Source organism: Tachysurus fulvidraco, chromosome 1 (assembly GCF_022655615.1).
Source record: "Tachysurus fulvidraco isolate hzauxx_2018 chromosome 1, HZAU_PFXX_2.0, whole genome shotgun sequence".
NCBI lineage: Eukaryota > Metazoa > Chordata > Actinopteri > Siluriformes > Bagridae > Tachysurus > Tachysurus fulvidraco.
This window is the reverse complement of record NC_062518.1, coordinates 27,024,537-27,096,625: the sequence shown is the minus strand read 5'-3', so window position 1 is coordinate 27,096,625 and position 72,089 is coordinate 27,024,537. Positions and strand designations below refer to the sequence as shown.

The window sequence follows — 72,089 nt, the reverse complement described above, 5'->3', positions numbered from 1 at the left end:
TCCCTATCCTTCCCACAGCCCATGGAACCCCAATCAAACATGTCTTCTGCCTGGAGGAAATCAACCTGCACCTTTTCTCTGACCAGGGACCCCAGATTATCTCTCAGCTATGGAAATGTGTCTGTACATTTGTCTTCTGGTTCTCACCCCAGACTAATGGGCTGGCGGACCATGCTAAACCAAGATCTAGAAGCCAATAACAAATGATCCCTCCACTTGTATGGCTCTCTTTTAATGCTTTTTAGATTATCTGCCTGCCCCATTTCCTGTCATAGAGAACAACACTGTGGTTTTACCAGCTGCAAGATTTGAAGAGAGTCCCGCTCAGCCCTGCTCCCCTCAGTTGACCACAACCACACCTTGCTACCCACCATCAAACTCCTGCACCCAATTAACAACCAGGTCAGAAGGTTTAGATTCCCTCTAATGATATCCATTTGAGACCTATACTAAACATATCTCTCCTTGCTACCTGAGACCATTGAGAGCATCATCAACCCATCCACTGTAAAGCTTAAATTACCTAGGTCCATGAGAAGCCACCCTTCACCACAGCTTAAACCAGGCCATGTCAGCTTTCAGCCATTGCTTCACCGTACTTGGTGCTTGTGGTTAGAGTACCACTAACCCACTATCAATCCCTGGCCTTGACAGTAAAGCATAAGTCAAACATGCATGCCTTTCACTCCCCACCAAACCTACAGGCCATCAAACAGCCAAGCACCCATTATATTATATGCATATTATATAAAGTAGATAATATTTGGGACATTGAACTTATAAGTGTCCTTGTGTAAAGGCAGCATTTATGTATCAAGTTCTATGGAGGATAATTAATAAACACAAATTTTCACCTTTCATTTTCAGTTTCTTATACCTATTGGCATATGAGAAAGTTATCTTTCCTTTGAGACTAAGATGGAAATGAAATTTGTAAGGTTATGAGGGATTGATTTGATTTCCCACAAGTTTAGTTCCGCTGACAAAAACAAAAGTCATTTCTATAAATATATTCATTCTTTCCAAAATGCTATGACATTTTCAACATTGCCCATTGTAGTAAATTTTTGTAAATAATGTTTAGAATACACTGATGAGAAGTCAGAAGCCTCTTACCAGTAAGAGCCTTTGTCAATAGACTGAGAGCTTTCTCATTTAGACAGGACTAATATCTTTGTTTATGTCCTTTTGCTTTCACTGCGCTGCTGGAAGTTCTTTTGATTCCATGGCTTGCTGCATCACTGTGCAATTTGCTATAGACCCAGGAGGAGAAAGAAAAGGAAAGCATGCCTTTGGAATTTTGCTATGGCTGTGATTAGTATTCGGGAAAAGGGTCCCATCTGCTGAAGTGAGGTGACTAGCTAAAGGGGGGGAATTCCCCCAGGGGTGCTGGGATTAACCACGAACACCAGTGACACGGGGAGCCTGTTAATAAGGGAGCACACTTCTCACAAGACCACTGAAGTGACAGTCTGAACATGCACACACACACACACACACACACACACACACACACACACACACACACACACACACACACACACACACACACACACACACACACACACACACACATGCCCGCCCCACCCAACCCCCAAGCTCTGTCTCACGTCTATATTGGATTTATACATGGGCCTCATCTGCTGCAGAACTCACAACAAAGAATAGCATCCAAATATTAACGGGGAAACCCCCACCATGCCCCCTGATAGTGCCCTATGAGGCTATAATATATTAGGTGGGGCCACATAGCAGATTGTGTTAGGTTTAAATTGGGGGGTCTCAGGTGCGGACATGGCTCTCTTATTTAATTAATGTTGGGGAGGAATTACCAAGTCATTGATACTCAAATGTTCTGGTCGTTAAACATTAAAAATATTGTTCTGTTTGTGCTATATTTACAGATTACTGTACCGTTTCAAACTGCTTGTCCAATTTAGAACACATCCTATGTTATGTGTCATTTCTAAACATCGTTTGACTACAGTATGTACTGAAAAACAACATAGGCAGTACACCATTTTTTGTATGGTGCTGACATCAAACTCACTGTTCCTCATTAGTGTATGCCTCATCTGCAATGCATAGGTAATCTGCCACATGTGAGTCTAAATTAGTATAGATTGTATTCCCTAAAGACTGCATAATTAACATGAATATAGAATGTCCTCAATTATATTGACAGCTCACATAAGGTCTGGTAAGAGATTCTTTAGTTGGGATGTTTATGGTGGTCTTAAGTTAAAAAAAATGATTTAAAAAATGTTAATAACAGATACAGTAAGATGCCACAGGTTTTAGCTAAGACATAACCTGAGTCACTTCCAAATCATTTTAGTCAGCTTGCTGGTAAATGATAAATATGACCAGAATGCTGAATTTCAGCCCAGCTCTTGAACTGAAATGGAATTAACCCTGGTGCTACTTCCTGATGTCTCATCTGCAGCCTGCCGCATGGCATGCTTAAAAATAGAACTTTGCTGACAAAGGTTGTTGCTCATGAACAAGCAATCAATACATTTGCTACTGCATTCAACAGGGGCATTTGTCTTAACAGGGCAAGATGTTTAACCCTGTTGGCATAGCTTAAACTAGTTGCAGTCTAGTCCTTCAGTTTACTATTAACAGCCTATTAATTTGTGACTGGAAAAATCACAGACATAATGTTTGTGAATCAAGGGGCTATTACTTTCCCCAAGCATTTTTTTTCCAAAGAAAATGGCACATTTTGCATTTCCACCTTTTATTCTATAAGGAAACGGTATGACAGTTGACATTTATAAGTTCAACTGGCAGCTCATAAATCAGATCTTGTATTGAACGAGTATGTGCCCTGGCTGATTGAATTATCTTTTAAAATTAGAAATGTCTGTAATGTGGGTGTGAAAGCATTAAATATTATTCCTAATAGGCTTCAAGTTGTTTAGATGTTCATGATGCATATGTTAAATCAATTGAATTTAATTTGAAGTTATTGTGTTAATAAACAGGAAACTGTGGCATTATACTCATGTTTAACAAAAAAGGACTTGGGGAAAAATGTATTTCCTAGTACAGTTTGACCAAAACTCACATATTTGCTCACATCAAATACAGGGACATTTACTTACCCTCCTTCAAGAAGACTGACGTCCAGACCTTGTTAGTTTTGAAAGGTTTTGTTGTCTATGGTTTTACCTCCCATGTTGTCGATAGACAATCTCCAATTGTTAAATTCAATAAAGAGACATTGACGTCCAGTTAACTTGAATGTTCTCTACTATGCAAAAGAAATCATGCATTTCAAGACCAAAACATCAGTGATTACACTACGGGAAGAACATTAAGGATGGTTCCTGGTCATGCAATTACAGGCCATCGTAGTTATGATATAAATATGTCATTACTTTTAAAACATACAATATAAATGTCGATTTTGTAAACTACTAGCCAAATCAGTCTGCTGGTTACAGTTAGGTTATAGTTAGCTAAGCAAGCTACAAATAACATGAAATGGGTTCAGTATACAGTGTGTGTGTGTGTGTGTGTGTGTGTGTGTGTGTGTGTGTGTGTGTGTGTGTGTGTGTGTGTGTGTGTGTGTGTGTGTGTTTGAGTTCAATCTTTGAAAAAGATTTACATTCTGTGGGAGATACATATTTTTCATTGGTCTGTGGATGATTTGCATGTCTCGTCCATGATTAAACTCAGACAGTCAGAAAGCTTTGACAGTAAAAATGACTCCTGAGTTCACAGCAGGTTTCTTCCCAATAATTGCATCACCTGGCGTCCCCTGTTCTGGCACCAATGCATGGAGAAGGTTTTTAAATGAATGTTCTGCCTAAGGTTGTCAACCCAACACACACATACCAGCATACTAAATAGCATGTCCAAAGTAGACATATTATTTTAACATAGTGTTTAGCTTACAACTGTGAGCTTTATAATACAACCTTAAAATCTCAATTTTTCAAAACAGGCACTACAATGAGCTAGTACTGGTATTACACTCCAATAGGTGTCAACAATAACAATTTAGATTAAAGTAGAATTTAGAGTATGTTTTTATTCTAGCGGTTCTTAAACTTTAGAGCTCTTATACAGTAACTGGTGTCCATGCAGTCAGGCACCTCAAAGTGCTGTAAGAAATATAAGCTGTATCAGCTTTAAAATAAAAAAACATGAAATGGAAAAATGACAGCATTTTCCTTTCAAAGATGAACCCCAAGAAAGTCTTCAAACAAGATCAAACAAGGCCATGCAAATGTTGATTATTGAATCCCTGATATTTCATGCGAAAGAGCTCCTTTGCCAATGGGTATAAGAGCTAATCACTGACAATCAGTAAACATCATTGAGGGATTAAGTGGAAATTAGCACGGAGCTATTTTGCCATAAAGCTCTGACACTTAACACATCTTACTGCACAGTAATCCTACTCTTATGTATGGTAGATGCTATTGTAGTGAAATCTATTATGTAAAGCTGGAGATAAGTATAAAATACTTTAGGGCTCAAATGACAAAACAATTTACAGAACATGTAGAGACATGTCTCACTATCGTCTCTTGTGGAGTTTTTGCAAGTGACGTCTTTAATTCACCTCGAAAACATCCAAAAATATCTGTCTTTGTATATATTATTTGTTGCACTTTTTCTATTATTCTTTACATTTTTATTTACCACTTTGATATAAATCTTGAAGGTCTTTTACTCTTATCTACCCATGAAATCTTTTACTCTTATCTACATATGAATGTTTGCTATACTGACCAGCTCTGGTTTAACTGATTTTAAAGCATGAAATGTAAAATTATCACCTAATTCTGTGAATATTACCACAAAATGTAAAATCCTTTTTGTCATTTATGGTCAACAGACCTCATTTACAGCAACTCAAGGCATATTAATTATATAAAAACATTATTTGACACAGTTTTACCCAAAGTACTAGACAAATAATTTCCGCTATAGCTATCAGTGGGTGTTTTAAAATGGATTAGTTTAGTTAACCTTGAACCCTGAATGTATCCCACTAAAACGTTACAATATGCAAAATGTATCTGTTGCCTCTATAGAAGGCATGAACTCAACTAATAATCATGTTCAGCTAATTTGATCATGTTTACTAGCTACATGTATGTATTTCATTCTGTTTTCTTTGCAAATACCAGCTTAATTTTCATTCATTTCAATAGGATACAGTATATTGGTTATTTATACAATATATATTTCCATTATACAATAATTACTTCAACTGGTGTAGAGTTATTTTGAATGTTTTGAAAAAAATAAAACCAATATACTTTTTAACAGTTTAAATAAGTAATAAAAGTTTGTTTTTATATTTAAAAAAATGTCTTTTTTACTATTTAATGATTGAGTACATTTATAAGGAGCAACATTTTGACTTGAGTACATTTTTTAAATTTATAGTTATACCTCGAGATACGAGTGCTTCGACACACGAGCTGTGATTCTACCAAATTTTTTGCCTTGAGATACGAGCAAATTTTTGAGGTACGAGCATCCGAGCCGCTGCCGCCGAAACAAAGATCCCAACAACCACATGTGCTCTGTTTCCCCCGCCTCAGCTTCCCACATTTCATTCGGTTAAACCCGCCTTTCCACTGCACACGACAAACGATGGCCGATAAACAGGAAGTCATTCATTTCATATGGAGAGTCGCAAAGGCGCTGCGTGAGGTGCCGACCATCTGCGGATCTGTAATTTTTGGGTTCGTTTTGAGCGTTGGATCCATTAAAAAATTTGAACTTGTGCGACTACACCACATCTGATATGCCGACCAGACGAGTTTTTATTAAAACGACCGGCAGATGACCGAAAGAGTGACAAAAAAGGCAAAAATAAGTGAAGAGAAAAGCGAAGAAAATTAAACAAAATTAATGTAAAGAAAACAGAAATTGTAGCAATTAAGTTCAGTTAATAGAATTTCAGTTAAGTTTGTTAATTATAGTGAAGTTTAGTTAAGTTCCATTTAAGTGTAAAGTAGCATTAAGAGCGTACAGTAGCGAGTAAGTGACTGAAAGTGAAAGTGTAATTCCTCCTAACTCCTCCGCCTGTTTACTCCTCCCTCAACCTCCGGTCGCATCTTCCGTAAAGTAAAACCAGTTTATTTTTTTAACATTCTCTTTTATTACTGTATGTTTTTATACAATATTTGTCATTTATAAATACAGGTACTGAACATTTTTCATATTCAAAACACAAACAAAACAACTGGAGTGGAATTTTGCTAGCTGGAACGGATTAATGGGATTTCAATTCATTTTAATCGGGAAAAATTGCTTTGAGATACGAGCAATTTGAGATACGAGCAAGGTCACGGAACGAATTAAACTCGTATCTCGAGGTATTACTGTACTTCTAAATCAGTGTAATTTTATTTATACTTTTTATTTATCTTTTCTAGTTTTTTATTTCTTACTACTTGTCCACAGGTCCTAGTGTTTTCTCACCCTTCTATATACAGTTGGAAACCTGGCAGTGCATTTACAGAGTAGAAAACACCATTGGAACACTCTTATCTTTATATTACTGACCACATAATCTTCACTTTAGGTGTCATGCATAGTATTTCACACCCCTGGTTACAACAACATAATCTTGTATTAGACTGCTAAATCGTGAGATCATAAGCCAGGGTCACAGAGCCTTCATCAAAAACATGTTGATTTCATGTTCATGTCATGTGCTTTTGTTCACATCACCATGTTGTTTACGTGTTTCTGTCCATGTGTTCTTATGTTAATCTTGCATGTAGCATGTCTATTTATATCTTGCTGTTTATTGTTTAATTCAAAATCTAGAAAGCTAGTGTTTTCATTACAGATAAATCCAAGCCTTTTGTGCCTAGATTTTACCTTCTGTTTTTTATGCTATTGATTCTTGCCCATATTGCTTGGTTGTGATTATAGATATTTCTTCTCTGATGTTGCCTGCCTGTTCTTTGACCTTTGTTATGAACCATGACTGTTATTACTCGATTAGCCCTAATAAGTTTCCACACTTGAGTCCTGCCTCTATCTCAGGAATGATACAGGAAGGTCAGTATGTGCAGCAAAACTAGGTAAATGTTTTGGTTGTTTGCATCCTATATTCCCCACATTTTTTCATCTTCTTCAGTAGATTAATGTAGCATGTATACTGTCTGATTAGCTGGCAAAGAGCTACAATATTTGTCCGATCATCAAGCGATGGTGAGTGCCAAAATTAGGAGTTTTGTCAATAGGTACAGTCTCATTTGTTGTTAAACACAACAATCATGCTAAAGTCCATCAGAGAAAATTGTGCTAGGAGGCAATCCTACCTCCTCATTGAGATGAAATATTTCCTAAGACTGCAGAATTCTTCAGAAAGAGGAAATGCATATAACATTAACTGAAAGAGATGATATTCCCAAACACACCATGTATAGTGAGATGAGGATTCCTTTGGACATTCCTGCCATCACTTTATTCAACTTGGATGACATCCTTCCATGACATTTTCTAGGATCTTCCTGAGTGGTAGGACTCGGGCCATCAGATTATAGAGATTGGATAGGATATGCTGGACAGTCTGCTGTGTGCCACATCAAAAGCTTCAGATAGTTCAAGCAATATAAGGACTGAACATTTGTCAGCGCTTCGTGCAGAACAAAGAGTGTTCACAGCTGCCAACAGGAAAGTTGGGGGAAAGTGACAGCTCACTTTCTACTTGTAACTTTATCCATAAATGCATAAAAAGCAATGATTGACATTAGAATATGTATTCTGCTGTCACTAATACAGGATACACATCTAAGTTGGAATGGTTTTCATATCCATTTCAGAAATACAGCTGTATGTGGTGTCCAAGCCAAAGAAACAAACATCTGAGTAGGTGTAAGCTCTATAAAAAGCATGTCATATTTTTGTATGATAAACTGTTAATCAAGACAGGATGAGCTCTTCGTCTCTTTGAATTATTTATAGTTTGCGGTATGAACGTAGGTAATTGGTTGAACTTGACTTTTCCCCTAAAATGACTACTGTGATGGCAATGTTTGACAAGCAGAAAGAGTCTTTTTTTAGACCAGTGACTATAAATGTTTGCTTCTTTCTCAAGCCTTCTTCCACCAATTTCAGCTGCTTGTGACAGTTTGAGTTTATTTGCAGGCATATGGCAACATATATGGCAGTTTTCAGATGATTTTTGTTTCTTAATCATGAGTGAGTCTGGAAATGTGTTTCCGTGCACATCCTGGGCTCAAGTCAGGGAGTCTTGTTCATTATCACAATTTTTCATTCAGGAAATCAGTATGATGTCAGGTATTGGATGATGTGGGTGATAATGGGAGAAGGTGAGGAAGAGGCATGCTTGTTTTATTTTTATTCACAAAGAAAGATAAGCACATACCCTTCAAAATAGGTTGATAGATAGATAGATAGATAGATAGATAGATAGATAGATAGATAGATAGATAGATAGATAGATAGATAGATAGATAGATAGATAGATAGATAGGCTCACCTGCCACTTTATTAGGAATACCAAAACTAAATCTATTTCTGTTTATGATCACTTTCCCTTAGAATAGCCCAGAATTCTAGCATAGCATAGATTCTACAAAGCATTGGAAGAATTGCTTTGAGACTCTAGTGCATGCTGACATGGAGAGGTTTAGCAAGTGCACATTTACTTTTTAAATCTCCCATTCCACCACATCTCTAAGGAAATTAGATCTGGTGAGGCCAATAAAGTTCACTGAACCTACTGTCATGCTAATGGAACCGGTTTGATATGACATGCATTTTGACATGTCAGTAGTGGTTATACAATAATGTGATAAAGAGTTATAAAGGGATGCTATGTGGAGATTAACAATGCTCAGATAGATGATTGATGATTAACTGGTATTAAGGTGACCACGCGTGACATCATTACAACGCCAACAGCAGCCTGACCTGTTAACACATTGCAAGTTGGATCCATGGATTCATGCAGCTGAAGCCAATCTGCATGCCAATTACAGTATGTGACTTATCAGACCAGGTGATACGTTTACAACTGTTAACTCTCCAGTTTCAGGTTTCTGTTCTTGGCTGACAAGAGTGGAATCCATTGTGGTTATTTAACTGTAAAACACAATACCAACAAGTTATGTGAATTTATGTGAACTTGAGTTGAAAGAAAGGAATCTTCAAGGTGAACTTGCTGTTGTTGCCAATCCATCTTAAGGTTCAATGTGTGCATTTTCTGCTCACTGCAGGTGTAAAGATTGAATATTAAAAGTGTCCATGCTGTCAGCTTGAACTAGTCAGGTCATTTTCTTCAGGACTTTCTTCTAAGTCATTTCAGACAGCAGAACTGCTCCTCATATGCTGTTTTTTTTTCTCATCATTCTGTGCAAACTCCAGACACTGTTGTGCATAAAAATCCAAGGAGATCAGATGTTTCTGATATACTCAGCTAAGACAATCTATTTAACCAAAACTGTTCACTAATATCTGCATGATTTATCCATTGTTCTGCTGCATGTGTAATTGAATGACTAATGTGGATGTGGTAGTTTATTGCTTAAAGTGTTGGACTACTGATCAGAAGGTCATGGGTTCAAATCTCAGGTCTGCCAACTGTCCAGCTTTTCCATTTTCTTGAAGAGGAAGGTGGCAGAATTCTGTTTATTTTCACACAAAGAAGCACTGAAGGACTGGAGAAATAACAAAACTGTTGCAACAACATGACAGACAAATAGGCAGTATTAATAACAGCATAATGTAAAATGATAAATAGATGAAAGGTGCAAAGATGAAAATACAAACAGTGTAGTATTCTTTGCTTTGGGGACTGAGCTTTTACAGTGGGGTGTATTTATGATGTCTACAATATTTCAAAATTGTATTGAATAAAGAATGTACAGGAAATGTATTACTGGCAATTCAAGGTTATTTTACCAAAATTGGGAGGAAAGCAGTGAGCCATCTGTATTGGTTTTATTTTTTGACATACCAGCGTAGAAGGAATGTATTACCAACTATAGGCCGACAGCTTAATGCATCCCATATAGATGACAGATCAGCACCATGGACAGCTCAGGCAGCAACCTGAGCTGTTGTGGTTTAAATGTCTCAACTGCCAAAAAAGTGCAGACACGGCCTGCTTGTTTCGGAAACACGCTTCATAAGTACATAGTAATTCATTATAGCTAAATATAGAAAAAATTCTGAATCATCCAACGGCTATAGGTGTCCTTGTTTACTCCTAGCTGTTTGTTGCATCTGAGACTTTAATATTTTAAGTTTATTAGTGATTTTACAGAGGTTTTTTCCCCCTGTTCTGTTTTCCATAGATGCTTTTCGAGTCAGATTTTATAACCTGCAGTTTAGCAAGTTCAGTTGAGGTTTTTCATCATTTGTTTCTTGCTGGTGTGTGTCTCCTTATAACACAGTGACAAATGCATGATACAAATGCTGCCAAAATTAGATATTACTGTTTGATATACAGTTGGTAATTGTGCTGATATCATGCTGCATGTGGACAGTAATGTGTGTCTGTGTGTATGTGTATGTTTAGTTGTTCCTCTGGAGTGTGGTGCATGCAGAATAATATTAATATTTTTTGTTTGTTTGTTTGTTTTTTTATCGAGCACCTATCTTACAAGGTCAGGTTTAGTTATTCAGATCCCGTCAGTGATTCTGGAATTAATACCGGTTTTATACAGATGTATTCCATTTTGTTTCTTATTACTGTACGAAGCTGTATCTCTGGGTTCATTTGTAGTCTCTGCACAAGCACAACAGGACCAGTCTTAATTGGAGACTTGTTTCCACTCTTGTTGTCTGTCACTGATATGTAACAATGTGAGGATGAAGGAAATGTTAATGTAAGCAAACATGGCTATAATGAGGCTGAAAAATGCAGTAAGATTAAGTAGAGATATGATTAAATCTGTCAAGGAAATAGTCTTACCAAACATAAAAATATGAATTAGAAATATATGCTAGTAGGTACTTGTAAAGTCTAATGTGATTTTAGCATAATTAACATTTTATAGGATTTTTAAGTAAGCTTAAAAATCCAGGATTGTGGATTTGAATCCTGCCTCTGCTGTGTATGGTGTTCACATGTTCCCCCTTTGCTTTGGGGGTTTCCTCTGGGTTCCTGGCTTTCCTCCCCAGTCCAAAGACATGCATTGTAGGCTCATTGGCATTTCTTAATTGACTGTAATGTGTGAATAGGTGTGGGAATGTGTACGATTGTGCCCTGAAATAGACTGCCATCCTGTCAACCCTACCCTGCCTAGTACCCAGAGTCTCCTAGACTAGGCTCCAGGTTCCCTGTGGCCAAGTAGGATAAGCAGTATAGATAATGGTAAAGTGAATGTTTTCTCAAAGAATCTTCCAGTTATAGAGGTTACAATAAAAATTGCTCAATTATAGAAGCTAAACCAGTATTTAATTGCAGTTGTACAGTACTACAGCAAACAGTGATATATGAAGCAAATCTAGAGAAGAGAATTCAATGCCATGCTTGAATTAGTTCCAGTGTCATTTGTTTAACATAATTTTCATTGCTGTTGGAATTATCGAGCAGATAGATATGAGTTCAGGATTTTGTGTCTAAGAGCCTGTGTCCCATAGAGGCCAAGGTCTACATGTAGCATGAGTAAAGCAATGGTAGAAATATTGCTATACATATGTTTAAGTATATTTACTGGTGGGACCCAGGCTGACAATAGAGAAAGATCCCACTGGCAGATGGGATATTTAAAAGAGATTTCTTTGGTAATTCCCTAAGTTTAAGGAGATATCACAATCTCTGTGCATCAATCAAAACAAGTATATAAGCTAAACCCAATCGAGAAAAGAACCTAACTGTTATTGACAGTAAGAAACCATCAAATCATTGTTGTTTTTTAAGCAATACCTAGCATTATGATTTTTATTTGTTTTCCACATCTTATATATCACCTAATATCACACTGTGTTGTTTACTGGTCTGAGTTAGAAATGACTCAAACGTTCAGTATTATTAAACTAATTCCAGGCTGAATCCATTAGGGAAGTAATCAAATACAGAATGTTTTTTGAACAGAGATAAGATTCCTGTTCTGCAATCTCTGTAATATATCCAGGTTCTCAAGATCAGCTGAGAACCAGCTCAGGCATTCCGTAAATCCAAATGGCAAAATTGAATTAGCACCAATCCAATTGGCTAAAGTATCTTTACTGCTGGTGTGTTGTGACCATGGTCAGATGTTAGGTCCCTTGAAATGTATGGAATATTTCTTATTCCTACCCTAGAGCACTGGATCAAAATACACCCTAATCCAAACTCTCAGGGGAATTCTGAGGCTATGAAAGTGATTATGCTGCCAAGTCCTAGTGTTAAGCATGACTCTTATTTTCCAGTTCGTGCCCTAGCCTGCCTGAAAATGTACAAACCTGCTATAAATAATCATTCATTCATGCCATTTAGATGAAAATTCTTAAGGTTGACAGTCAATATGCTTATTTTGTCTTCTGTCACAATGTGCAATGTGTTTCTAACCAAGCGATAGGACAAATTCAGGTTAAGTGCCTCCTTGTTTAGCAGGCAAAGGGTTGACAAGAAGTCACTATTCATGCATGTTATGCTTCATCACTCTTTCCTCTGTGTCACTGTCTCTCTTGAGGAAGGCCAAGTGTCAGAGACAGTGCAGCACATGGGGTTGGATGTGAGAGCAGCAGGAGAGGAGCTCCCAGTTTGGACGGCTGTATGTCAAGCTCCATGCCTGACCAAAGCAAAGACCAGCCTTTGGGCCCATTTAAAACCATCTAATAAATTCATGACACTACAGGGACATTGCATCACTGCTAAGTAGTTTGTATTTAACAGAACAGTAAACTAAATATTTAGGAGTAGAATCAGAGGGTAGCTGGTTGCATCACACCACTATTTACCTTTGACATACTGCTCTCTGAATGCAAATTACTCCCACTGGGAGAATGCACACGTACACACACGTACACCCACATGCGCGCGTGCACACACACACACACACACACACACACACACACACACACACACACACACACACACACACACACACACACACACACACACACACACACAAACACAAACACAAACACACACAATTGCATGCATGCACATAATCTAGTCATTTTTCTCCAGCAAGACCAGGAGAGACTCTGGAGGTGAATGAAAGGAGTTCCCTTCACAGAAATCCCTATTTTACAGCCTTCCATCAAAAATTTGAGACCTTAGGATTGGAGTGTGTGTGTGGGGGGAGGACCAACAGTAAGATGGAGGCTCCCCACATGGCACCTGACTGGCTGCTGTTTTCACAGCTTTAATTGAAGGAAGAAAGGTTCAGAATGAGCCACTCAGCTCCTTCCTCGCCAGCTCAGACAAAAAAAAAACCTGAATGATGTATTTGGAACATGTTTGTGTAAAGATGTCATTCACTACATTGAATGTGTGACTAACAGATTAAGGTGAATGTGGGATATTAGATTTGAGCTTTTTGTCACTGAAAAGCATAAAATGGTTAATAGGTGAAAAAGACCACTTCTTCCTGTGATGATCATTCCTCAGAGGGAAAAATAGCTTGTACACAATTCAACTCACTTTGAGAACAAACCTTGGATTTTACCAAATGAAGATTTGGTAAAACATCTTTCCCAAGTTCTCCAGGAGTAGTCCCATGCTTGATCATGCATAGGTGAACGCACATACACTTGCTCCTCTGTGGCCTGTTGCTCAGCAACACTTCCCTGATTAGGTTAGCTGGCTATGGGAGTAAGGATCTGGTATCTATGTGGAAAGCCGGATCAGATCACACTAATGGAGCTGCAGTCACATGCTCATTCCTGTCCCATGGGTGGTAAAGCACTCTCTGAGTCTAGATCTCATAAAGCCCAGACTCTCCAAAGGCCAATGGCAATGCAATGGAACAAATATTGCTATATTTATGTATAAAGCATATTTACTGGAGTGGAACAGGCTGCCATCACGGAAAAATCCCACTAGCAGATGGCTTATTTAAAAGAGAATTGAGAATTGTTTAAATTTGTTTTTCTTTTGCATTATGTGAATCTTAGGGAGGAAAACACAAGCTTAGTATTGAATGAATAGCTGCACCTGTGTAAATAGCTGTTATTTTTCATGATATTTTAGCCTTTTAATCAAACAAAATGAATGGACCAGTTTAAAGGCGATGCCAAGATTCATTAATATTAAGCCAGAAGGCCTCCATAAGAAATATTTGGAATATATATATATATATATATATATATATATATATATATATATATATATATATATATATATATATATATATATAATGGTTTTACTAAGTAATATTAGTAATATTAGGCAATATTAATATTTTGCTGGATATCCCTGCTATATTTCCATGAACTTTGATTTAGCTGAGTGCCAGCCTGTGCACTTTACAAATCCTGGGTTTTCTTCATTCATTTCTTTGTATTCAAGTCCCCTTTTGGAGTAGCAAGCATCTGATGGAGCTTTCAAAACCCAAATCCTCAGTTCTCAACAGAAGCAGATGGCGCTTCTGCCACATGTAGGCTTACTCTGAGTGATTTCCCAACCCACTGTGAATACAGTTTCAGCAGTCTTAGACACTGATAGACTCATCCCAGGGTGAGAGAAGGCGGAGTGAAAGGATGAGAAGGAATGGAAGTGTAAGGGAGATCATTTCTGGTGAGGTCAGATACTGATACTGGTGTAAGTGGTAGTATTGCAGTAGGGTTATAATAAGGTTAATTTGAATTCATTTACTACTTGTGCAGGCTGATGGGCATTAAAGAGGTCTTTCTTAACCTTCAGGACTGACAGCAGCTCTTGGCATGGGAGAGTGAGTCAGTAACACCACATTGTGACTGTATGATGAATCCTAGATTGCAGCACAGAACACACATGATGTGTAACATATGAAGCATATGTTCATACTGCTCATTATTGTTTGTAGAACTGTGAGAAATCACCCTGCCTCAAAGAAAGAGGATGTAGTAAATAACACAAAATAGTCATTACAAATCCCTAAACTTCAATGCTGCATTAACTTCACTTACCTTTTACGCTTAGTTCTTTGTTACAGTCTTTCAGAAATGGGTTTGAAATTTGTTTTTAATTTAGTCTTGAAATCAAAGCTTTAAATATCTAGTTCAACCCCTTCCTTATAGCTCCCTCTTGTCTGGCAACTTGTTCATTATTTCAACATTGTGACGCCTGATATCTATTAATCATAAATACACCCAAATGTGCGTGCACAGGAAATAAGCCCCATGATAAGTTCTTATCAAGTTCTCCAAGCTCTTCTTAAAATTGTCTTTTAGAAAGCATGAGATTATTTCCAATCTTGCATATTATATTGTAATACAGATTAATCATTAATACCAAGATTGTTATTCGATTTACTTCATTAATGATAATCCGCATGAAATGTGTCTGTGAAAGCATGTTTTTCAGCTTGTGTATTTTGTTTTCTTTCTCTCTCTCTCTCTCTCTCTCTCTCTCTCTCTCTCTCTCTCTCTCTCTCTCTCTCTCTCTCGCTCACTCTCTCTCTCTCTCACTCTCTCACTCTTTCTGTATTTGTCTTCTCTGTATGAGCATATCTGTATTTGTGTGTGTGTGTGTGTGTGTGTGTGTGTGTGTGTGTGTGTGTGTGTGTGTGTGTGTGTGTGTGTGTGTGTGTGTGTGTGTGTGTGTGTGTGTGTGTGTGTGTTTGTTTGTTTGTGGACATCTTCCACCAGACAGACTGGCATATATGAATGTTGTGGAACAAGTACATGTTGTTGGGACTCTATCACACACTCTTTGTGTATTGGGCCAATCCTTCTTACTCTCCTGTCTGATGCTACTAACTGCAATAAGTGAAGAATAAGTGTCCTAAGGCTCTTAAGAAAATGACAAATTAGAAACAACATGGAATATATTGTGTATATCTTCTCTAAGATTCTTCTACTGTGTTTGTTTAGAAAGATTAGACATGGATTAGAAAGTGTGTTGTTTACAAAAATTTATTCATACAAATCTTACAACACTTTTTTTCAACATTTAAAAACGTCACCCCCTAAGGAGTTATGGGTTAATATCTCGACTTCACATTTGCTAATATTCACTTCTCACACATAATATTTCAGATATAGATAAAACTTTCACATTAAGGCTTTTGGCGCTCTTAGAAATGTACACAAGTGGCTGGGCTGTGGGCTGCACTCCATCAGGCTCTTTGCTAGCTGACAAATAACCCTCAAGCGATGCGACAAGAAACAACACAAAATCAAGCTAGGCTTCATGGCCCTCTACATAAGCTTGGGATATGATGAGTCAGTTTACTGAGAACAATGAAACAGGAACACTTTACTTTGCCACAACAACACATTCATTGAACTTATAACAGCCTAGAGACAGTTAATACTTTTTGCCATTTACATCAGTTCAATATTAAATTGGATCACAATGTAAAGCTGGCCATGCTCTTGAATGGAATTAGATATCGGCCCAGCCAAATTTGGAAAGAAAAAAAAAGAAAAGATGGTTAGTGAAATGTAAGCTAATAGTCTGCAGCATTATAGGGCCACTAAAAATTGCCATCCATATTAAGTGGCGATTTTTTATTTTGTCATACGTTGTAGCAAGGCACCAAAGCCAGAAGCCATGCTGTCTGTCACATACCACTTTCTGGTTCATATTGTACATGCTCACACTCTTGCAACACGCTCACACACATTCACACATTGCTCTCCCATAAAAACATCTACACTCATAGAAATCCTAGGAACTGATGCCGATTTGAGGGGTTTGGGGGTTAACCGAGTTCATGTCTGAAGTGAAATTATTAGGGAAATAAGGAATGAATGATATATATAGAATACACAAACAATTAACTGTAGTTTAGAGACAGGAAAAAAACACAATTTGAATAGTACTGAGGGATAACGGATATTCCAGTATTTAAGTGCTGCATAATACTTATCACTGACTTAAACCTACAAGGGTTCAAATGGATTAAGGGATGCTATAACTTTATCTGAACATCTGACCAGCTCTCTGTATGCTTTGGTTTCCTGATCCTCTGTCCATGCATCACTCCTATTACTTCCTCCCTCTTTCTTTAAAGAGATGCATAACACAAATGACTTATGCACATAGAGAACGTAGAGGTTAATGGATTATCAGAAGTAATAACAAGAATTTTTAGCCAGGAATGCAGTAACACTGAGCTGTAGTCTATAAGGTGTGTAGGCAAGTGTACTACTACATCTATACACTGGACCTATAACAATGACATTTTAAAGTTCATTTTTTAAACTTATTCATTTTTTTCTCCCAAATAAGAATTCATTCCAGTGATTAAGTACAAGTGTCTATTTTTCCCAACACATACACAACTTCTACATTTTCAAACAACATCAACAAAAAACAAATCAGATTAATACAAAGATAGAAATGATGCAAACCATGACTAGGCTCACTGCATACATGCCTAAAACTGATAAAAATGACATGCTATATAACACTTTTTAAAGGCCATTATGCATGCACTTGAACTTTTGTTTTTGTGTTTTTTTTTCCTGAAAGGGGGGGCAGGGATACCATTCATTTCCATTCATCCTGAAGAATTCTGCAGTAGGCTGCATGAACATGTCTTTAGTCTTTAGGAAAGCATGTCTAAAAGATACAACAGAAATATCTACAAATAAAATAAAAACAGCCATTCTCGAGCATATGGAACGGAACAGGGTCCGTATTACATACAATGCACAGAGGATTGTACATGCATCATGCATGTAGATGCAGGGAAGATGGGATTTAAAAAAAAATGAAATAAATAAAATGACAGCACTAATAAGCTAAATTCCAGTGTCACTCATTTTCAGTCACAATTCCTAACTTTTAAAACTCAAAACAGTTAAAAGAAATTTAGTCAGACAGGTGACTTGCATGTCTAAAACACTTACACAAATGTAGTTGTGTAATGAGGGACTCATGTTGGCCAGTGTGTATCTCTCCCTGACCCCTCCATAGGATCATTACAGCCTGTGCTTTTTTTTTTTTTTTTTTTTTTTTTTTTTTTTTTAGTTTTTAATTCATTATTTTTTTTTTTTTAAACAGAGTCAGCCTTATGGTCACTTACATCCCAGGGCCAACTTTGCACAAAATAAAAACTCTATTCATTATTCCTTTTTTTTCCCCTTACAAAAATAAAGTATAACATTCAGAACTTTGATTGTCTTTTTTAAAATCTATTTATTTTTCTGCATATGATGAATTCGAAAAAGATATCAAGCGCATAACGTTCAAGGTGCACATTTGTCATATATATATTAATATATTAATATTTTTTTTTCTAGTGTTATTTTTTTTCTTTTTTAGTTTCGTTTCCAACATATAAAGCTATATACATTCAACTGAACGATTGGTCCACAAAGTAGAACTGTGCGGTCTCAAGTGCTTTTATACAAAAAAGGAACAAAAAAAACATGTTCTTACTAAAATATTTTTAATGGCTTGACTTCGTACATAAAATACATGTTTAAAAGAACACAGGCGAGATCCACCGACTGCTCAGTTTTAAGTTAGAATGACTTTTGACTGTATGATTGAATGAACACAAGGGAGGGCAGTTGCTCGATTTTGTCTCGCGCGCTACAAATAAGCAAAGCGGCGTCCTTTGTTTCTAAACCTCTGTCTGTACCTTCTTCCCAGAACTGCTGCAAGATATTTTTTTACTGCCATTTGTTTCCGGTAGCGGCTGTAGCTGTCCGTGAAAATGCCGTCCGAGTGGCGCTTGGACAGTGGCTCCGAGTCTTCTTCATCCTCCTCTTCCTCACTGCGAACACAAGCGCGCGCGTTAGTTAGCCTAAAGCTAAAGAAAATGCTAGCAAGCTAACATGTTCAAAATAATAATAATAATAATAATAATAATAAAAACAACAACAACAACAACAACAACAATAACAATAATAATAATAATAATAATAATAATAATAATAATAATAATAATACAACAGGTTAAAGAGATTCGATAAATGTCCACATATTTCGATAAAGGTATCACCGGAAAAAAAGAGCTTAGGATACAGAAAGCTTTATAATTGATTGTTTTTAGGCTAATAATGAAATGTATCCTGTTCACGCGCCGTTCTATTGGCTGCGTTTGTAGGTTAATAAGAGGCGCCCGAGGATCAACAGCTCGCACCGTGGATAAGCTATTGAACTTTTTTGTTCTTTATTTGTCTACTCACAATTTAACCCAACCCATGTGGCACACCCGAGCTAGTGCAAAGACAAAGAGACACCAAATACCGGGGAGGAAAGATAGAAAGAAAGGAAAAAAGAAAAAAAAAGGCGGGGGGGGTTAGAGTGAGTGAGTGAGTGAGTGAGAGAGAGAGAGAGAGAGAGAGAGAGAGAGAGAGAGAGAGAGAGAGAGAGAGAGAGAGAGAGAGCGATGGGGTAAACAAACAAACAAACAATAAATAAATAATAAATAAATAAATAAAGATGACGGCAGGTAAACTCTTAAAATGAAGTCCCCTTACCCTACGCGAACTGCCGTGAGAGAATGCAGATATTTTCGGGCTGATAACTGAACCAGGATGTCCCTCAAGGCTCTATCTAACAATCCTTCTGCATGCGTTTCGGCTCTGAGGTAAAACGCCAAACACACACAGGGGTAAAGCAGAAACAACAAACACCAAAGGACAACGTTCCGTTTATGTTTACGACTTATGTTTACGCCGGTCAGCGGCGACACGAGCAAATCAGAGAAGCTCACACAGAGTCACCAAACACTGCTGTCATCTTTCTGATCAATCGATCTGTCTCATTCTCACGTGCCTGTCTCGCTTTCTGTCTGTCTGTCTGTCTGTCTGTCTGTCTGTCTGTCTGTCTGTCTGTCTGTCTGTCTGTCTGTTTATTGCATTTCTGCATCTACATTATGACCTTAATCACAAAAAAGCCAAAACAAGCGCATCTTAAAGTAAGAAAAAAAACAACAGTATGAACGCGAATACATGAATGTATGTATAATATTTAGGTTTGGGGTATATATTTATATATATGTGTATGCATGTATATATATAGCTCACCTTCTCTCGGGCGGGTAATACAGTGTAAATGCATCCTCCGGGAGTGCAGGAGCACTGCGCGCGCTCATCGTGTCGGGCTCATAGGAGAGCTCATTTAACGAGTTTTCCTCGTCCCCAAACACGTCGTTTTCTAGCCTAAAAACCGCAAACAGGAGAGAAAATGTATTCCATTTTAATAGCACCACTTGTCATTTGTCATATATATACATGACATATATATTACATATATATAAGCAAGTAAATCGAAATAAATCGAAGCAAAAAGAATATATATATATATATATATATATATATATATATATATATATATATATATATATATTGTAGACCTCTAGACGCTGTTATATATATATATATATATATATATATATATGTGTGTGTGTGTGTGTGTGTGTGTGTGTGTGTGTGTGTGTGTGTGTGTGTGTGTGTGTGTGTGTGTGTGTGTGTTCTTTGTTTTGCTTCGATTTACTTCGATATTTACTTCGATTTACTTGCTTTAATGGTAATATTTAAGGATAAATAAAACATTACCCATGAAAAAATAACGAAAAAAAAAACTGAAAGAAAATAAAATGCACAATTGAACGATGCAAATTGACGCAATGCTTAAAAAAAACAGCGTCTAAAGGTCTACAATATTTCTACTTAAACGAAATTCACTTGTCAAAAAAAAAAACACTTTCGTTATCACGTTTATATATACTGTTTTTAATGATTATTATTATGATTATAAGCTATTTTAATACAACACACTCATATTAGCCTTGCTGCATGTAGCTTGCAGGTTGCGCTAGTATGAAAGCCTGAAGCACAGTAACGAGTTCACACCGATTCCTGAGTCTTCCACTCACACCAGCTTCCTATTCGTTTACAGCTTGTGTTTGCAGTGTGACGCCACTCGGCCGTCATTACCGATTCATTCTCATTTTCATATAGGCACGTCCCCATAGAAATATACGGTCTAAACCCTAGCCTCAACACTCCGGGGAAAAGGCTGTGCTTCCCGGAGCTGTGCTTACTTGGATTAAATTGGCAGTCCTTTTCCAACAAAAAAGTAAATCTATTTTCTAGATTTCTAAATCTATCTAAACGATTGGTATGGACTATTTTACTGGAAAAAAGAGAAATATTCGGGATAATTAATTGTTATAAAAATAAAATTCGCATATTTGTGTCTTCTCCAAAATAAAATATTTAATAATAAAAAAGATTTTCGATTTCTGAAGACCAGGCGATAGTCTTTAAGACGTAAGATTAAACACCAAAAGGAGAAAAGACAAGATTTTGGCAGTGTGTACCTACCTCATGTTGGGGAAGCCCATTCCGATGGGTGTGCATTGAGCGCTGTAGCGCATTAAGATCCCGTAGATGAGCAGAGCCAAAGTAGCTCTACTAGATTTGGCCATGCTGTAAAGGGAACGCGAAGAAAGTTAAATCACGTATACGCTTCAACTCAACACTATAACACGCCTTAAAATCTGGTCATTTTTTTCTTTGTTCTTGTTGTTTGCCTTTTTTTTTTTTTTGCAGCGTTCTATCGCCAAGCTTTCTAATAACGCAATAAAACTTCTGTCCTGACAAGTCCTAAAATTTCCAAACGACGCTTCTTTAACTCTCTAAAATCCGCTCGGGTCTGAAAACTTTAAGGAGAGCCTTGGCACGACGCACATACAGTCCTTCTCCGTAAGTCGACAAAAATGGTAGTAATAAATTAGAAATACACACACAAAAAAATAAAAATAAAAAACATGAAGAATCCTGGAGTTTCTGTTCCTTCAATGCACGATTTTGTGGCTTAAGCTGAAATGAAACAGGCAAAACGGTCACGTACCTACGGCAGGTTGGACAGAGAGCGAGGCTGCAGGACGCGCTTCGGGTGCGGCTGCTGAGCGTGTGTGTATGTGTGATATAGAGAGAGGGAGAGAGAGAGAGAGAGAGAGAGAGAGAGAGAGAGAGAGAGAGAGAGAGAGAGAGAGAGAGAGAGAGAGAGAGAGAGAGAGAGAGAGACAAGGTAATCTTTCTCACGGCACCTCTTCTCTGAAGCGCCACCGCCGTTTCCTAATGGGTTCGTCCTGAAGAACGCGTTTGACTTTTATACAATAAGTAGCTTCTAAAGCAAACAAACAAACAAAAAATAGCCTTTGCGAACAAAAAAAATTGTCGGTGAAATTCGTCGTTCACAGCTTATTCGTTCGTCCACATGTCCTTTTTGCTCAACTTCCCCCCCCCTCCAGTTCCCTCTGATTTTTATCCATGAATGGAGACTCTTGCCCTTTTTTCAATAAGTCCCATTAAGTATGCCTCAGACGTCATCAGCCCCTTCCTCCCGGAATATAAGTGTGTAATTTCTTCCTCATCGACAGATAAGTTACTCTGACACGCCTCAAATGGAACTTTTTCCTTTTAAACTCCATTTTTAAGGCAGGAGACGAATTGCATTTAAAAAAAAAAAAAAAATACGACAGGAAGCTGAGATGGCACCATTCTGGGAACTTGCGAAAGTGCATTCTCATCCGTCTTTCCGTATAGACAATTTTTTTAGCATTTAATCCTATTACTGATAAATGGTATTTAAATACATGGTGGAACTGACAGAATGAAAGAATGAATTAATGAATACAGAATTTAGCATAAATAGGGCAAACACAAGGAGCTGTCCACTATTGTGGTGCTGATGTTTCGACGCAATACTGTAGTTCATTATTTATCTTCCTAAAAATTGTCCTTGAGTGCTTATTTAATCGTTCATTAAACAATTATAGGTTCTAACCTTTTCTTAATCGGTAGCACTCTGTTGTATAGGTTTTACATAACCTCAAGGGTTTCTTAAGTGAAAAGAACTGTTAAATGTCTTGGTTTCTCTAGCGAACGTGTAGAATAAATCGCCCCTTAATCGGATAGTTATTTGCATTAAAATGATAAATTATGCTTATAGGTCATACTTAAGACAAAACCATTGATCGCGTATAGCAAAGGTTGTCATTAATAGGGAAAAAGACTTTTGTTTAACTTAAGTGTAAGAAGGCCTTGCTACAAAGACAAGTGCAAAAGTAGTAGTTCCACAATCTTGATTTCACTCCAACCAACAACTTCAAACAGTACTTAAATTCATATTGTTTGCATGCATCCCTCCGCATTGAACCTGTGCTTCTGTATTTTCAATACATTCTTTAACTCAGAGCACTGACAAGTGAATCATGCGATCCGATAACAATAATTTAATAATTCACGTCGACGTCTCGTTAAATGTTACGTAGTATGACGTCAGAAGGCATTCATCCCGTCTGCCGTGCGTGATTTTGGTACAGCACGCTGCATTGTCAATATTCGTGGATTTGTGTGTGCGTATATGGCGAATATATGGCGTGACATATTTAAACGTTTCAAGAGCGCCATCGTGCGGTTGCAGGTCGGGCTACGGTTCGCTCTTATGAAATTGCAAATATGAATGCACAGAGTACAATTTCTCATCTCTGGTAACTGAGAAACTCTTGTTGCTCATATTAAATTTTTTTTTGCTGATGCCAACAATCCTTGATTAACAGCTAATTAATAAGCTCCTTTGTGAGCTGTTGTGAATGTGTAAGAGCTCAGAAAAAAACACATAAATTGATGGTACAGTGTGTACTCCAGGACTAGGTTTGGGACTCTTGAAATAGTAAATCTAATAATTTTCTCTTAAGAACTCCAGGTTTGTCCACCATTTCGTTTCAGCCTTCAATTTGCGACATAAAAAAGGCTCATGATTCAAAGCAATTTAGCGTTGTCGTAAACATAACAGCTTGTAGCTTCTGTAAGCTTATGTATTTTTAATTGTTCCTTAATTTATAATCATTTATTAGATCCACATTTAATACCACAAAAATTCTTAAAAGGTCTCTTTTTATTCCAGAATATGATATGATGTCTATGATAACCTTAAAGGCCTAGGTTTTAGTTTGTGTTTTTGTGTCATACAGCTTTAAAATAAAAGATTTTCCTATTTATAAATGATTATTAAGGCTTCAATTCACTTTAAATAACATTGGTTTAGATATTTTGTTTGTTTGTATGTTTGTTTGTTTGTTTGTTTGTTTGTTTTTCTTTGTTAGTAGCACTATCCTGCTTAATTCTAATAAATATAGAGCACACTGCAATCTCCATCATTTGAAAATCTTAATCAGGTTCATTTGAATCACAGCTTGCCTATCTTTCTTCTCCCTGTTTTAATTAAGGGCCATGTTCATCAGTTTTCTCAAGGAATGTTGGGGAAGAAGCAAGGGGAGGGGCATGAAAAAAATGAGCCAGGATGAGTCATTGTTTCAGCCCACATATGTGCCTAGGCTAAGAAATTTGTGCTGCAAAGGTGGTTGCTGACGATGTGTTCTGAGACTGACATATGTTACGCAGTGTTATACATTAAACATGGTGTGAGGACTAGGCTGAACAGGTTTAAATTAAACATATTCATCTGAATTACTCATACAGTTGTGGATTGCATAGATTATAAGACCAAAAGATGACAGATGGGGTATATAATATAGGGGGTTGCAAGTATAATTCCATTATGAATCTAAGAATCCATTCTTATTTATTTTAATCCATTCTTATTCAATTTCAACTACCGCAATCAAATTACACACCTGTTCTGTGCTGATATGACTACATACGGCAGTGCAGACAAACACGTAGGTTCCATCTAACGTAATATTTATTCGGTTTGTCTCACTGGTGTTTAGTGTATTGCCTTAAAACACATGGTTTCTGTTTCAGAGTAGAGACACTTAACCATCCAGAAAGCTCTTTAGAAAGCATTTTTGTGTGTAGTGAGCTTGTGTACCATCCACCAGTTTAGCAAGTAATGCTCATTTTCTAATCCATAATTGTACACTACTAGGATGTTTTTAATCATTGTGGAATTCTTTTTATTTACTCAAGTCACCAACGGTAATTATGTATATACCTACATTATTATATATTATATTGTATATTATTATATATATTATAACTTGAAGACATTTTATGTGGCATTTTTAGGTAAGGAACATACTTGAGATCATTTTACCTGCACATGGAGGTTAGTACACACTTCAAGTTTCCAACAACCGATTAGAAAGAAGTGCAAGATAGTTTCCAAAGTGCTAGTATTCAGGTGTATTATACCACCATCAAGGCATATATGTGCTTCAGTACACATTGAACCTTAATTCATTTTGCCTGCTTGTCATGTGTGACAAGCTGGTACTTAACTGGGATTGTAAAAGCAGAATCTACACAACACCTGTAATTTTGGGAACAAAACTTAAAGCAACATTCTGCAAAATGATCATTCAGAATTGTTTGTGTGGGGAAAAATCCAAAATTTTCAACATTAAACGTATGATTTAAAAATCTGGGAAGAATTCTGAATAATTCCACGTTGTAATATGGTAACCCAGTAAGTTCAGGAAATTCTTATTTAAGTCACAATTTAAACATTAGGTCTACAATGTTATGAGTTGAAACAAGCTATTTTTTACAGTTTTAACAATACACAAATATAATTTATTCACAATTACAGAATAACAGAAGTATGAATATGTTACTGTGATTAATAGACCTTTGTCCAGCAGGTTGTGCTAAAGGTAAGTGAATTACAGCATTTTAAGACTGCTGTAGGTGGGGCTACAGGACTATATACAGGGGCTATCGTTTGTGGGCACTGCTGCTGCTGATAATTTTATATACAGATGGTATGCCATAGTCAGCTATAGGTTCATTAAAAACCTTAACAGTCTAGTGTCGAAGCCCCAGTGACAAAACTGGATAAATCTACCACTTCAAAAATAATAAATACATTTTTAAAAAATTATGTTACGTTTGAAAAGACATGTGGGTATAAAAGAACAAAAACTACATACATACTTGAGTTAATTTCAGAATGAACTCATGTTCAACCCTTGATATTTGTTGTAACTGATTTTTAAAAAAGAAAAAAAAGTAATGTAAAAAGTAATTAGTATGACTACTGTAACAAAATTGACAAATCTGATCAATCTGCAAGATCACAGTTAACTATAAAAATGTCAGCTATTAGCTATATATTAGCTATATACTATGAAGAGCAAATAGAATATTTTTTTATGCTTACACAACAATGAATTCCAGTTCTAAAATAACACTTTATAGAGTAGAACTGTGTTTGTGTGTGTGTGTGTGTGTGTGTGTGTGTGTGTGTGTGTGTGTGTGTGTGTGTGTGTGTGTGTGTGTGTGTGTGTGTGTGTGTGTGTGTGTGCATTCATTTCTACAGTAGAAATTCAAGTAAGAACGTGAGTAGTATAAAGACAAGTCACAATCAAAACATTTTTTACATTGTGTTCAAAACATTTTTGAACATTCTCCTCACTAAAGATAAGTCACATAGCTTCAGTTTATTTCATTCTTTATAAAAAAAATAATAGTAATAAGAAAAAAATTGGGGCACCATAGAGATAAAAGGTATTTAAGATACTTACCGACAATGAGGCAATTATGTTAATAGAATAGTTAGGGTAGTAGGTGGCATAAACGGTTAAGGCTCTGGGTTGTTGATTGGAGGATCAGGATTTAATCCCCAGCACTACCAAGCTGCCAACGTTTGGTCCTAGTGCAAGGCCCTTAACCCTCACTGCTCCAGGGGCCCTGTATCATGGCTGACCCCACACTCTGAGCCCAACCTCCCAAGTTGGCACATGTGAGGAAAGAATTTCACTGTGCTGTAATGTATATGTGGTGATTTTATTCTATTTATTTTAAAAAACGAGGCTTAACAATAAAGACCTGATGATAATGTTGACAGCAGAGCTTAATATTGTCTGTTTGTATTAAAATGAATTCATAAATTCCTTGTGTAACCATTATATTACGGAAACATCAAATGCAATTGTATGTAATACTATACATCTTATCTAGATGTGATTGTGGCTCAAAGGATTTAACTCCTCAGAAGCTCTCCTTGGCCTGCAATGCTCAAGGATTCTAACTCACTAGTAAGTTGCTTTAGACACATTGTACTGCCAATTAAATTCATAATAGAATATTGAATATTAACCAATAATATACTAGAATATTAAATAATAATCATTCAAGATAAAATGTAAAACACACAGTATGAGGTCAATATTAAATATATATTTTTATATATTTAAGAAATGAATAAGCTAGTGGTTAGTGGTTAGCACATTTGCCTCACACCTCCAGGGTTGGGGGTTCGATTACCACCTCCGCTTGTGTGTGTGGAGTTTGCATTTTCTCCCCGTGCCTCAGGGGTTTCCTCCGGGTACTCCGGTTTCCTCCCCCGGTCCAAAGACATGCATGGTAGGTTGATTGGCATCTCTAGAAAATTGTCCGTAGTGTGTGATTGTGTGAGTGAATGAGAGTGTGTGTGTGCCCTGCGATGGGTTGGCACTCCGTCCAGGGTGTATCCTGCCTTGATGCCCGATGACGCCTGAGATAGTCACAGGCTCCCAGTGACCCGAGAAGTTCGGATAAGCGGTAGAAAATGAATGAATGAATGAATGAATGAATGAATGAATCAATCAATCAATCAATGAAAAAGAAATGAATAGCATACTGATGTATAAATTAATAATACATGATGACTGTGTTTGTGAAAAGAAAAACTAAAAAAAAAAAAGTTTACCTTTACTGCTGTGACCAAATTTGCTATGATTTTTATCATCATATTTGGCATGTTATTGTGCTTAAAGTCACAGCTTATTATTCATTTACACCTGTAATTTTTAAACACATTGTTCAGTAATTACTGTGGATTATGTAAAGTATGTAGTTATAAAACTGGTTAACATAGAGTTTGTTATTTGTACAAGCTCTTTCCTTAATATTTCTAGTGACACCAGCCTACAAGTGTTTTCTACAGATCTGCACATGTGCTAAAATCATGACAGAGATGACACATCTGGGTGAGTACACAAGTTTTATATAGAAACATAAAAAATTGGGCCTGCTCCTCATAGAAAAGCAAGACAGCAGTCACTAAGCTCTTTTTAGTCATTTCAGAGTTCGATGTAGTTTTCTCAGCTGGTGTCTTCATTATTATGTCTAGCAGGTTGAGGAAAAGCATTTAAGGTACTTGAAGTTTTGAGGGAAACAGCATAAAACAGAAGGTTTCATTTAGAGACATAAAATAGGGGACAATGACTTGTAAGGCTGAAATGTGTTGGTAGTTTTATTCTTTGGGATTGGTGGTTATTAGCAGACATTAGCTAATGATATTAAATATTTCATATCTCTACAGGGCTTTATCAAATGTATGCTATTATGATGTTGTGTGCCTTGCTAGATGACAAACAAATCTGACATCTTTAACCTTTCTCTATGTCTAGCAGACAAGTGCTTATGCTTAAAGGGTGCCACCATTATTCCATTTCCCAAGACACCATCTGTCTCCTGCTAGACTGATTCCTGCCCCTTTGTGCTGACCTCTGCTATTATGAAATGCTTCAACCAGCTAGTTAAATCCTATATCTGCTCCATTCACCATGCCCCTATGGACTCTCTCCAAACAGATTTACAGACTGATTCACTGGCCTGATGATGCACATGGTTTTCTTACATTTGGAAAACAGGACACATACATAAGAATGTTTGCCCATTAATTACAGCTTGGCCTTTAGCACAGTTGAATCAGTCAAAATAATTACATCCCCACAACACCCTGGGGGATGTGTAGTAAGGACGCCTGTCAAACGTCTAATGCTGTTCCATACAGATGATCCTGACTGGTTATGTCACTGTAAGGTATAGCAGCATGGATGGTTTAACATATGGGCTAAGCAGGGCTTAAGCCCTGGGGCCCAAACATGTTCAAATCTCACTGACAAGCAGGGGAGGAAGAAAGTGTGAGAAGTTTACTTAGTGTATATCTTTCAATAGATCAGCAACAATGAGCTAATCACCAACAGCAAGAAAAAGGAGTACATATAACAAAATATTATTTATTTATTTCTAACGCTTATCCGAACTACCTTGGGTCATGGGGAGCCTGTGCCTATCTCAGGTGTCATCAGGCATCCAGGCAGGATACACCGTGGACGGAGTGCCAACCCAGCGCGGGGCACATACACACACACTCTCATTCACTCACGTAATCACACACTATGGACAATTTTCCAGCGATGCCAATCAACCTACCATGCATGTCTTTGGACCGGGGAAGGAAACCCCTGAGGCAAGGGGAGAACTTGCAAACTCCACACACACAAGGCGGAGGCGGGAATCGAACCCCCAACCCTGGAGGTGTGAGGCAAACGTGCTAACCACTAAGCCACCGTGCCCCCATAACAAAATATTATCAAAGCAATTAAAAAAACAAAGAACTAAAACACAAGCAAGCAGAAATTGATCCAGTCAGCTACTGTCAGGGCTCCAGTGTGCAAGCTTTAACTTCACAGACCTGCATCTTAGTTCAGATCCGTCTCTGATACAATTTGGTCAGGCCATGCCAACCTTGTAATGAAGATGACAACAGAAACAAAACACGTAACATTTAATCAGGGTTGGTGGTGAAAGAAAAGATTTAATCACAGGAAGCAATCTTCAAATTTTAGCAGACATTAGCTAACGATAATTTATCAGTCATACTGGATGAGGAAGGCTTCAATATCACATCAGACATGTGCCTTACCAGAACAGCCGGTCACAGACAACCAGGCTAATGATCAGTTCTTATGTGGACACTATCAGGGCTACTAAGTAGACTTGAGTCCATTCTCACCACCAGGTTTTCTCTATGTTTATTCACATATCCATTTTATATTGAAAATTAGTCACTTCACAACCACTTACAGCTGATAAAACATTGCTAATCTTGTGGCATGCATTTGTCCAGGAATGGACATTGTTTTGCTGGGAAAGCTTGGAAAAATACATGTGGATTTTACTTTGACACGTACCGTACCACCTAACTAAACATTGCTGCAGACCAAGTACAGCACCTCTTCATGGTTAGAGTATTCCCTAACAGTAGCAGCAAAAATGGTTCAGTAATGGCTTTAAGAACATGAAAAATGTGCCTCCAAGTTTCCCAGATCTCAATCCGATCGAACACCTGTGGGATGTGCTGGGCAAACACATGCAATAAATGAAGGCTTTACCTAGTAACTTACAGGACTTAAAGGATCTGCTGATACCTTCTTAGTGCCGTATACCACAGAACACCTTCAGAGATCTTGTGGACAATATTACCCTAGACAATATTACCCCCTAACCCTAGACAATATTAGACCATTGGCTTTAATGTTGTGGCCGATCTAAGGCTGTAAGCTAGTTTAATGTCAATTACCTCTGTTCTTAGGACATCCGCAGCATTACGTTTACATTTACATTTACATTTACAGCATTTGGCAGACGCTCTTATCCACAGAGATGTACAAAAGTGACAGCCCTGACATTTCATGAAGCATGGGTACAAAGCATTTGGAAGAAACACAACACTGCTCATCTCCAAAGGAAAACCATTCCCATATTCAGGCATGGTGGCATTAGTATCACATTTTGAAGATGATCTTTTGAGCAGAAACTGTAAAATAAACAAACAAAAAATACATACGAGGAAGAATAAAAGAATACTGAATGGCAACATTTGAGTCACTTAATTTAATTCCCACATTTCTCACTATATGATATAATGAGTGTGATAACAGCAAACAAAGCAATATGCACATTTATCAAAAATTATTATTAATTTGGTAACATTTTCATTTGTAAAGGATTCAGCATCTGCATACACGAACAGAAACTTCATATTTTCCATGTCATTCGGTGTGAATGTAATATATAATATAATATTTATTCACTGTACATATGTTTACATCTATATCTATATATAACATATATATCTATATCTCACATGCTGTATGTTTACATCTATACCTATATATATTACATGCTGTTCATATGTAACACACACACACACACACACACACACACACACACACACACACACACACACACACACATATACACACATATATGCTGTACATATGCTGCATATTTATCTGCACTTGTCTATTTGCACAATTTCTACTCTTTGCACTTCTGCTAGATGCCCAACTGCATTTGTTAGCTGTGTATCTGTACATATGTTTACATATATACCTATAAATATTACATGCTATACATTTTGTAATCTATCTATCTATCTATCTATCTATCTATCTATCTAATAGTGTAATATCACTACTAGTGTGGTTTAAACAACAATATAGACGTTTCCCTCTGTGTCCCGGTGGAAAAGGGGGCTTAAAAAACACGAAAAACAAAGCTTTATTAAATGTAATCAACAGGCAGGGGGCGGTATAAACATAATTTATACATTCACCAAAAAGTTCCCTACGTTAAAATACGTTAAAATTTGCTGACAAATCATATTTGCTTTCCACTTGCCGATTCGGACAGATATTCTCCCCGGAAGAGATTCCCGAGGCGGCCATATTGTGGGATGTTTTGGCCCAATCCCAAATTCCTCCATATGGGACATGAAGTGCGCTAGAGTGGTTTTAGAAGCCATTGTTACACAGGCGACGTTGCACACTTCTGCAGGGGGCAAGGGGGCGGTTTGGACTACAGCCATTGGTGCAAGTTAAATCAGGGTAAAAAAAAAAAAAAAGGAAAAGGAAGCGTCCGGCTTTGGGAAGCGCTCACAATTCCTTAGGCTGCCTTTTTGTCATGCTAGCATAGCCATGCAATCTCTACCGGTTCCGGTTTAGGCTGTTTTTTTTTTTTGTTTGGTCTCCATTTCTGTTCTCCTGTTAGTGACGCGAGCGGATTTCTGTAACGGATTTCATCAACAATAACCTCCAGTTTGGGTTTCGATGGTGTTCAGTGAAACATGGAAACATCAGCGCGGCAGAAAGGGCTTGTGATTTAGTAGTACACGGTGTTGCACTTTTCACTGTGTCCCGAGTCTGTGGAAGTCAAAAGACGTATGAAAATAAAACACAGGTTTGTGTGAAGGTAAGGAAATGGGAACTGGGCTTGGGAAGTCTATCCGCTGTCCGGTTTATCTTAATACTGTGGTTTGAATCCATTTGTAGCATCGAGCTAATAGTCATTTTGGTGAAATGTGCGTCGAAAGTAGTTGGGGAGAAAATGGTTAAGGCACGCGGTCTGTCTCTTTCTCTGTCTGTCTCTCTCTCTCTCTGTCTCATTTTGTCTCTGTCTATCTGTCTGACTGTCTATTTTTGTCTCTGTCTCTCTCTCTTTGTCTCTCTCTCAGTCTCTCTCTCTCTCTCTGTGTGTGTCTGTCTCTCTCTGTGTGTCTGTCTCTCTCTGTGTGTCTGTCTCTCTGTGTGTCTCTCTCTCTCTGTGTGTGTGTCTCTCTCTCTGTGTCTCTCTCTCTCTCAGTGTCTCTCTGTCTCTCTCTCTCTGTCTCATTTTGTCTCTGTCTCTCTTTCTGTCTATCTGACTGTCTATTTTTGTCTCTCTTTGTCTCTCTCTGTGTCTCTCTCTCTCAGTGTCTGTCTCTCTCTCAGTGTCTGTCTCTCTCTCAGTGTCTGTCTCTCTCCCTCTCTCTCTCTCTCTCTCTCTGTCTCTCTCTCCATCTGTCTGTCTGTCTGTCTGTCTGTCTGTCTGTCTCTCTCTCTGTCTGTCTGTCTCTCTCTCTCTCTCTCTCTCTCTCTCTCTCTCTCTCTCTCTCTCTCGCGCTGTGAAAGTTCATGACCGAGTTCTTAATGTCCATGCAAACATTAGGCCCAGTGAAGCAGGGGCCTTGTGATAACACTCCACTGTTGTTGTTTTTCTTTTTTCTCTCATCTTGAATAGTAACATCATTTCAAATCTGGGTCAGTTTCCTCAAGATTCCTTCAGGTCCAGAGGATAACAGACATTGACAAAATACAGGGTTGTTCTCAGTCTCTTTAAAGTTCTGACACTGTGGACTATTAGATTTATTGCAGTTATCCTGAATACTGCCAGGGAAATCATTACATACCTTACACACACACACTTTGTATGCTCTCCCTTATTCACTTTCACAGTCATGCTACACAAACATACACACACGCAACCTTGCATCCTTTCAGTAACATTTTCTCTCCTTGTTATCCAAGAAGACTAACAGTTTGGCTCCCAAGCTGAGCGGCAGCTCTCTATCGTAACATCAGGCTACTTTGTGACAAGCAATGAACTAACTATCCAATAAGTCTCTGAATGGAGCAAAACTCTTGCCAGTTTCAGAGCGGCTGCACTTTCCATTCGGTCTAAAAAAACGAGGCCACTTATTTGAGGGGGGAAAAAAGCATGTAGTGTCCCAGTTAAGCAAGATCTTACTGTAGTTTCAAGTAAGGGACCGGTGAAGAACAAACTCAAAGAGCTTCCAGAGTCTCAGCTTTCTGTGATTTTTCTCAGGCTTTCTGGTGCAGTTCTTACGCTTGAACTTCAACGTCCTTGAACCTCCTTGTGTTGCTAATGTATAGTGTTATGAGCTCTATGTTAAGTGCTGGAGTTGTTGACTACTAGAGGCTCAACGGTGGCTGAATCTCTCTTGCTTTTTAAAACAGTTGCTGTTCTGCAGTCGATCATCTCGGACATGAAAAGAAGGACAACAGATGAATCAGAGAGCACCATTAGGGTGTTTTTACAGGAGTTAGGATTTAATAGACGAATAGAACGATGGGAATTTGAAGCTGTACACATCGTTTATTTATTTGTCAAGTGATTCTTTCAGACAGACACAAACCGCTCCGACACAATCCCTCAGATCGCTTCCTGACACATTTGGAGCTCTGAGTCCTTTTAATCTGATGGTCTGAGCAGCAGCAAGGCAAGTTCAAATAATGAGAGGCAGAATGCAGTTACCCTGACTCCTCACACACATCTGTTTATTATAGAGAGCTTATGCAATGCAGTGCCCAGCCTTTCCCTCCTTCCTTTTTAAGTTTTCCTTTAACTTTTGCTCATCTTCCATTTTGTGATCCTCCTTCTCCCCCCACACCCCATCGCTCCAGCTTTTGACAGGCACAGCAGGTGGCTTTTGTGGTATGAATGGACTCGGAAGGAAGTCCCCCCTACTTTCTTGGCTCTGATTGGCAAGTAGCGGCAGGATGCCATGGCGATTCTGCAGTGCTGTGAGAAATGGCAGCTTCATTTACAAAGTTGCACGCGAAGCCTCGCTCTCGCGCTCTGTCTTTCTATTTACAAACACCACGTCCTCCAAGCAGCTCCTCCGTGGAGGCTGATGGTCTCATTCAGTTCATCGCAAGCGGTGTGAAAGAAAGGATTCTGTTTATATTGCAGCTGCTTTGAAATTTTTTCGATGCTGCGTACAGCTGTAATTAAAAAACGCTTCTCTAAATTCTCAGATTAAAAACTGTCCACGGAGGTTAATGCGGCTGGCAGCAGAATTAAAGGGATTAAGCTTTTGGCTTAGATTATTATATAATAGCATGATGGTTTTGCATTGGTTCGCTGCAGCATCGAATATCTGATCTTATTCAAGTTGGCTCTGGCTTTTCAGAGGAAAAACGCTGTGGTATACAGCAGCACTTCTCGCAATTACTACATTCGTCTTACCTTGAAACCAAGAGGTTCTTCCATTTTCAACCACACCGTCTTCAAGCTACAAAGTAGGGGAAAAAACCCATGGACTCAACCCACGTTCCCTTTTTGTTAGCCAGCTAAAAGTGATGCATATTTTCCTCTGCAAAATATGGAAATACTCAGTATTAGCATTTCAGCTTTAAGAAGCCGTTGTACTGTATACAGCAGGACTCGAATCACTTGCTGAACTCAGAAGTGCAGAAATCAGCCCAAGTAACGATTAAAGGGATTACGAGACCGTTTGTCGAACGCAGCATACAACCACAACAATGTTCTTACGACCAGATTAGGCTATTTGTCGGAGAGATAAAAATCAGTACGTCACAGCACACACCGCGGGAAAGTTTCGATCTGATTGGTCAGGAGGTAAAAATCTCTTGATGTCACTGAGGCTTTTCTGAAAAGTAAAGTTTAACTTGTTTTAACTTTGGCAGCACTCGACAATAAAGCAAAAAAAAAAACAAAGACAGAAAACCTGCGGGTAGAAACTCTATTTAAAACACTGCATCCCATAGGATTACATCTAAAGCATGCCCCGCAGTTGAGAAAAGCAAGGCCAAGTGTGAAAGCAGCCTAAATCATTATCTGATCCCAAGTTCTTGTATGTACTTGTTCTGTGCACATACTCTTGCTGGGCGAACTGAAGGAGAAGTTACCCATGGTTTCTAAACCGTAATCTTTGTCGGTTTCTGTGGTAATACTGGCACAGAGACATTTCTTTCTTGTGGTATCCGTTGTCTATGTGCGTGTACTCGCGTACCCAGTTTGCCCGAAGCGCTGTCTCAGCTGCGTGCTGTAATAAAGGTCTGTTCGATCCCGCCGCGTCAAGCAGCAGTTTCCTCAGTTTGCTCTGGCAATTCTAACAAAACGGCTTTGTCTATTGTCCAATCAGCAGCAAACAGATGATCATGCAAGTTCATTCTTTCTCACTTTTGCTAATCACCAAGGCTTCAATATTGGAGCACAGATTAAGTAAGTACTCTGTAACATGGTTCACAACACTCCCTGAACGAGAGCATCGTTCTTTTACTGACGTCTCTGATAAGGCAGAGCTGGCTCGAATGGTTTCACATGACACACCTACGTTTTGTAGCTCTGGCGCAAGCGCGTGCTTGTGTGTTATCTCCTTACGGTTTCTCCCTTCGGTTTACTCTTCAGGAGTTGAAATGTCGCTTATTTGGGCCGAGGTCTGCTGATTTACTTGGCCGCTTTACGACCAGCGTGTTATGAAGTCTCGCTCCAACCAATTAGATCGGATGCGTCGCTCTAAAATTTGGCCGACAAAGTTTCTTTAGAGTTCTGAATTTTTTTTGACACTACCACCACCATGTTCCACACATGAGACCATCCTTAAAAATATTTTGGTTTGCAGTAACAGGAAAAAAAAAAACAAAAGGGTCGGTTGGTAGTTTTTTTTTTTAAGTTTCAATGTAAAAAAAAAAAAAGTAAAATTTTGGTGATGGTGATTACGTAGGTATGACTTTAAACAAATTAGCATATCGTGACATCACTGACGGTCTGCAACCCGTGCCTTCGGGCGCATCATCACGCAAACCTTATTTTGATGCTGGACACAGTTTTCCCAGAACTTTGTGCCAAGTTAAAGCGGTGTCGAGCTGTTTTAATGAAATTTTTATCTGTATTATGGTGCCCGAACCCGTATGACTTTGAACGGTGACCGTGAACATTTTGTTTATTGCAGCCACAGCCATAATTACCACAGGCCATAGTGTGACATCCGTTAACCAATAGTGTAAACCTAGATGACGTCACGGGTTTTTACTTAAAAGAAAGAACGTAGCCTTCGTTTGTATGTAGCCTAGGCAATTTATATATTTACAATACTTACTAAAATATAATTAACATTATTTTATTGCTTTTGTATTAATTGTTTGAAGAGTAAAAAAAAAAAAAGGTCGGTCTTAACGCAAATTTACAACCGGCAAGTCGGTCGGACTTAAAGCAAAAAAAAATACAGGCCCTAAATTGACAGGGTCAGTCGGGTTACGGCAAAATGCTTTAGGTCATTTTCTGTTGACATGCCTGAGACATTTCTGTGACAGTGGCCACTTCAACCCAACCAACAACAGGACACAAACTAAACTATCTACATATAAATGATAGGTGACTCGTTGCTTAGCTAGTGTGAACGTTAAGGTAAGGCATGCCGAAGCAGCGTCTCTTGTCCAAACTTGTGGTTACGGAGACTGGGGAAAGTCTGTAACCTAATAGGATATACAGCCGCTCTTGGGATTAACTGGAAAATTGTTTGCAGGAGTTCTATCTAAGCTCAGCTACATCACACTTGATCACGCTCCAGATTTAGGAATGAAAGAAGTTTAGCGCATAGTAACAGGTGAGAATCCGCAACCAATCAGGGGAGAGAAAAAGTCTGATTTGGTGTGAAGCTAGTAGATGAAGGGAGATTGATGTTCTGTGCTTAAAAAAAAAGTTTAGAAGTTTAACAAAGAGAGCTCTTGATAGCTGGCTTTTAACCAGCGGGGAGGTGTCTGTACACGTCTCTGTGTATTTTAAACTTTGGCACAACAGGTGAGGGTGAGTCATCTGGCACATTTGCTTGAGCTCTGCTGTTTAATATGGGTGGCTGCTTGCGAAAACCCTCCACATGACACAACTGTAGTCTTCTCTACTGGTAACACATTCTCTAGTAGTTCTGAAAACTTTATTTTCTTTAAACCTAATCTGGTAACTGGGTAAAGAGATCGTTCTAAGATTTTCCAGGATATGTGCGAGGGTTCATTTCTTTTCGTATTGAAACTACAAATGGAAACGAAGCTGCAGGATATATATGTTGTCCCGATATGGTCTGTATGTTTGTTTTTTTTTTATCCCACTTTATGGACATGTTCGGCAGCACAGGTTTCATAATCACATCCTGCCACACCTTATGTGCACTCTGGGGGTAGTTACCTAGCTGAGCTGAGTCACAACAAACAGCTTTTTTAGCAAAGTGTACAACTGGACATGTTGCAAGCATCACACTGTGTGTTGCCAAGTAGATTATTCCAAGTAAAAAGTAGGTTTTTCTTCTTTTTTTTTTTAAGGTTGTATCCCTATGTAGATCCATAGTATGTTCCATTTCACCAGCCCTGCTGAGTTTATCAGTGGTTATCGGTCAGAGTTCTTGCTCTGACGCTGCCTGCTGTGACACAGCATATACAGCTCTGTAATGATTAACCCATGTCCTCTCGCTGACTTCAGGAAGAGTCGTGTGCAGACGACGAGCATTTGGCTTTTCCTCAGTTGACTCATTCTGTTTTATTCAATGTTCTCACTATTGTCATTCTTACTTTCTAGTTGAGATCGTAAGCTAACTTCCCGATGTCCCTTTACCTACCTAATAAGCAGTCGAAACGTTTCTGGAGGCAGATTCTGCTCACGTTACTTTGAGATTTCGTGCTGGCTATAGATTAATCACTATGCTATTAAACTGTCCACAGTATGGAGTTATTACTTTATGGAGTAGATGAGCTATTAGACTGAACTACTAAACTACTGACTTTAAAGCCACCCGGGAAGCTTTAATAAGACACGTATTTAATGTTTCTCCACAAATGAAGCATATCATGGTACCGAACCAACCAGCCTTGGAAAATACAATATATTACAATTACTGTTCTAGAATCATCTGTGTTTACATCTGTCTATGACTTAGGAAGTGTCACGTATATACATGCGCACTCCAGACAGGGCCGACATTATCAGGTCTCTGCCAAGTTCACAGAAGGACTGAGGAAAACCACTGACGTGACCCATCAGGATGCTTATAACCGTCACACGCAGCACCTGTAAATTAGGAAATGATCTCAGGACCTCGTGACTACGTGTATCAAAACGGGGCGTTCACTATCGTACTTCACTCCATTGTCAAGTGAAACACAAACTCCACAGTCATCCATTCAGCTCACACACTTAACCTGTTAAATCCATTTGTGTTTGTCTAGCGTCGGTCTCGTTACATCAACACGAGGAAGTAGAATAAACGAACGTAAAGCGTGTGTTCTAATGACACTGACTTGCCTACATAATCACAGCTGAGCTGGAATCACAGTTAGCCCAACCTTCAACTTGTTCTGTTGGCACCGTTGGATGTATGGGTGCGAGAGAGGGAAGTGTAGCAGGAAACTAAACTATTGGATAGGAAGAACCAAGAACCAGGTGAAGTTTCTAAAACCTTCTCATATTTTTTCTCTAAGATTCTGACCAAATCATGTACATCATGTTCAATTTCACAGTAAAGCTACATTACTATATTATTAAATATATGCGCACTTCACATCACCTGCTGCTTATAATCACTAGCTTGGACTTTAGCAGGCTAAACATATGGGTTTCCTTCACAAAGTAAATGGCTTTAAATCACTGCTCTCGATTTCACGTTTCTTTGTAAATCCCCCACTCACACATTGTTACACAGTATAACGTCACCAAACAATCAGCTTCAATTCAGTTTGATTTCTGAACAATTCCATGCTGCAGCTCTTCGGATGCTGCCTCAGACTGTAACAGACTCCGCGCCGGAACGACTCCAATGCTTTGCTCTGCTCTTTAACGGGAGCTGAAAATATCTCAGCTCTTTGGTGATAAATGAGAGGTTTCGCACTGGGACATCGTACGAACGGACATCACATCAGACAGCGTTTAGATACGTGTGAGACAGCATGCAGCTTTAAGTATACTTCTCATAATGTATTTCTCCTTTATTATTGTAGTCAAGACTATGGAGAGGGCAGCAGAACCTTTTTTTCCCCTTTTCCACCTAGAACCGGGTGCTGGTTCAGAGCTAGCACTGGTGCTGGATCAAAGTTGGTTCCACTGGTGAACCATTTTAAGAACAGGTTTGCGTTTCCACCGGTTAGAGAGCCATCACAGAGCCGAGTCTGACGCCACTGTATACATGTCATGTTTCCCAGCAACGTTAGCACTACAGCGGCAAACACAACATCAACGATGGCGGATGTTGCTTTACTGTTAATGCTCATGGCTTTGTGAACCTACATTTGCATCCAAGAGAAATGCTTCAGAAAACTGAGTCGGGCCAAAACAAAAACAAAACAAAGTGTAGCCAATGAGCAGAAAGGGGCGGGTCTTGTCATTATGGGTGATCACCCAATTTTTTTTAGGTGAGCAGAAGTATAGGAATAACTGGTCTTAAAGGCAGGGTCTCCGATTTTTGAAAGCCAATGTCGACATTTGAAATCACCAAAACAAACACCCCTGTATTGATAGCTCCGCCCACACATACATGCGTAACCCAGGCAACTAATGGAAAGAAATGTGTCTTTATCATAGCTGAAGGGAAGAACAATACGATTGCAGATAAACAAACAAGCAAAAATGACACACAAGCATAATCATGCAAAGGACAAAGGCATATATTAGTTCTGTGTAACAAAGCAAAACCAACGTTACTCACCTATCGAGAAGGAAAAAAGCACCTCGGCGTCATAAGTAAAGTTGAATTTCCCGAGTCAATACCTCCTGAGCTAAACGCTGTTACTACACAAAACGCGGTTGTAGCTGCCTCTCTACATTACTACGATAGAAAAGAGGTGTTATTTGTGTACTAACAGCGTTTAGCTCAGGAGTTATTGACTCGGGAAACTCCAGTCTGTGAATATGTGGCTTCCTGCTCCTTCAGTTCTCTCCAGCGCTGGAAAGCTGATCCTATATTAACACGTCCTACTTCTTGCCTTATCGTAAGCCTTTCTTCGCTTACTTTCTTTGTTTTTATCCTCCATGTCAATGTTAAAACCGCTTTCTGCTAATGTCACACATGCGCACTGAACACTCTTGGCCCGACTCAGTTTTCTGAAGCATTTCTCAAAAATCAGAGACCCTGCCTTTAAAGTAAACACCACTTCAAATCTGCTTACATAGCTCTTGCTTGCAATAACCGCACCAAGCAAGTGACCCACTGACCCACCAAACTGCCTCATTCTTCCTTCATGGTGCTTTTCCAGGCTTGTACAACAGCTTCTTTTAGTGTCTTGTTGAGGAGGTGAACTGCAACTCAGCTGGGTTAAGCTCTGCTGATCCAGACTAAAACCTTCCAAATTTTCTTCCCCTAGATAAAGTGTTTCGTTGTGTTGGCATTGTGTTTCGAGTCGCCGTTTTGCTGCACCACGAAGTTCCTCGCGATTATTTCGGACGCATTTCCCTGTAAAACACAGACAGAATGTCTCCTTGGACGGTTCTGCTACCATCATGAGTTACATCATTGGTAAAGATTAGGGTGTCTGTTTCAGAAGCAGCCATTCAAGCCCAAGCCCTGACACTACCACCACTGTGACTGACCAGATTACCTGATGTTTTGTATCATGACCAGATCATGCTTTGGTCTTTCCATCACTTTTGTAGATGCTAATCTCGGTTCCATTGTTTTTTTATTTTGGCTTGTCTTTTTTTCTTTGTGGATTCACACTTGGCCATGTGAGTCTTAGTGCTGTGGAGTGGTTTGTATCTTTCTGCTCTCAAAGTCTTCTCTGAACACTGGATTGTGATACCTTCACCCCTGCCCTGTGGAGGTTGTTGATGATGTCACTGACTGTTGTTTTGGCCTTTTTTTTTTTCTCTGAAAGTCACAAATTCTTTGTCACCAATTTCTGCTGTTTTCCTTCGCTGACTTGTTCCGTGTGAGACTGACTTTCTTTCTCTGAACATCCCAAAGGGTCGTATTCGATATATCCGATGCTTGGGCAGTGGCTCTGATCAGTTCTCCCCCTTTTCGATTGCTCCCTTGTTTTCCTACTCACTCGCTGGTTTATTCTTTTGGTTTAGAAACTAATGCAGTCACATTCTCAACCCCCGCTTTTTGGTCTCATGAAAAACGGGTGGGTTCCAGAGTAAAGCAAAAACGTACGCTTCGGTCTCACTGGTCCTGTACTTCGAGAGGTGGTCCGTGTATGTGGGCCACGAAGCTTTAACACATGAACTGTATGACTAATTTAAAAATGTGCTCTAACATTTAATCCAAGCAGTGAAATCCTCCACACGGATTATTTTAGTTTAAGTTGTCATGCGGCTGGAGGCCGGGCGGTTTCTGCATCCTATGTGTATAGTTCCTGTTAGTTTTGATAAATATTTAACAGCTTTTCCATCCGTTAGGGTCGTTACAATTTAGCGGTTAGTCATCGTTTAGTCCAGTTAACGACGACCAACTTTTTTCCTTTGTATCTGCTCTGTTTTAATATAAGTCAGGAATACTGACAATGTAGGAGATATATTGAGCGATCAGATCTCTTCTTATATCCTTAGGCGGAAAAAAAAGAATGATTTTCTTCTTCAATTTTAAGTACAATCCTGGAAAGTGCACTTTTCCCTTGTCTCCTGAAAGCAAATAGACACCAAGTATTGGCTGAGTGTAAACTAGGTTAAAATGAAGAATATTAAAATCTAGATAAGTCAAATTCAGTGACTTTAATTTGAACCCAGCTTTGCCTCCTTTTAAACGTCAATTTGGAAAGCTGAAGACTAAAAAAGCTCTCCTCAATAGCAAGAAACTCGTACGCCTTCGATACGAAGAGTCGGATCTAAGAATGTTAAACTAAGAGGGTGCAATTATTTCTTTTTTTTTTTTTTGGAGAATGAAATAGATAAAGTATTCCCTGGATGCATGCTTGATATCAATGCTTCAAGCCATGGGAGTAAAGTACACAGAGAGGACATGTCCTCACCGCCCTTGAAAATGTAATCTGGCAAAAGAAGAAGAATAAGGAGAAGAAATCATTTTATATAACGGCTCACAATATAAACCGATCCAAATGCTTTCTAAAAAGATCCCGTTAATCCTCTCACCATGTTCCTCAGGGTTTGTCAGTAATAAAATGTCTCCTCTGTGATTAAACTCTGGCATCTGTATGACTAGGAAAAGGGCACAAGCGCATTTCTGCTCTTTGAAGCATCCGTCGTTGGTGATTTGTTCATCTTTTGCAAGCTAAGAGTTTCATTCATAATCCTACTGTACCAAAGTTTTTTCTGTCAAAGGATCAAGTTACAATCATAAGACGTTTCCTGTTTAATCAGGAATCATACAGCATCTAAAGTATCATTTTACTTTTAAATACAGTGACTTAACGTGTTTGTATCAGTGGACAGAGTGTCCTGTAAGGGATTAACCTATCAGACTAGGAGGATTAAACAGGTCAGGAGATCTGTGACGAGGAACCCAACACGGATGTACAGGCTACATCATGGAGCTCCATGGAGTTAGTCTTATGTTTTATCAATAACTGACTCTTGATGTTGTCAAGGTTTTTTCTTGAATCTTCTATGAAAGCTGAGTGGATTGTTTTCCTGCTTGTTTAGTCCATGTTTTTGAGGGGAAAGTATATAACGAAGGGGGGCACGGTGGTTAGCACGTTTGCCTCACACCTCCAGGGTTGGGGGTTCGATTCCCGCCTCCGCCTTGTGTGTGTGGAGTTTGCCTCCTTGTTTAATGGAGAAGAAAGTTCGTCTTGTTGACCGCTGAACACTCAGGGCTTTAACGAAGATCGGTTCAAAAGTAACGGCTCTCTGAAGTAGTTCAACTAGTCGTGTATAGCTGCATGAGTCAGACTCCCAAGTATACAGAGAAGAGGAGAGGGGTCTTGTCACTGTGCTGCTTCAGAGCAACTCCTTATTAGAGCCTTTAAACGTACAGCATGGAGGTTATCTGATGGACGTAACTCCTGCTTTTATTTCTAAAGCGCTAGTTCAGATCTGCTAACTCGCATGCTGATTGCTGTTAAAAGCTTCAAACTCTTGTTTTTAATCCAAGAGCTTTTACCAATATGATGTTCAGTCTCAGAGGGATGTGCTTTGTTTATTCTTTTTATATGCACACAAATAATATCTTAAGAAATAATGTTGTCTTTTCTCCCTGCTCTTACGCTTCCACCTTATTTGTTTGTTTGTTTATTAAAGACATGTTAGAGGTTAATAGATGTAGATGATAGAACAGTAGAAATACCGGACACAAAGCAAAAGCTCTTCGGTTCAGCGTGTGGCCCTGCCGTAGCCGTGTGCGCTGTGGCATCAGCTAAAATCCATTAAAAACATTCATTTAAACGCACGACCCGAATTTGCCCTGTAAGAGTACAAAGATTTTCAGCTCCTGTGTTTTGTACATGTGGCCAAACTCTTATCACAGTGTGGATCCTTTTGCATCATGAATCTATATGCTGTATTATTACCTTTTATTTTTATTTTCCTAAAACGTATGCAAACTTTTTATGTGCAATAACTACATGCATTCATGGCTGTTTTTTTAAAATCATTTTGTGAACTAAACACCAACAGAAGGCAGTTTTTTGTTTTTGTTTTTTTCCTTCTGTAACTTTCTTCCTTCATGTTTGATTCGTTTGTGTTCCAGCAAACTTCTTAAAGCTCCTGGCTATTACCTTATTATGAAAAGTGGCTGCTTGTCTTCATTTGTGTTACACATGACTCTTTTTTTGGCTTCTCGATTTCTAACTTTTACATCGAACGTTAGTCTATTACTTCCACCTGAGACACAGCTGATTATTGTAACAGCCAAGAAACACAATTCATTCCTGTTTCTAATCCATTAAAGTGAAACCGTGCTGATTTGCGTTATCTGCTTATGATTAGCTTTAAGTTTCCTGCTACGATGTCGGCATAAACAAGAGCCGGGGCTTAACGGATCAAAAAGAAAGGAAGTCAAAACGTGACCCTGTGTATATAACATGGCAGTTAGTGTATCTTAAGTGCAGAGCTGCAGTTCTTAATTCGAGGATCTTAACCTCTCACCATCTCTCTCCAGGCTTGATAATGGGCTGTGTCAAAAGTAAAGAGGACAAAGGACCATCGCTGAAGTACCGGCCAGATGCTTCTAACCCCACCTCTGTTCCCTCCCACATGGGTCACTATGGACCAGACCCCACCCAGATGGGCCAATCACCAGCCCTCAAGGGTCCCAACAGCAGCTACAACAGCCACGCTTCCTCCATCACTCCGTTCGGCGGCTCCTCGGCCACCATCACTCCATTCGGCGGAGCCTCTTCTTCGTTTTCCACCGTGGCAGCAAACAACCCCTTCCCCGGTGGCGTCACAGGTGCGTGCTTGAGGATCTTCATCTTGTACGACATGTATCAGACCATATGAACTGTTATAAAGCATCTATCTATTAATGTTGATCTAAAACATTAGCTTGTCCTTCATCTAAAAAGGGGTTGGAAGCGTCAGTGGGCTTCTGTTCACTTGAATTTTTGGGCTACACTTTAGAACAGGGAGAGGATTTGTGTACGAGTTATTTTAAATGGAATCAACAGTAAACATCTCCAGTGTGGAAGCCACCAAAGTTAAATGTGCGTGTCTACATTTCCTATACTTTTTTTCTTCTTCTTCCTGTTGCATTATGGGTACCAGGCTGTCATATGTGAGATGTGAAGACCAGAAGCTTCAAATCTTTTTATTTAATCTGTGCGACCTGACTAGAAAAACAGTGGCAAAGGCTTCAGGGAATATTGATCAGGCAACACACTGAGGCATAGTGGGAGGTTACGGTTTATCTACGATGAAACACACCAGCATGTTAGGATGTGACAAATGTTTCACATAGTAAGGAATAATAGAAAGAAACATTTAAAGATTACATCTTACTTTCGGTTGTAACGACAGGATGCAGAAAACGGTTGTAGTAAGGAAAGGAGTCCTAAAACATTCCTAGTAAACAGTTTGATGCACACAACACGCACACACGAGACAAAATACATTTGTATCTGGATTAAATAGATTAAAAACGCAGTTTTAGTGCTTGCTCATTTCCTCAAGATTTTTTCCAAAAGTAGGAGTTTGTTACTGTTACATCAGCGATTTGTATCGTACGCCTTACGGGGGCCAGAATTTATGCACACGTCTCCACTGACGCAAATCCTGTACTAATATGTCACGCTCGATTCCAGTGTGTGTGTGTGGAATAAAGAGTGATGCTAATGTGATTTGTTTCTGTTCAGCTTTCTCTATGAGAATCGCTTCATTTTTTTCAGGCAAGACCGTGAATAGCTCTATTGATACCGCTCGCCTCTTTTCACCACTTTTCACTGGAATATTTGTTGTAATGTCATGTCTGCACCCAGAAAGACACGCCTGATAACTAAACCTTTGTCTGACATGCATAAACCTCGCAGACATGGCATTCATCGCATTTAGTGAGTGAATTCAGCCATTTGGTGCCCAGGGACATGAGGGATTCGGAGGTTAGCCGTGCCACTTACAGTTTTCCAGGCTGAAATTCTTCACAAGAGCGAGAGACTCTTTGTCTCTGAAATAGCTGTAAATCTGCACTACGTTCCAAAGAGCTCCACAAGGGAATGGTCCTGTTGTCTGTCGTCACGATTTCTGCGCTAACCTTGTTTAAACACCTTGTTTTAATGCTTAAAAAGACCCATGTCATGTACACTGATACTAGCGATGTAACGTAGTGCTGAGATCTCGATCTGCTGGTGCTTTAAATGTCTGTATCTGTGTTTGGCCCCAGATGACACTTTAAATACATATTTTTTTTTAAATATAAATTTACTATATTTTAAATAAATGTTGTACAAATAATATTTAAATATTTAATATTATGAATGTAATAAATATTTAATATTATTAATTTAATAAATATTTAGTATTATTAATATGAATACATTTATTATTAGAATTTTTCTTTTTTATAAATAACCAACCTGCAATTATTTTTTAATCGGTCAGAAATTTGTGATTTTCATTTTTAATTGTTGCTGCAGGTTTTTTTTTTTTTTTTTTTTTTTTTTTTTATATATATGTATTTACTTATTTGCAAGCACAGAATTCTAAGACACACGACTTTGGCTGAATGTGTGTTTTTGTTTTGTTTTGTTTTTAGAAAGAATTTGTTTTGGGATTTATGTGCATTTTTTCCTCTCTATCGTTTTTAGGTGGTGTGACCTTTTTTGTGGCCTTATACGACTATGAAGCCAGGACATGCGATGACCTCTCGTTCAAAAAAGGCGACCGATTTCAGATCATCAACAACACGTGAGTGCACAGTGTGTGACTAGGACCGCAGTCATCAGGGTTTGTTTCTGCTTTGGCCTGAAGGATGATCCAGCAGCCTGAAGTGAATTTGACAGGATTTACTTTACTTTAAGCTGCTATCGCATTGCAGAACGTTACACAAGGATATCTGGGTTAATGCTCGTCTTTAGCGGGCCGTCTGTTTAGTCGGGCTTCTAGATTGTGTCTTAATAACAGCATGATGGATGAATTCACTCTGCTGATCATGAGGTTTTGTTTAAATGCTTTGAATACCCAGATGTCATTGGTTTGTTTGTTTTTTTCTTTCTACCTTGCTGGCATCGAAAGGCTGTCTTTGGATGTATATTAATGCCATTTATGTGCTGGCTCACTTCCACAGAGAGGGAGACTGGTGGGAAGCCCGCTCCATCAACACAGGCAAGAAGGGTTACATTCCCAGCAATTATGTGGCCCCTGCTGACTCCATCCAGGCTGAAGAGTAAGCTTCTCTTCTCCTCCTGCTGTCATGTCATGAGCTGCCACTTCCATCCTCACTGTAATTAAGAGCATGTGATCGACATCACGCTACAGCGGTCAGGCACTCACAAAACCCCAGGAGTACACATGACAAGATAACAAATGGGTCTCTCTCACTCTCTCATATGTAGAGCACTGCTTGCTAATAGCAGCGTTGTATGTTGAATGTTTAATGCTGGTGATAAATAACGAGCACACAGGGTTTTAAAAGGCTGTGCGTATGCAGTGTTTTCGGTTGTAACTTTTACCTCACATACACATAGACTTCACTCTTCTATAAGCTGTCAACAGACCAACAGTGCAGCATCTGTGACAGTAGCTTAATTTTTTTTTTTTTTACTTTTCAGATGGTACTTTGGGAAAATGGGACGCAAAGATGCTGAGCGACTGTTACTGGTTCCCGGAAACCAACGAGGGGCATTTTTGGTCAGGGAGAGCGAGACAACAAAAGGTGAGCCCCAGTCTGGAAGCATTGGAATAATAAACGGGGAATGTAAATGTTAACAGTCGAGTTGACTTGGCACGGTGTGTGTCATGAACATTTTTCTTGTGTAAGAACTTGTGCGCGTCTGTTCTTTCCGACAGGTGCCTACTCGCTCTCCATACGCGACTGGGATGACCTGAAGGGTGACAATGTGAAGCACTACAAAATCCGCAAGCTTGATAACGGTGGCTACTACATCACCACAAGGGCTCAGTTTGAGACACTGCAGAAACTGGTCAAACACTATACAGGTACAGGATGGCCGCACAACACGTTAACAGTACAGTAAACATGATGTGTGTGTGGTAGCTTTTTTGTGGACTTGTACAACTACGAAGCCGGTTCAGAAAAGGCGATCGATTTCAGATCAATATGTGAGTGCATAGTCTGTGACTAAGACCGCAGTGATCAGGGTTTGTTTCTGCTCTGGCCTGAAAGACGATCCAGCAGCCTGAACTGAATTTGACAGGATTTACTTTACTTTAAGCTGCTCTCGTTTGCAGGTGTAGAAGTAATGAACAGACCACGTGTTTAAAACATCCCTCACTTCCCTTACACAATTGCACATCTTAACCTCATGCTTTAGATCTGTACCTAATAAAACGATCATTTTATCTAAAGCTACAACATTTGGGTTCTATCTGTTCTCCAAACTTAGTCAGTTTCCCTATGGAGCAGAAAGCAATTCAGCGCAAGAAGAAGAAAAAAATCGAAGTGCGTAAGGAGGGATTTTGGTTTAAGTACGGTGACCCATACTCAGAATTTGTTCTCTGCATTTAACCCATCCAAAGTGCACACACACACAGCAGTGAACACACACCCGGAGCAGTGGGCAGCCATTTTTTTAATGCTGCGCCGCCCGGGGAGCAGTTGTGGGGTTTGGTGCCTTGCTCAAGGGCACCTCAGTCGTGGCCGGCCCGAGACTCAAACCCACAACCTTTGGGTTACGAATCAGACTCTCTAACCATTAGGCCATGACTGCCCCAAAATTACTTGGGAAGTCATGGCCTAGTGGTTAGAGAGTTGGACTCCTAACCCTAAGGTTGTGGGTTCGAGTCTCCCCGGGCACCGCAGCATAAATGGTGCCCACTGCTCCGGGTGTGTGTTCACGGTGTGTGCGTGCACTTGGGATGGGATAAACGGAGAGAAAGAATTCTGATAATGGGTCAGCATACTTAGCCGTTTGTTACATCACTAATAACACTAATATCACACTATCAGTTACAATATTTCTGTTTGGCTTTTTTTTTTTTTTTGAAAATATTTGTCAATTAGTAAGAAATTTTGAACTTTCTTAAATTCCTGCTATGTTCTCATTTTGTTTTAATGACACGAAGGTCAGCGTGTCGTCTAAAGACGTGCTTCAAAGGAAGGGATAAAAGTTTGTGTTGGGATTTTCAGAATTCTGAAACTTTCTGTTGATTTTAGTGTTTTGGCTTTAAATAAGAAAATCAAAGACACAGACTTTTGGATCTCATGCATTTTATTATTGTTTTTTGTTTTGAGGCGAAGCTTGTAGTCGTTTTATCGTTCAAAATGTCTTACGGTTAGAGTAGTAAGCTACACCACTCTATTGGTAATAAATAAGAACTACAGTCGAGATTAGTGGGCCACGACATGTCGCTTTTTCTCTTGACGGTCCCAAATAAACAAATTTTCGTCACACAGAACAAACACTCGCCTGTGATTAAGCATTACACCGCAGGAATGATGCACTGACTCTCGGCACATGTTACTGAACTCAAATTTTAGAATAATGCATTTTAAAATGTAGAAATTCCCTTCCTCGGTTTTATTTAGCCGAGGTTTAATGTTAACTTGCTTTAACCCGGCCCACTGTGTGTTGTGTGTGTTTGTGTTTAGAGCACGCAGACGGACTCTGTTACAGGCTCACTACAGTCTGTCCGACTGTGAAGCCCCAGACTCAGGGCCTGGCTAAAGATGCCTGGGAGATCCCACGTGAATCACTTCGGCTGGAACTCAAACTGGGCCAAGGCTGCTTCGGAGAGGTCTGGATGGGTAAGAGTTAAACACACACACCTTCACTGTGTTCTTTGCCATCTTTTATACTTATCAGGATTTAAAAGCAGAACTGTTTGAGCGTGTTAACGAGCAGTCCGGCTTCTACATCCCCATTCATGTTTAAGAACAAAAGTTTTTAGCACATCTTATAGTGTTACGGCCTTCAGCGAAGGGCTGAGGAAGGTTTATCTCATGAATATTCTAAATGCTCATTGTTCTTTCCGTCCCTTCACGCATTTTAAACCATTGTCAGGACTCATTCGTATTCAAACGACTTCCTATTGTGATTGTGCACCCAGCATGGAAAGATTAGCAGTTTGACTGCTTTCTCCAAAGCCTACGGTGTTGGGGTGGCTTTTCATTGTGTTCTGTATTTATATTTATTCTGTATAAAGTTCCACCCTGCCACATCTTTTCTTTTGAACCTTATGAGGTGGCACGTGTGAGGCCAAAAGACCCATATATTAACGAGTCCCTGCATGATTTCACCATTTTGTAATCGCAGAAACGAAGACAAAACAAACTTCACAATATTCCGAGGTGTTTGCCCATTTTCCACACATTTGGGCCAAGACGCATTGTGTGATGTCGTCAGAACGCACATTCAACCAAAAGCCCTCATTGGATCATGTGCATTCATGTGTAAAGCCACCATGAAATGTGTCTCTTCGCCGGTGCTTGTTTAGAAGCTTTCTTTTCCACAGGTTCCAGGGACCAGTAGTTTTCTGCAGGAAAGAAATGAAATAAAGCTCCATGACTCTAACAGTCATAAAATCTGCTTCATGGTGTCACCGGTGCATAACATCATTTTAGAAGGTACTGTATAGAAGACCTATTAACATTTTGTTGCACGACTAGTCACCTTTCAGACATTTTAAACAGAGATGCAGCGTTCTGGTTAACATCGGTCGAAGAGCTGCATTTACCCCGGTGGACACCCCGGTCTACTTCAAATAGCCGTCAATAAGCCACACAAACATTACGTCCTCACCCCCTTTGGTGTTAAACTACATGTCCCGAGCTTAACGCTGTTTACAATAAGCTGTTTGAGGCTCACTGCGGCTGTCTCTGGAGGAGTGTGATTTCAGCAAACACGTCTTAACTCTTTCATCAAAGTTCACCCTGCAGCATGTCCTGGCACACCACATGAGATCCTGCAATCCCAGGAATGTTTCCCCACAATTTCAGCAGAATTGAATGACTATCAGGTTCAAACCCGTTTTTGACGTTCAGTAGAAGTTACTGCGTATTTCCTTAAGAATCGTTCCGACGTAGAACCTGGATATAGATAATGGGATTTCCAATGACCGCCTTGAACTCAGAGAATTGTGTGTTTTAGGGGACGGTTCCATTCCATTTCGTCAAGCCTCCAGGCCATGCGTTTTTGCCAGTGTTGTGCTTGATAATTGAATGGTTGTGATTTAAGATGCAAAGAGCAAGTTGTTCTAAGAAATGAATCCATGACTGACTGCTGTGATGCACAGTTGCCATTCAAGTGTTGTTTAATTCCATATAAATGCTCATACCGGTCTTTTTATTCTTCATATACCAGAGTGATTCACCGAATTTTTTCCATTTCTGTGTACAACGAATCTGGTGTATGATCCTGTCTCAGTGATTGTACACTAGCTGTAAACAGTCATTCATCTCTTGATGTAATTAGAATAGAATACATTTCCATAGAGACAATAAAAATACAGATTGTCACGTACCAGGGAAACCAAAGTCCTCTGTCCGGAAGAAAACTCACCGACCGTCAGAAAGCTCGGACACAGGAGCTTCCTTCCGTCCCTTCCACGAATGTTAAACAAGCATCCGGTTACAGAAAGCGTTGGATTACTGAGCATTGTCCCTGTGAACGGAGGTAGGTTTTTAGTAATGAGCTGATCGTTCGCCGATCATTTCGATTCTGTCCCTTAAATCGTGGCTGGGAATATCTGTCCGAGATTCTGCTTTAGAAAGTGAAAACCAGGAAAACTGCCCGGATTTCAGCAGTGCTGTGGTAGAATGCGATACACTCAAGGTTTTCTCTCTCTCTCTCTCTCTCTCTGTAAAAATGGCAGTAATCTGAATGCAGTAGCTTCTGCTACGTTTCTTGTGGTTAATGTAGTAGAGTTTAATCCCCTGCTCTTTTATGGCAATTTTGCTAAGTCTTATAATAACTTGACTCCATATGCTTTTGAATTGTAGTTATGGGTGCATGCCTTTGGCTTTGCATTTATTTTATATAATTGTATTGTCTGTTCTCTCTTTTTTTTCTTTCTCTCTCTCTCTTCCCTGAACCAGGCACTTGGAACGGTACCACCAAGGTGGCGATTAAGACGCTGAAGCCTGGCACCATGTCCCCAGAGGCGTTCCTTCAGGAGGCACAGATAATGAAGAAACTCAGGCATGACAAGCTAGTGCCTCTGTATGCCGTGGTGTCTGAGGAACCCATTTACATTGTGACGGAATACATGGGCAAAGGTATTAAACACAGGATGTACACTGTAATTAGTATTAATACAGTGTGAGCATTTTAATGCGCAGGTCTAGCTGCGATGTCTAGACTTTGACAGGAATCATTAAGAGGCAGTCTGCGTAGCACATAATAAATATTGCATCGCGTGTGGGTAAGCCCATACATACCTAAAATCGTGCACTTAACCCTGTGTTTATTCTAGCGTAGGACAAGTGAGACGCTCGAAATGCGTCACTGTGTGTATGGAGAGAGAGCCCACGTCATCCTGTTCCCATTAGAAACGTTTCTAACCAAAACGTATAATGAAAAATCCTCTTATAAATCAAAATATATCCATTTTAAACAAAAGAGATGTGTATAAATTATGTTGTAGGTTTCATACTAGGTTCGGATGCAAGCTATCTATGTCTACTTCCCGATATGATCAACGATAGTAAATGGGAGACAATTGAAGCTCCTAAGTGTCACTACACCCACCATAGGATGGGTCTTATGAGAAATCGGAGAAACATTTGACACAAGTGAATTTGTCAATTCAAAGCATTAAGTGAAGGCGGAAACGAAATCACAGCTCTATATTGTGCACATACATAGAGGATGGAATAGTCACTTTGTCTCTTGCTAGCGTGAAGGTTAGCATAAAGTTTGAGCTGCTTAAACATGACTTTGCTTAAAAGGAAACCAATCTAAACTCTTAAATGTAATAAATGAAATATTATTATCTGTAAAACAACGTCAGAATATGGAAGTGTTTGCAATTATATAATAGTTGTTTGCGTCTCTCCCAGGGAGTTTGCTGGATTTCCTAAAGGAAGGTGAAGGGAAATACCTGAAGCTTCCTCAGCTAGTGGACATGGCAGCACAGGTACGAGTACATTTACTCCCACTGTTCCTTCGTCCGCTCTTCACCGCCTTTTAGTTCCTTCGTTCAGACCTGACAAGTTGTATATAGAGGCAGCTGTTTTGGGCTACACGTGCCAACAGAGGAATCCCTAGCAGAACTTTTTTTTTTTCCCCCCTGTCTGCCTGACACAACTGTGTAATACGCTGTAACATTTCGCCATCTGCAGATCCCTCCCCGTTCTCGGGAGCTCTCTTCTTCATTTCCACTTAACGCTCTGAGCACTTAACCTCCACTCCTGAGGGACCACTTCACACTAATGTGCCCAATGCAGAGTTTCACATTTGCTCTTAAACTAGCATTTTTTTTCCCTTCATCTTTTTTTTTCCCTTCCCACTGTCTGTCCATTTCTCTCTCCTCCTCAAGCTGCTGTCACCACCAGCTGGTTTAATTAAGCCTTCCAGCGTTCAGTCTCGTGTCTGCCACAGAGAAGAGTTTTTGCCGGATAAACATAAATCATCTGGACAGCTTCTAAAATGAGTGCCTGTCGGTGATGCACTGGGAATTTGACTAACATTTCCCATGTCCTTTTATGCCTCACTCTCGCTCCATCTATGCCTAAAGCAGAGGTCTTTTAAAGGTTGTTTCCTAATCAGCCGAACTACATCTGGATGTTGTAATCGTCCCAAAACCATTATTTGTGTCCTTAATTAAAATCCTGAATGTCCTTGACTGTAATTGGTCATGGTTTTTTTTTTTTTTTTTAAATATTTTTTGTCTTTTTCTTGAAGGAATCTTGATTCTTTGTGATCTCCTACAGATTGCTGATGGTATGGCCTTCATCGAGAGGATGAATTACATCCACAGAGACCTGCGGGCTGCCAACATCCTAGTCGGAGAAAACCTGGTGTGCAAGATCGCTGATTTTGGTCTGGCCAGGCTGATTGAGGATAACGAATACACCGCTAGACAAGGTCTGTATGCGGCTGCATAAGATAAGGTGGTGGTGTTTTTTTTTTGTAGACTGGTTTAATGAAAGATAAACCAGTCTGGGTTTCAATTAAACCTAGCTCTGGGTTCTGTCTTGTAGTGTTTATTACTGTCTTTATTTTGTAGTGTTATAACTTGGAATGGACCAATCTGAAATCCGTGGAAAATAATCACAGTCAGGGAAATTATTTAGAAAATAATAACCTATGATGAGCATAAATATTCACCCCTATCGGTGTGCACCTCAACCTTTACCACATATTCATTGAAAAAATCATTTGTGAATATATTGACCCCCACTCCAGCATCATGCTCTTTTGTATAGATTTGTGATTTATAGGACCAGTGAATACAATATTTCTTCCTTACTTATGAAGAAATAAACTAGGCTTTCAGTATAACTAGTCATTTGCTCTCAGCAACAGCTCGCTTTGTATCCCTGCAGCTCCAAATGCCCCCTGCTGGAAGACCTGATAGTCTGATTAGAGCTTTGATTTGCTGTCTGGCTTTCCTCACTTCCTCCAACCTGGAATTAACCTGTTCAGTAACAGCTAATTGTTAAATGAAAAATTCTTCGCACCAGACAGCTTGCAAGTTATTTATTTATTTGTTTGTTTGTTTGTTTATTATTTAAAACCCTGAGCTGCCCTGTAGTGAGACTTCCATTTTATTATGTAATAATAACATCCAGAGTTATTCAGAGAATTCTTTCCGTGAAATAAAATGCACATGATGTATAAAGTTCGAGAATCCTTGGATTAGGGAGTCACATTTAGAAGAGCTTCATCTGACTGACTTGGTGAGGATCAGGTGTGCTGTCTGATTACCGGGAGTCTGGAGCTCAGCAGCGAACTGCTCTGTAAACACTCATTACTTTGGACAGGTGAAGCAACTCTGATCAAACCAGAGACTACGCTTTTTTTTTTTTTTGGTCTCACTGTGTTTTGATTTCTGCTTTTTAGTCAGAATCATGGTTTGCTAAATGATTTAGAATTCTGGTTTTACAACGACGTAACGTTATCTTATTAAGAAACAGTGCATCTTTTGGCTATACGTGTTCCCTCATGCACCCGACAGGAGATTCTTATGTAACAGGCTGCTGTGGATGTGTTTGTAACGTTATAATATTTGTGGCATATCGCGGTGTGTCGTATAACCTTCATCGCCTTCATTACTAGTTTGTAGAGAAGAAAGGATTCTCAGAACCAAAACCATAAAGGACAAAATAAATTCCATTTGGAATGCTTTAGAGACTTTAGAGAACCTATGAACGGAGTTCTCTTACTGCTTTCTGACACTATCAGGGCTGGAAACACGTTCTGACGGCAAACTCTCTGTTCCACTAGGAGCCAAGTTCCCTATTAAATGGACAGCACCCGAGGCTGCTCTCTATGGCCGCTTCACCATCAAATCTGATGTCTGGTCTTTTGGTATCGTGCTGACTGAACTTGTCACCAAGGGCAGAGTGCCATACCCAGGTGAGACACGAGCGCACACACACACACACACTAACACGGCTAGACAGACAAGACAACAAACCACCTTCTCACAGTACAAAATCCAGACCAAACCTAGAGCAGGATCTTTTGTTCTCCAACATTAAGTTTCTTGGTTAGGAGATTTTTCACCCAGGCCTATAGTGTGCAGCTGCTGTTGTAATGTGACCCAACTTTAATTAACACCTTCACTGGCAGCCAGCTTAACAAAGGCTGCCTGTCAATCCTTTTCAAGGACAGGAGTGAGTAGTATAAGTGACTTCAGTATGTGCTCACCTGCACCACCTGCTGGATACTGTGTGTATGTGTGAGGACTGATCATAGGCTGCCATCTGGCTGAGACAGACACGGAGGCTGACTGGGCACCAGTTCTTATTTATTACCATCTGTGCTGGCCAGGCCTGAAGCCCTCCTGCTGCCTTCACCACACCCTTCTAGCTTACTTCAGTAACCAGGTTACTCATCCTTTCCTATCTGTTCCAAGTGTCCATCTTTCAGTTCTATTTATTCATTTTTTTTTCATCAAAAATGAAAATTTCTCTGTAATTTAGTTATTTGACAGCACCCTGCTGTAAAAGGGGGCAACAGTCACCTGCTTCTTCCAAGACTTTCAAAGTCAACTAACTGCATTTTTTTCTAACTGTTAAGAGCAGAGGAACACATTCCAAGGAAAACTTATCCCCCTCGTCTGAGTGTCGCTGTGATTGCCTGGGGAGGGAGAGAAGGCCAGTTTTGCTGTGGATGGCTGTGAACTCGTGGGATTCAAGCTCGTGATTCTCAGAAAAATATTATTGCCCCACTTTATAACCCCAATTAAATGTATTTGGATTGCATTTTTTACAACAGACGGCGTTACTGGAATCTTGCATCTGATGTAGATTTATATTTAGAACCCTAACAAGCAAGCCAGAGATGATGGTGGCAAACCCATCCTCCTCTGAGTGACACCAGGGATAGATAGATAAATAAATAAATAATACTAATAACCGTATACTATAAAGTCAGTATGAGCACATTGTGTACGAGTCCTGGGATGATGACAGGACGGTCTCTGTGATTTACAGTAGTGTCTGTCTGTCAGGTGTCTGGATGTGTTGCCATTAACTATTGCGTGATTGCACTAGGCACAACCTGTCATGGGCTCTGTCTGAAACATACCGCCAGACTGAAATGTGCTTTAATTCAGTACAGCTCTAGAATTCCAAAGGCTTATTAACTACATTTCCATTAGCCTTTACTCGTTCTTCTTTCATTTGAAAGCACAGGATTGCCAGATTAATCATGAATAAAATCACTGATTTTTTTTTTCTCATTAAAATTCCATCCCGTTTAAGTTTCCATATGTGCAAATTGAGAGTTCACAGAAAACCAGGCTATGACTACGTTCCCTCCGCTTTCCCCGTCTATGCATTACTTCGCCTCTCGTCAGTTCGGTGTCGTTAGAGCTCATACGTAATTGATGAGCTCCTCGTTCATGTCTGGAATGATCAGACGCTCATGTAATCAGTTATGCACCCTGGAGGATTTAAACTTCCACATTAGACAGCTCATGACTGGCTAAGCTCAGCATTAGCTACTGCACATCGGTGATTAGGAGCAGCATGCGTCAAATGTCAGACAGCTGCCTCAGTCGAGAAACGATGGCCGGAGGATGTCAGGACGAAACCAGAACGAAACAAACCGTAACGATGACTTTTAACTGATGCGAAGCGTTCATTAGGTGGTCCCGAGCAGGCACTTAGGCAGCACACGTGAAACATTCTGAAGTGTGCGTGCCGCAGAGAGCAGCTTATCAAACATCCACTTAGACTAAATTATGTAAGAGTTATTGATGAAACGTAGATGGCACTAATGGACCACTTTACTACACATAATATGTTAAGTCATCCGAGTAACGATAAGCCCCTCGTCTGTCAAAAGACGCAGGCTCAGTATGTACAGTAGGCTCCAGAATTATTGCCACCTTTGGTCAGGATGGTGAAAGGGAGGGGTCATTAAAATGTCTGAGTTTCATATAAGGACAATAAAAAAAAAAAAACGTGCACAAGTATGTCTATAAAAGTATAGTATGTCTATAAAAAAAACACTGTTGGCTGTTGTTGGATGAGGAGGCCTAGTCCATAGTCTGCACCCATGTTTATCCAAAAGCTGTTCAGTGTGGCCACTTCCATAACAACCAAGCCGTGACTTGGTGGACTTTTCATCGTCATTCTGGGACGGTTGTGTTTCAAATGCAGTTTTGGAACAATGCGTATAATAAAAGCTTTGTCATGCTGGAACATCAAATGCAAAACATTTTGTGAGAGCTCAGTACACTTGTCCTCTTCCCGACAGCTTAATTACAGCTCTGGCCATTTTATTCCAATTAATTATTCCCTGTACTGCATGGAAGTCTTCAGGCATGTAGCGCTCTTTGTAATGATTATTTCCTGATTTCATGGTGCCACACTCGGCTTATTTGGACCTCTGAAAAACAGGAAGTCATGGATCACTACTTTTAATGTTTCTAAATACTCAAGTGAACTTAAGTACATGCTTTAGCTTCTTATGAGTGTGTTTTTGCTAATTATTTTTCTGTTCTTATGTGCTTCGATTACGGATTATATTTTTTACACCACTCTTCACTACGGGTGCCAATAATTCTGCAGCTGACTGTATACTGACTGTACTGTATATTGGCTGGTCACGTATACATCTACACATAAGTTGATGAGTTGTGTACATGTTTTGTGTAGGCATGGTGAACCGGGAGGTTCTGGAGCAGGTAGAGAGGGGATACAGGATGCCGTGTCCTCAAGGCTGTCCCGAGTCACTGCATGAGATGATGCATCTGTGCTGGAAGAAAGACCCTGACGAGCGACCCACTTTCGAGTACATCCAGTCCTTCTTGGAGGACTACTTCACCGCCACCGAGCCACAGTACCAGCCTGGAGACAACCTGTAGAGCCGTCATCCTGGTCCCAAACCAGCACGCTGCTTCCTTCCATAAGACCATCCATGCACACTTCATGTTCCTCTGCCTTCTCTCTTTTGATTTAGTTTTTTTTTCATCTTTGTGCAGCGGTCTAGGAAGCACCATGTAACACCTTTCTGCATTTCGTTAACCCTCTGCTGAGTTCAGGAGAAGTGTGAAGTGAAGTGAAGTTCAGTAGGGAAGCAAGCATGTGGATTTGGAACAGTGAGGGAGCTGCGGAGAAAATAACGACCATAGTGCTGATTGCATAAATGTCTTTTCTTTTTTCTTTTTTTTTTCTTTTCATCATTTTTAGTTTTTCATCGTTTTTAGTTTCCACGCAAACGCTTTGTTTTCTGACTGTTTTAAGATCAAGAACTGAATTTTGTTGTTATTTTCATTGATTTTTACTTTTAATTTCTCCTTCTTTTTTTCATTAATATCAATAGTTTTGTTTTAAAGAAAAGAAAAAAAAAAGTGACCAATAACTGTGGATGAAAACGACGGTATCGCCTACGACTGTCGGTGATGCTGTGAGAGAGAGAGAGAGAGAATATTTGCCATTATGAATGTATGAGTAGAGTCTAAGCAATGTGAGCATGAGAGATGGAAAAATAAAAGAATTTGATTTTGTAAGTTAAAATAGTGCTGGGAAAATAAATGGGTAAGATTTTTATGAATTGGGGAAGAAAAAAAAGATTTTTTTTTTTTTTTTTAGTAATCTGTTATAAGTTGATCTATAACTGATTTATATTTGTGACTTATTTTAGTGCCAGAAAACTATTTTAATAGTGTACTAGCCATAAACTAAGACCCTTCGTGTTCACCTTGTCATTTCATCCGAGCGCCAGTTCTGGGAAAATATGTGCACGTGATATGTGTACTACATTTTTTTTTTTAATCGTTTATGGAGCCTGTAAATTGTACTTCTGTAATTTGACTGGCATAATATTTTCAGGAGCACGGATGCATGTGTTCACTCCCTGGATTATCTGATTCAAGTCGATTTGTTCTTAATACTAAAACACTACAAATGAGCCCAACACTAATAACTTCAGATCTGCTGAAACGTTTAGTCACGTTTGGTGCCGTAGCTTTGTTATGCCGTGTGAGACATTTTGGGTTAGTGCCCATCAATACAACGATCAATTTTCTATGATTGAACAATTCTATCCTGATGGCTGTGGTCTAAATATCCACATAGCATCAGGCTCCCTGAATAATTTAACGAAGGATGAAAAATGATGCTACAATCTTCACACTCACCATTTCTCATCTCACTCGAACACCTACGAGAGCTTTTTTCAGAGCGATGTGTTAGACAGCGATTATAGCAAAGGACCAATTTTTTGGGGAAAGCGGAGTTCAATCTTTACAGTACGATTTCTGAAGGTTGTAGAATCGATTACCAAGAATCACCTAATATGTTCTGGAGGCCCAGAATCAGATTTTTTATTATTTTTTTTATTACAACATTTTGTTAATTAACAGTACCCTTCAAAATGCCATTTTAGATCAAATAAGCTTTTCAGCTTGACAATTCTGTAATAATTCATTGATTTTTAGTGTTGGAATCAACAATAGAGTCTGTGCTATTTGTTCATACTGTGTTATGACAAAAGCAAGTTAATTTCATGGAGAAATAAAATCCCTACATTTCATATTGGAACAGAACCAGTTTTTGTATCACTGAGATACACTTATGAAGAGATGAAAACCCCACAGCTCTGTCTGCTTTGTCAAGCTTTTCTGAAGCTGCTTTATCACATTCTGTGACTCTGTCGCCCCCTACAGGATGATTAGAATTACAACTAGCGATAATAAGGCCACTGTTACACTTCCACTGGGTGTAATGAGGGATGTAAAACAGAAGTGCTGAAGGAGATGGGAGAAAAATAATTGCCTTCCATTTTGAGCACAGAAAAGACATTTCAAGGTGGTGTTTTAACACTCGCTGGTGTTTAAATGTCACCTTTCATACGGTCAAATTGAAATACACTTGGGCGCAAAACTATAAAGACGGATTTACGTGGTGTTTATAGATCAATTATCATCAGTCCATTACCTCAGTTTTTACAGAGTAATACAGGTGCTTTACATAGATTTGTGTCTCCCGGTGGTTCATAACATAAGTTTAAATGCACTTCATGTGTGAAAGTAAGCAAGTCCTCTCTATTCACAGAAGGCTTTTCATCTTTTTGTTCTCCTGTGTCATTATCTTTTTTGTTTTGGGTTCACAGGTTTTGTCATAACAATGAACCCCTCCCTCTTCCCAGAAATCTGTGGTTTTCAAAGGGCTATGGACCAGTTTGTGGAATCTCTTTTGTTCTTTTATGGAGACTTGAAGAAGAGAACTGAATCACTTTGGCTGCCGAGTTGAAGCAGAGTTATGGAGGTGGTGTGTACGGTCATGTTGGCAACGAAATACTAACCTGAATAATTTGTACAGTAAAAAAATAAAGTTGTATGTAATGCTTTTGACTTGTCTCTGGTTTTGTCTGCATGACAGCCCACAGTTTTAAAGCTTACCTCTGTTCAAGTTTCAGTAAAGAAAAATTCATTCATTGTGACTGAAAATATTCGTATTATGTTGTAATGCATTAGCACCGTTCGCTCAACCACTCGGCTACCACATCCCCAGTGTATTATCTAGTCACAGTGTCACTCGATTTTATTATAGCACCTAACTCCACACTATGAAGTATTTTTGGGATATATCTCAGATCTTATATATAATACATTATTTACTTCAGATTCCTATCCACTGTACTGTATCTACTGTAGAATGAACTTCATTGTGGCACAAAAGGTCGACAAGGTAGTGAGATTGTATAGCATGAATGTTATAAGAATGTTATTTCAGAAAGAAAGAAAACAAGTTTGTCAGGAAGAAAAAAAATAGGAAATGTAATGTCTTCCTATGTGCGAGTGTATAAAGTAATTATTTAGTTTTCAGGTACAGCTTCATTTTATTTGAGAAGCTAGGTCAGGTTTGTTACTGTACGTCACACAGATCTACCACATATACAGTTCAAATTATAATGAAAAAAAAATTAAGACTAAAAATGTACATTCTTTAATATTCAAGCATCATATCAATAAACACATGATAATACTATAGATCATACACCACACTGTAGAGCAAGGATGTGTAGAGAAATCGCATTTTTAACTAACATGCCACGTTACACTCAGTCCCATGTACGTGACCGATAACACATCGACGACTAACAACAATGTGTTAAATTACAACATTAATATGAAATGAACAACTGAAGTACATTCTGAATACACAAACGGAAATATACACAGACTGCAATACGTTATTACAAAAACAAACAACATCCCCTGCAAAATTTCTAAATTGTAATTTACTGTACAGTGTTCGGCTCCTCAAACCGTTCCGAATTTTGTAGAGTTATAACATGTAAATTAATTGAGATCTTACTGCATATTTTGTCAGCAGCTTTGTGGTTTTGAGTTTTCCTTTTGTAGACTAATTTGTTTTCCGTCCGATTAGAGTTATTATATTAATATTCAATTGAACATGATTTGAAATTCATTTGATGGACTGGATTTGATGGACTGTATGTCTGACACCCTGCTTAAGCTGATATACTGTGTTTAACCATCATGTTGAAACCTTTATTTTGTAGTTTATGTACTGGAGAGGTTAAAATGTACAGTAGATTAAAATTCTACAGCTACATTTGTGTATCCAAGTGTAAAAGGTATATATCTCCTCCAGACTCCAGTCTCAAGCATCTTCTGGCCTAAAATCAGAAAGGTGACATTGTCAAAAGTGATATCCATCATCCAGTTTATACAACTATCTAGAAATTTTAAGCCAACACCATCATTTCAAACAGTCTACAAAATCCAGATCATGTTAATATTGTGATTACAGTGGTGTGGAAAAAGTGTTGGCCCCCTTCCTGATTTTTTATTTATTTTTTTTTGCACACATTATTTTTGTTTGTCACACTTTAATGTTTCAGATCATCGAACAAATTTAAATATTAGTCAAAAGATAACACAAGTAAACACAACATGCAGTTATTAAAAGAAAAATAAATCTAAACCCACATGGCCCTGTGTTGAATTTAGCTCATAAACCACAGCTAAGTAATGTTTTAACAGGTAGGGCAATCACACTTTTTCACTTCACTCTATTAAATGATTCTAGAAATTTTCATGCTTTTTTAATTTTCTTGCACAAGCAATGTTTTATATCAGGACCTCTGAGTCCAGTGAGTTTGGTGTCAAGCCATTTGGTGTAATCGATCGTTTAGAGACTGTTTTGGCAGAGAAATCACTAAACAATGTTGAAATCTGGCTGATCAGGAATGTGGAAGCTTATATCATCTGCAGGTCTATACAGTATTACCTCATCTTCTGTTTGTAGAAACCCAAAGCCTCATTGGCTATGTACTGGATGAAAGCAGGATCTTGTGGCTGCAGGTTGCCTGGAACAGTGAGTGTAAGAGGAGGAGCATTCAGAATGTTCACCTCAACCTTAGTATCAGCCACTGGAGCCTTTATTTGTTCTCCATGCACGTTAACCGTGTCCTCGTTCTCCACCTGATGTGTATTTCAATCGACATAACATTCATTTTCCATCAGTTTTCATGATTTTATTTTTACTCTTCAATACGATTTTCATCTCACCATAGTGATGTTGAAGATGTTCTGATCCATGACGCCACCATCAGCAAGCTCAACCACCCAGCCAAACTCGGCAGCCATGTTGTTGATCCAGCTGATGGTGTCCACAGTGTGACGCTCTACGATACCTAGGACCTCGTCATACTGCTCCTTAGCAACATCCAGAAGCTCAGATACTTCATTGAGCTCAATATGTAATTCACGCATGCTTGGACACTCTGAGAGAAGAATCAACACATGTTTGAGTAACACTGACAAACCATATGAAACAAATCCCACTAGTCATACTCAAATAGTGTTGATACAGAGGCACCATTACCAGAAAAGAATGGTCCCTGGCAGGCTTGGCACTTGCTCTGGAGCTGCCAGCACTCTGCTGACTGTCTGCGCAGATCTCTACACAACGTCTTGCTGTAAAGGAATCCAGGGAGCAGCTGCTTCTCTGAAACATAGTGTCACCAGATATTACAGTACACCATAATCTCTGGGAAGACAAACGTTTTTTTGGAGGTTGGTTGTGCATCTTATTTTCTGCCTAATAATTATAAACAAAGGTGACAACTGAATCTCCAAATGAGTTTTCACGAACAACTTGACGATTTTATGACAATCTAGATTACAAAGAGTATACAGATGATCACAAACCTTCACTTAATCATACAAGAACATTTCAAAATGTTTAAGAGGACTGAAGGCTGTCACATCAATGCTGGAATCACTAACAAATTCAAATCCACTGAAAACACACACACACACACACACACACACACACACACACACACACACACACACACACACACACACACACACACACACACACACACACAAACGCACACTTCTTTTGTACCACTTTTTGGTCACAATCTGGTTTCTGTCTTATTTTTCTCTGCTTGTTTCTTGACCCTGAAATTGTGTCAAATTTTTAGATTGCTATTCATTTAAACAGTGCCTGCAACTGCAACCTTCTCTGCCACCTTTTTTTTATTACTTAGTCTCCAGCTTGTTTGTTGGCCGCAGGACATTCTGTGGATTGGACTTTTTTTTTTATCAGTGATTTCTGTATTGACATGACAAAGACCTTCAGACACATCTACCTTGTTCTTTCTCAGCTTCCTCCATGATCCCATGTAGATCATCAAATGCCTGTGTGATCACAGTTTCAAACTCCTCCAACACGCTGCTTGTAAAGTCAACAAAGGACTCCAACACATCTTTGAGCCCTACTCCTAATCCCTGCAGAAAGTCAGAGTCTAGTGCTTTCATCTCCTTATCTTCCTGTAGCTCTGGAGTGAAGGCCTGCTGCAGAGTTTCATCCATCTTGCTGTGGAATTTGAACACCAGCGCCATGCTGCGGGTTACCAGTGTGTCGACTTTGGAGACCAGATCGTTAAATGAGTCCTCTAACCTCTTCACCTGCAAGTCAGGCATCTCTGTACTCTTGTTTATAGTGAACGCGTCTTGGGTGTTAATCAAGCCAAAGTGTGTGCTTACCCTGTGGAAGAAGCCTTCCAGCTAAAAAAGAAATAGCATCAGTTGCATACTCTTTATAAATAGTAACTCAAATGAATAGAATGGACAAAAACATAAAAATAAATGATTTTTTTTAACCATACTGTATATTTAGAGTTACATATACATAAAACAGCACAATGGCTTAAGGTTAGCACGTTCGCCTCACACCTCCAGGGTTGGGGGTTCGATTCCCGCCTTGTGTGTGTGGAGTTTGCTCTCCCCGTGCCTCGGGGGTTTCCTCCGGGTACTCCGGTTTCCTCCCCCGGTCCAAAGACATGCATGGTAGGTTGATTGGCATCTCTGGAAAATTTGTGTGTGTGTGTGTGTCCCCTGCGATGGGTTGGCAGATAAGCGGTAGAAAATGAATGAATGAATGAATATACATAAAACCCGAACACTAAATGTATAGTGTGGTTAAAAAAACAAAAAAAAACAAAGCATGCTATTTATAATGAACTGTTCGAGGAGTCGAGTAACTGAGCACGCTATTACTGTATAAGAAAATGATCTGTGCCACAAGTTGATTATTTACTTTGAGTGGCACATCCTATAGTGTATTATTCCTCTTATATATCAATTTGCTAACAAGATTGTAGCTTTTTATTTGTTTGCAGTCACTTCTGGGGAAAATCTAGAAAAACATAAGTTCCTGTTCAATTACAATACAGTAACTATAAACAATTCTTCCCTCAGCAGTCTCACTTTTGTTCTCTCTCTTAAAGTGAATCAAATTTAGAAATAATAATAACATGACTCTTATCTGGCTAGGCATTCGCCAGCTCTGATATCAGCCAGTGAGGGGTTCGTAATTATTAATGCCAGAATTATGATTTTATTTCCGTAAAATTCCATCAAATATAAAGCAACTGTGCATAAACATGTTTAATATGTTATTGCGTATGTATATAATTATATATAAAAAAAACTAGTCATCACGTTCTGACCAATGAGAATGAGAACTGAACAATGTTTTGATACAAAATAAATGGCACGGTGTGGTCAGTATGTTGTGTCTCTGGATACAATCCAGTTTTCATCCCACCTTACTGGAGAATTTAGCAAAGCCACGACGGCAAGTGCTGTTGTAGAAGTTCTTACAAGCGTCTTGCAGGCAAGGCTGACACTCATCCCACAAGGTTTTCAAAGTGTCCTTACACTCCTGCTCAGCCTCGTCCAACTTCTTTACCACATGCTGAGCCATCACTGACACTTCCTTTTGACAGACAGAGGGGTATTATATTATATTATATTATATTATATTATATTATATTATATTATATTATATTATATTATATTATATTATATTATATTATATCACTACATCATTATGATTTATATTAAATGCTATAGAGATATTCGTAACACAAATCAAAGCTGATTATATTGCACATTTGATATTTTAAGCATTAAGATATGTTTTTTTTTTTTTATCTTGGTGGTGTTGTTCCCATGTTGAAAACTGAATTTCTTTGTCAGGTTACACTCCACAGTGGTGCATAGTAAAGAAGATACTTAGGGATGTACGAATTTCATTATTATTCTCATACTGAGAACCCTCATTTTCCTGACTGCCATAAAATAATTAATTTGTTTATACTGATTGAAAATGTCCAAAAAGCTGCTTTCTATTCTGTTGGCAGACATTAAACACCAGTGTGCTGGTAAAAGGGTTTGCTGGTTTAACACTGAGGACTGCACATACAGTATTAAACACTAACCTTCTTCTTTTCTCTGCTGTTATGAAGCGTCTTGATCAGTTGCTCATGTGTCATCTCATTGCTGGCCATCACTTCTTTTATCTGCTTAACACCATAAAGAGCTCTCAGCACCTCCTCATCCACAAGCTTCTCCCCTTCCAGAGAGAGTCCTGAAACACACAGGATAAACATCCTTCAGCAGTATGGTACCATAGGTGACAGTGGAATAAATGCTAACCTCATGGAGAGATGTTATAGTGTCAGACTCACGATTGAGTGTTTCTGTTGTAACAGCTGGTGGAGCACGACCAGGAGCTGAGTGGAAAACATTCAGACAGGCCAGGAAAGCCAGAGAAAACAGAAGCACCCTCATCTTCTTCTTACAGTCACTTCACACTCGTACTGTCTGGATAAGAAGCCAGCATTTACACTTACGCTATTTACTTCAACTGATATTAATGTCACATTTAGAATCTTAAAGTGTTTTTTTGTTGTTGTTTTTTTTGCTTTGTTCACTGGGAAGTTTTCAGATATAACCCTTTAACAAGGATATCTTTTTCGGATAAAGATTTCTCTTTTTTTTTAGTTAACTTCGGAATATTGTAATGCTTATGTGATTTAAAGCTTATACTGTATAGCTATTACATTTTTTTAACCTGTTGAGCAGTGATTAGAAAAAGTAGTAAGTCATGTTTTCCATACTGTACATACAGCAAATATTTTTCAGGACATTGCTATATTTATTCTGGTTATTTGTGGAGCAAATTGCAAGTCAGCAGCCATACACGACCTACAAAGTCAAGATTTATCCTGACAAACTGAATTTAGTATACAGGGTAAGGTCAAAACCCATGTAACCAAACGCATACAGTGGAAATGCCTGATAGAAATAACATGACTTAATTCATGTGATCATCTTAGAAAGCTGACCCCCCAAAAAATGTGTTTTATGTTAGAGTCATGACATACGTATAGTCCGTATAATTATAATGCATATAAATGTGACGTACTACTGTAACAAGGGTTAGGGTTAGGTTTAGGGTTAAGGTTAGTGTAATATTAGTGCAAATCATGGACAAATTTTCAAGATTTCCCAAATACCCATCTGCTAATAGAAAAAGATGCTGAGTAAAAATGTCTAGAAATGGGCTTAGATCTTAATTTTATAACTGTTTTGTAGTTTTTTTCCCATATGGAGAAATATTACACAGTTCTCATACTTTCACATACTATACTCAATCCTCATGCTATTACAGCCTGAGAAGCACTTAGCTTGTACAGTTGATGAAGTCCTTTTCTTTGGAAACTTTCTTTCTTTCTTTCTTTCTTTCTTTCTTTCTTTCTTTCTTTCTTTCTTTCTTTCTTTCTTTCTTTCTTTCTATTTTAGTTGACTACATTTCTTTTACTGTTTATACAGCTGTTGTTTGCAGTGTAATTTGGTAATCTAGAGTAAGAGAAATTGGACATCATTTGAAATAACAACTTTATAATGACCACTAGGGGGAGCTGGAGCTCAGGTATAGGATGTGTAGTAACAGTGCAGGCATTGAGTAAGCAGTGCTGTATTCTTTCCACTGCAAATCATCAATGAATAATATGCCACACTATTAATGATCTTAATCTTAAAAATCAAAAAAGTGTTTTTTATTAAACAGGTCTTAAGGAAAAAACATGCCATTTTTCTCTGCAAAACACTGGTTTCAAAATCATCCCACAATTAATATTTGGTGAAACCTCCACTGCTGAGAATAGCAGCAGTCTGCACATTCCTGCAATGTCTAACAAGGTTGGAAACACTTGCACAGAAAATCCTTCCAGATGCAACAGAGTTTGGGGCTAAAATATCCTGGTACTCAGCGGAAATCATAATACCATCAATCTTCACAAGAGTTCCAGGACCAGCTGCAAAACAGTCTCCAAGCAGCAATAATCCAACACAATATTTTACCGGTGATATGTGAGCTTTACCTTGTTTCCAGTCACTGTTTTCCTGTCCTAATACTGCTCATGGCGAAATAAAATCCGATAGTTAAAATTTGTTTTTTTGGTATTTGACACCAACACATGAGTCCAAACACAAGCTGTTCCACCGTTAGTGAAGTTCAGGCTCTAGATTTTGCCAAATGTTCAAAGGAAAGACTTTTTCATGCAACCTTTCAAAACAGCTCCAAAATGAACGTGTAATATTTAACATGTAATGATGTATTGACTAAGGTGGTTTTATGACAGTTTTATGACAGCAAACCTGTTCATGATGATGGTGATGATGATGATTAATGTTATTAGTAATTGTATATGAATTATTACTCATTTAAATATTAATACAATAATGAACTTACTGAACTTACTACTCAAAACAATAAAATAAAAATCCTATTAAAAATTGTCAATACATTCAGCTTGACTTTGTTTCTAGAACTGCTGTTTTGTTTTGTTTTTTGTTTTTTTAATTAAAAAATAACAGGTTACACATTTTTATAGTTATGATCACCTTAATGTTATGCAAAACAAGTTAGTTTCTGTTATTACTTATAACATCTAGAATTAGCCATTCCCTCAGAACGCTAACGTTTCCTGTATTTAAAAATGAATACAACAAGAAATAAAAGCAGTATTTTAGAGAATTTGCATTTATCCTAAAAACCCATGTCTGAGACAATAAAGAATCAGCTTTACCTCTAACTCTTATAAAAACACTGACACTCAAGACTCATTCAAAAAATATAAAAATAAATATCATCGGACGTCTCATCATGTGAAAACAAAAAGTTCTCCCTGGTTTTTGTTGCAACACATTTATTTATTTACACTTTTCCAAATACATGAGCTCACAGATGTCCACGATCGTTTGGATTTACTCTGATTGTCAGAGATCGGTGGCAATTGTTAGCAGTTAACCTTTTTTTTTTTTTCTGTTGTCTGGAGCAACCACCATACAAGCTCTGCTACAGGTCATTACTAAATAAATCACAACACACATATAAACCTTGCATCTGGAACTACTGACTGACTCAAACTGTTCTAGAAAATAAAACACCTTCAGACCTATCAGAATAAACTGTTTAGCCATGTGTTGTCTAAACAGACTTGACATTCGCCTAGCTACATTCACACTAATATTGTAACATCATCATTACCGATGACAGATAAGTCTGTATGCTGGTAGTATAATTATCTCATCAGTACTCCACAACCTGACATGTAGTGTTCCCTTTATTCACTAGCTTACACAAGAGAATGTATTATAGTAGTATAATAAATAAGGATAGTCTATACTAAATTAGCACCAGTGCTTAATCAATTAATTAGCTAAGCTCTAAGTTGGACATAAAATTACTTGGGACATACCATAAACATGCTCAAAATGTTTCACTGAACTTCATCTAACATTCTCATTTTCATATTTTATTGAAAATCGAATCGAACGCATTAATGTTCGTGTTCATCACAGATCAATATGGAGCCAGAGGTTTCATGGTAAAATATACTCCTAAATATAAAGCAGTTCAACAAACATATATATATATATATATATATATATATATATATTTTAACATTCATTTGAATAACAATATCACAAAGAGTTTTTGAAGTACTTCATGGCTTATTGTTTATAATATTAAAGCACAAGTTTATCAAGTGATGATGATAATTTAATCACCAATACTCACCGGAATTGTGAATCTATGTGTTTCAAGCAGGATGAGTGTGATGTTTATCTTTACCTCAACTCTTCTATTTATACTGTGATGAGCCAGAGGTAATCCCGATTAAAGGTTTTAATGCCTGCTAATCCAAGAGTCAACAAGTAACTCAAGCCTTCTTTCATCACCCTTGTTTACAACATATACTGTTTTACATAAAAACCACCCAGAGCTAGTAATTCTGGAAAACCTGAGATTTTACCTGTAATGTGGAACTGCTAATTATAAGATTACAAAAAAATACAGTCATGGCCACGTTTTGCTTGGTGTCAGCTATTAAGACAAACATAATAGTCTCTAGTAGTTAATGTGGATAAATACTTTATTTTATAGAAATATAGATACAGTTACATACATACACAAATAGTAAATACAGTAAACTTGAAATTAAAATATTATTATAAATTAAATATTACTCTTATTCTTTATCTATTATAAAATTGGTTAAAGGGTTGGTAAATAAAAAGGGTTATTTTCTTTAGGGTAGAATTTTTAAGTGTAATCTTTTTAAACATGTGTAAACTATTTAGAATGTTGAACTGACCAAATGTCTGAAGATTTATGCATTTCTTTTGTAATCATCATTATTGAATGCAAGACTTTTCAAACATGCTGTTTTTGTTCAATAATCAAACACAGCACAAAAATGCTGGATGTTCATAACTTCTCCCAGCACCAAGCCACATGTTTCCCATAACCACTAACTGTACAGTAAGAAACTTTAGCTATGAAAAAGAAAGCTATAAATAAAGTTCCTCGGGTGTCATAGTTAAAGATACATGACATAATATAATTTGGATATTCATGAAGTGAAAGTGACATACGGCTAAGTACGGTGACCCGTACTCAGAATTCGTTCTCTGCATTTAACCCATCCAAAGTGCACACACACAGCAGTGAACACACACCCGGAGCAGTGGGCAGCCATTTATGCTGCGGCACCCAGGGAGCAGTTGGGGGTTCGGTGCCTTGTTCAAGGGCACCTCAGTCGTGGCCAGCCTGAGACTCGAACCCACAACCTTAGGATTACGAGTCAGACTCTCTAACCATTAGGCCACGACTTGCCCCAATGGAATGGTCATGTTTACTTGCATATGAATTCATACATACAGGCCAAAGGTTAGCAGTGAGCGGTTATTGGGAAACAGTGGGTATCTGGATGGCTAACTGGATGGTGTAGAAAATGTTGATCAATGATCATTGAGAATAATTGTGACCAGGGATTGGTCATTGGGAAAAAAATGGAAATCATGGATTGGTTATTGGTAAACTATGATGATCAGGAATTTGTCATTTGGGAAACAATGGGGATCAGGGATTGGTCACTGGGAAACAATGGGGATCAGGGATTTGTCATTTGGGAAACAATGGGGATCAGGGATTGGTCACTGGGAAACAATGGGGATCAGGGATTGGTCACTGGGAAACGATGGGGATCAGGGATTGGTCACTGGGAAACAATGGGGATCAGGGATTGGTCACCGGGAAACAATGGGAATCAGGGATTGGTCACTGGGTAACAATGAAGATCAGAGACTGGTTGTTGGAGAAAAAGGTTGATCAGTGATTAGTTGGTGTGAACATAGGCTTATGCAAGCACAGTACAGTCACGCGTAAAAGACTCATGATAATCTGGGCAAACCTGCAGCTTGTATAACTAGCAGCTGTGATATAAGGGAAAAGGTTGTATAAAGGACAGGACAGAAACCAATATCTGATAGATTTATCACTAACTCATTTTTCACTTTTGGCTAGATATTTGTTGTTGGCTATCTATTTACAACCCAACAGTGACACAGGGACCTGTATGTATTATAATGAGTCTGTGGAGTTTCCATAGCTGTATCCTTCTAACAGTGCTCAGATTACTGCCAACTAGTGACAACAGGGGTAAGAGGTGCTTTGAAACACAAACTTGTAATAAATCCCCAAAAAGTAAAAAAAAAAAAAAAAAAATTCATGAGTAAGCCAAGTGGTTAGTGTACACCTCTCTTTCCTCAAAAAAAAAAAGCAAGGCTGGAGCATGCAGCAGTGGTGAATCTGGTCTAAATTAGTTTTACTGTACCCACAATTAACTGCCATCTGTGCT

At 38.7% G+C, this 72,089-nt stretch overlaps 3 protein-coding genes across 5 annotated transcripts; 1 reads left to right on the top strand and 2 right to left on the bottom strand.

Annotated features, from left to right (window-relative positions):
• Window positions 1-16,503: 16,503 nt before the first annotated feature.
• adcyap1b (adenylate cyclase activating polypeptide 1b) lies at window positions 16,504-22,384 on the bottom strand. Of its 3 annotated transcripts, none has more exons than XM_047801756.1 (5): window positions 22,110-22,384; window positions 21,382-21,486; window positions 20,080-20,214; window positions 19,531-19,635; window positions 16,504-18,821 (listed from the first exon to the last, which is right to left on the bottom strand). In XM_047801756.1, the coding sequence occupies exons 2-5, from the start codon at window positions 21,483-21,485 to the stop codon at window positions 18,638-18,640; spliced, it is 528 nt and encodes a 175-aa protein (XP_047657712.1). In that variant the 5' UTR covers window position 21,486; window positions 22,110-22,384; the 3' UTR covers window positions 16,504-18,637. The 3 variants fall into 3 exon arrangements, with proteins under 3 accessions (XP_047657712.1, XP_027024907.1, XP_027024908.1); XM_027169106.2 differs by having other exon boundaries at window positions 21,911-22,378; XM_027169107.2 differs by lacking the exon at window positions 19,531-19,635 and having other exon boundaries at window positions 21,911-22,366.
• A 9,221-nt stretch (window positions 22,385-31,605) lies between these two features.
• Window positions 31,606-60,898, top strand: yes1 (YES proto-oncogene 1, Src family tyrosine kinase). Its single transcript, XM_027169298.2, has 12 exons — window positions 31,606-32,052; window positions 44,420-44,710; window positions 46,560-46,659; window positions 47,039-47,137; window positions 47,523-47,626; window positions 47,761-47,910; window positions 49,523-49,678; window positions 51,968-52,147; window positions 52,931-53,007; window positions 53,804-53,957; window positions 55,320-55,451; window positions 58,205-60,898. Exons 2-12 carry the CDS (start codon window positions 44,428-44,430, stop codon window positions 58,411-58,413), a joined length of 1,644 nt encoding a protein of 547 aa, XP_027025099.2. The 5' UTR covers window positions 31,606-32,052; window positions 44,420-44,427; the 3' UTR covers window positions 58,414-60,898.
• A 473-nt stretch (window positions 60,899-61,371) lies between these two features.
• Window positions 61,372-66,503, bottom strand: clul1 (clusterin-like 1 (retinal)). The gene is made up of 7 exons (XM_027169472.2): window positions 66,318-66,503; window positions 65,642-65,812; window positions 64,182-64,599; window positions 63,407-63,529; window positions 63,091-63,305; window positions 62,810-63,003; window positions 61,372-62,195 (listed from the first exon to the last, which is right to left on the bottom strand). The coding sequence occupies exons 1-7, from the start codon at window positions 66,486-66,488 to the stop codon at window positions 62,180-62,182; spliced, it is 1,308 nt and encodes a 435-aa protein (XP_027025273.2). The 5' UTR covers window positions 66,489-66,503; the 3' UTR covers window positions 61,372-62,179.
• Window positions 66,504-72,089: the final 5,586 nt, after the last annotated feature.

Bases quoted from the DNA above. Each gene is read 5' to 3' on its own strand.
- yes1 (XM_027169298.2), top strand. From the start codon at position 44,428: ATGGGCTGTGTCAAAAGTAAAGAGGACAAAGGACCATCGCTGAAGTAC. The intron at 53,008-53,803 runs GTACGAGTACAT...GATCTCCTACAG, and splicing joins TAGTGGACATGGCAGCACAG to ATTGCTGATGGTATGGCCTT. The intron at 53,958-55,319 runs GTCTGTATGCGG...CTGTTCCACTAG, and splicing joins CGAATACACCGCTAGACAAG to GAGCCAAGTTCCCTATTAAA.
- clul1 (XM_027169472.2), bottom strand. From the start codon at position 66,488: ATGTTTATCCTGTGTGTTTCAGGACTCTCTCTGGAAGGGGAGAAGCTT. The intron at 63,306-63,406 runs GTAATGGTGCCT...TTCTTCTCTCAG, and splicing joins CCAGGGACCATTCTTTTCTG to AGTGTCCAAGCATGCGTGAA. The intron at 63,004-63,090 runs GTGAGATGAAAA...AATACACATCAG, and splicing joins ACATCTTCAACATCACTATG to GTGGAGAACGAGGACACGGT.
- adcyap1b (XM_047801756.1), bottom strand. From the start codon at position 21,485: ATGGCCAAATCTAGTAGAGCTACTTTGGCTCTGCTCATCTACGGGATC. The intron at 19,636-20,079 runs GTGAGCTATATA...GTTTTACCTCAG, and splicing joins TATTACCCGCCCGAGAGAAG to AGCCGAAACGCATGCAGAAG. The intron at 18,822-19,530 runs GTAAGGGGACTT...TTGTGTTCGCAG, and splicing joins CTCACGGCAGTTCGCGTAGG to TGAGGAAGAGGAGGATGAAG.